The sequence below is a fragment of the Crocuta crocuta genome, unplaced genomic scaffold (assembly GCF_008692635.1).
Source record: "Crocuta crocuta isolate KB4526 unplaced genomic scaffold, BGI_CrCroc_1.0 scaffold233, whole genome shotgun sequence".
Taxonomy (NCBI): Eukaryota; Metazoa; Chordata; class Mammalia; order Carnivora; family Hyaenidae; genus Crocuta; species Crocuta crocuta.
The window spans coordinates 4,457,187-4,529,275 of NW_027529526.1; the positions used below are offsets into that span (position 1 = coordinate 4,457,187).

A 72,089-nucleotide genomic window follows, 5' to 3' on the forward strand; every position below is an offset into this window, starting at 1 on the left:
TAAGCCCCATTGGACTAGGTTCTGAAGATGGTTAAGGACTTCCTGCCTTCCTGGTCAGATTTGGCTTGCGGCTGGGGCAGGGCCAGGCAGGCAGGTGGGAGCAGCCTGAGCCCCAGCTGTGAGTCACTTCGGCCTTTTCCCCTCTCAGCCAGGGAACTGGACACCTGCGTTGTCGACTGCTGCTCGTAGGGAGACTGACATCTCCTTGTGCTTGTCCTCACACCCACACACAGGGATAAAAGGGACAGCCTCTGCCCTGGAAGAGACACAACTCACGGGTTGCACAGGACTCTTACACAGTCAGTTGCAGTCCAATGTGACAAAGGCCCTAGATGGATCCGGATGGATTTGCCCACACAGAGGGAAGAGTGCATAAATCTGCAATAGAGAAGGCACCCAACCAATGCTCACTGAATGAATTAACAATTTATTATTAGTATCATTACTATCACCTTTATTTAGATATTTGTATTTTGAGTTTTTTGGTGGAGGGAAGAATGGATTAAGAAGGGCATCATAAAATAGGTGAAATTTGATCCTTGCCTTGAATGATGAGTGGGTGAAGAAGATGAGTCCAAGCAGAGGTCTTGACATAGGGGGCTTGGGAAGAGGGGAGTCATTCAGTGTGGTTGGAGGGAGATAAGCCTAAAGAAGGAGGATGAAGGCAGATGGAGCGAAATCCTAAAGACATTATTAGTCAGCTTTGGCCATGTAACAAACAAGCACATAAAAAATGAGCATTGATTTTGTGCACATGTATCTTCAGGTCACTGGGATGGCCCTGCTTCAGGCTTGGGGGGAAATTCAGGTGTGCTCCACATAGCTCCCTGTGGGTCCATGCCAGAGGGTAGCAGCTCTTGAGAGCACATTCACAGGGAAGGTCAGAAGTTCTCAGAGGAGCAAGTAGAAACACAGGATGCTTCTCAAAACGGAAGGTCAGGAACTAAAAACTGTCACTTTTACCAAAGCAGGTCATGTGACCATGCCCAAAGTGAGTGAGGAAAATAGGTGGGGTGATGATAATGAGTTAATAGTTGTTTAACAATCCTCTAACCTGGTACATAATATCATGCAATTTTGTTTTGATTTGGGAGAAAATGGGAGGGGGGGCTGTTGCTAGTCCTTTATTCAGATAGGATAATTTTCATAGGAGTGTCCAGGTACATTTGCCATAATGCACAGGGATGCTTTGTTCATGCGTGGATGTAGTTAACACACTCTACTTTGTTTACATATCAGAGTTTCTGAAGGGCAGGGGCTGTGATTTACTTATCTCTCTAATCTCAGCACCTACTGCACAGCACCCAGCACAGAGTAAGGGCTCATAGTATTTGCTGAATAGACAAATAGCCTCTCACTGTCCTCAATGTGTGGTTAAAATTTAATAGGAAACGCACATTTCTCTGCCCCTATAGACAATTCACGGTAAGAATGGGGTGGTGAGTGAAGAGCAGGTATGACCCGCTCAGAGGTGGGAAGAAAATTGCTAAGCAGGGAAAGCAACAATGGCAGGAGGTGGGTGGCCCAAGCCCCAGCTGCTATAGTCAAAGAACCATTTGACAATGACAGCCAAGAAAGTCTTCTAAATAAAGGACTTCTTCCAGGTAACTTGAAAGATACAGATTTCTAATGATAATGGCTAATATATATTGAATGCCTCTTATGTGCCTGACACAATCTTAATACATTTTATATATTATTTCATTTGATTCAGTCCTCCCTTGGACCACAGTTATTAATAGGGGGCATCATTGAAGGTAACAATAGCATGTTCATATCGTGCTGGAAGTTGCATTTTCACATGCTGATTCCATGGCAAACGAGGACAAAAGCACCAGTTAGATGCAATTCACTAGTGTAAGCATGGCTGATAAGGTGAGCAAATGATGAAGGCAAAGTAAGGTTGAGCAACTACAGATGAAAGATTAAGAACGCACTGCAAATACTTTCAGCTCTCAGACAAAAACACAACCAGGTCAGTGGACAACAGATCACAAAGCTTCTCTCAGTCACTTTTGGTTCAGAATTCTATCCATGTTCCAGCAAGGAGACACGTGGGTCCCACGACCCCATGACTGCACTATATCTGATCTTCAGACCCTGGTGGGCAGTGATGTGGTTGTCTACGTCTGATGCCCCACAGCATAGTACTGTAATGGATACATAGTGCACGTCCAGAATCTGAACTCTGGACCTTCCTGGGACCCAGAGGCTTAAGAGAATCCATAAACCTCTGAACTAAGTTTCTACAGACACTGTAGACAACCTCTTCCTGGCCCCTGTGGTAGATCCCTCAGTGGTAGGAGCACCTACCAACACAAGGAGGCTTAGGGTAACTACTCTTCTGTTCTCTTTTTCAATATCAGAGCACAGCATTTCCTCCAGCCTTGTCCCTGCCCCTTACTTCCGGCCCCAGGAAGCAGCCAGATGGCAAGAGGCCCCTAAGGAAAGGGCTCTTGTTCTCTGAAGAGTGTTAGACTATGAAAATGTACCCCTGGGCTGTTGGGAGGATGATATGAGGAAGCACAATGGCTACGTGGCAGGAGCACTCAATCCATCACCAGAAGGGTAAGTATTTCTCCTAAGTCATCGGGAATACAAAAGATGATACAAAATTTATTTGTTTGTTTATTTTTAAAAATTGTTAATGTTTTTTTTTCTTTTTGAGAGAGAGAGAAAGACAGTGTGAACGGGGAGGGGGCAGAGAGAGAAGGAGGCACAGAATCAGAAGCAGGCTCCAGCCTCTGAGCTGTCAACACAGATCCTGAGGTGGTAGAAAGCAGGACAAAAGGGATGAAGCGGGCAGAGAACTTAGTTCTCCTCCCTTGCATAAAGCCCCTGTCACATAGGAGGGGCCGGCTGTCTTTGCAACTTCTGCTGAATGGCTTCCTAGGGTATATTTGCCCTGTGTGTTTTAAACCTTGACCACACTGATCCCTCCTTGGCAGATGAGGCTGGTTGTATTAAGCCAGTTGAGGACATCGTTGCATTTAAAATGTCTGCTGCTTGGAGTTGAATAGTAGGATAAAACGGGGGGGGGGGGGAAGAGGGGGGCAGAATCAGCAAACAACAAGAGAACAAGATGGAAGTTGCTCCATGACTGTTGTAATGTTGATGTTGTGGCTTCAAAAGCCCAGTACCCCAGTCCCAACATTGCCCCTGACTGCTTTATCCATTCATTCACTACACAGATTTTAATATCTCCTATGTGCAAGATATCCTGAAAAGTCCAGGAAAGGGATATAAGATCCATGGCTCTCTAGAAGAAGAGCCAAGGGGGTAAGTCATCCATGACTATGGGACATATTATGACAGAGGCAGCCACAGAGCACAGTGCAAGCACAAAAGAAAAAGGGGTGTGCGATTTGGGACAATCTTCAGAGAAGAGGTGCCACTGAGACCAGTGTAAAAACATATGTCCACATTCAATAGTCTGACAAAAGTATGAACTGTTCTCTGGGTAGAAGGAAGGGAATTTAGCAGGGCACAGAGGAATGAAAATGTCATAGGTGGGGAACTCTAAAAATTTCTATTTGGCTAGAGTGCAGGTCTTCACGTGGAGGTGTGACCGGGGGGATGAGACTTGAGAGGAAAATCGGCGAAGTCGCTCTACAACTTGGGGCAAATCATGTCATTTAGGACTTTGAGTAAGTTCCTTTATATAATTAGAGACTAGAGTCTCTAATTGATAGCGCTTGCTTTAGAATTGTAAAGGAGAACAGGAGGGGGAGTTCAAGGTCATCTAGTGTAGAGATTTTTGAGGCTGTCTTCACAGCACTTCCACTGGGATAGGGGTCACCCACCTCAGGAAGGGGATCTCAAGTTTGGCCCCACAGGGAAAGACCCTATGTCCAGTTTTGGTCAGAGCAGCTGTGCTTTTTTTTGAGTATTGGGCTTCCAGCTGTGAATTGAAGGGGAAAGGGGGAGATTCTGCGGCTAGCAGGTGAAGTTCGAAAATCACTGGGCTAGCGCAAGCCTCCTACTTTGTGGAGGAGGAAAATTGAGAGGCAGGAAGTACAAGAAAATTGACTTGTGGGATCCAGTGAGACTATCAGTGGGCTTCGAAGAAAACAGACTGGGTTGCACAACACGGAAGCCACATTCTCACACGGATTTTCTTAGGCGGGCTCCAGCCAACAAGATCTTCCACAACACTTAAAAGACAAAAGATCAAAGTGGAAAAACAAATGCTAATGCCCCCAGCCTGCTGCCCACCTGCTGGGCCCAAGAGGTTCAAAGCTTACAGACCAGGGAGGGAAAAGCCCAGCCCCTCCTCTCACCTGGGCTCCCTGCTGCTTTCCTGACCAGCACCCCTGCCTCTCTCCATGTGGCTTTCCAGACCCACTCATGTCTCCTGACACCCTTGGACCAGAGAGGGTCCCGGAGGACCCTGTCCCCTGAAGGTCCCCCTACCACAGAGAGGTGTGTGCCTGGGGTTAACAGCGGTGGACAGATAACGCTTCCATCTGTTCAAAACATGTTTACAAGGTGTAGACAGAGAAAAAGCCTGACAGTACACACACTTGAAACTGCTGAAGAATTTTGTTAAGTGCTCTGTGTGTTTTTGGGCAACCCACTCCAGTTTTCTGGGTCTCGGCTTTCCGCTTTTGGAAATGAGCAGCTGGTGGAGTTATTTCCAAGGTCCTTATCGGCTGACGCATGCAGCTCAGCCTTGTTCATTTCTCTTCTCTTAAGGCATTCTTTGCAGAGAGTTTTCCCACAAGGAAAGTGCTTCAGAGAGGAAAATATGTCAGGTATGTGTTCCCTGTGGTTATTTTAGGACAGTTTGGAGAAACAGGGATTGTGAAAGATGGAAAGGGGAAGAGGAAGAAGGAATCCCATGCCAAGTCTAGAGCAGGAAATCCCTTGCTCTGTTTCAAGAGTGGAAAGGACCCCTGTGTGGGTTCTGAGCCCCTCACAGTAGCCATGGAAGCCCAGAGATGGCTTGATCTGTTCAGGGTCTTAATTGCCCCAGCCCAGCCCTAGTAATGCCACTGGACCATGGTGAAATTCGAGTTGGGATGCATCCCAAGATTAAGTAGCAGTAAGTAAGTACAGAGTGAAAATTGGTGACAGGCCACCATCTATGTGCCTTGTGCCTTTGTCATTCCTGCTTTGACTGTTCTTCTAATGCTCATAAAAATTCAGGCCAGTCACTTTTATGCTGCTATTTTTTTAAATATTTTTATTTATTTTTGATAGAGAGAGCATGGGTGGGAGCAGGGCAGGGATAGAGAGAGGGGAACAGAAGATCTGAGGTGGGTTCTGAGCTGACAGCACAGAGCCCGACGCAGGACTTGAACTCACACACCGTGAGATAGTGACCTGAGCCAAAGTACGATGCTTAACTAACTGAGCCACCCAGGAGCCCCAACGCTGTTATTTTAAAAAGCCTCCTCTAGGAAGGGCTGATGTACGCTGGTCCACACAGATAATGCCAAATGGGTTGTTTACACCCGATATCTGATCTGATTATCAGTGCAATTCTGGGCAATACTGGATTATTACATATTTTTAATACCTCCCAAACTTCCTTGAGCAGAAGAGTAGCAGAGAGACAAAAACCCTCAGGAAGACTTCCCTTACTACACCAAAATTTACTAAGCACCTACTACATGTCAGATCTTGCAAAGTGACTCTAGTTCCTGAACATCAGGTCATCTACAGCATGGTACTGTCAGGAAGGAGCTAGGATTCCCCTATATTATCAAATCCTATAAAGGGCTCAGTTAGAAAAAAGGCTATAGAACTAAATCCTAAGTTTCCTTTATGCTGTACTAATTTCCTCTCCCCACTGCTTTCTGTGGAGAGCCCAAGTGGGTTGTATTCCACAGATTGTAGAATGGCAACATCAGGGAACCAAATCCTCATAATCTTTGTTTATCTGTCTTTAAATTTTTTTTTAATGTTTATTTTTGAGAGAGAGAGAGAGAGCACATAAGCAGAGAAGAGGCAGAGAGCAGGGATGGGGGGGTGGAGAGTGGGGAGACACAGAATCTGAAGCAGGCCCCAGGCTTTGAGCTGTCAGCACAGAGCCCAACACGGGGCTCAAACCCATGAACTGTGAGATCATGACCTGAGTCAAGGTCTGATGCTCAACCAAATGAGCCATCCAGGCACCCCTATCCCTTCTTTACTTATCTGTGGGGTAAGAGGTTACCTTCCCTTTGAAGTTTTGTTTTCAGATCTTTTTTTTAGAATTGCCTCCAATCTCTTTTGTTGCCTCCACCACCATTTGTACATCAGCCATCACAGTCCCCATAACCCTTTTCTATATTACTCTTTTTACAATGTCTGCTCCAACCAGACAGGATCTCCTCTAAGAAGGGACCAAGTCTTATTTGTCTCTGCCTTCCCAGTGCCTAAGAATGCCTGACACACAATGGGCTTTATAAATACTTGTTAAATAAAAAACAGAATGACTGAATTAAAAAAAAAAAAGAATGAATAAACAAGTCCATCCCCAGTCCTACTCCATGCTGCTCCATGAAGGTGTTACTAAGTTATGTTGCCTGCCTGGCTTCTGGTGGCATTTGTTTTCCACACCCCTACAGTAGATAGGTGTTCATTAGAATTAGGATTAGCTGGAGTGTCAGAAAACCCTCAAATATTGATGGCTTAATCAGTATAAAAGTTTATTCCTTTCTCATGTGACAGGAAGAAAAAGACAGGGTTTGCATAAGTGATCTATGGTGTGTTTCTATCTTACTGTGCACAACCTTCATTACCAAGGTCACTTTATGACCCAATATGGTTACTCCAGCTCCAGCCATCACATCTGAATTCCATCCTGTAAGGATGGAAGTAAGGAAGTATAATGAAAAGCATAATATTTCCCAGTAAAGACACTGCTAAAAGTCATACGTTCCATTTCTAGGTAAATCTTATTGGTCGGACATGAGTCACATGACTGTGCCTTTCTGCAAAGGAAGTTGGGAAATGTGGTCTTTATTCAGCAGCCTCCTATAATGTGGATGGTTGTGTTAAGAGAGAAGAACAGTGACTGAAAAACAACACAGGATTTCTCTTGTAGGAACCACATTAAGGTTTTGTGGGGTTTTTTTTTTCCTTCTTTTTTGCTTTTGTTTTTTGGTTAAGGAGTGACTGGGTCAAATAGTGACTTAGATTAAAATGGCACCTGGAAAGGAGAAGGGGTTAGAGAAAGACTGAAGGCAAAGAGACAGTAGGAGGTAGTTGTACAAGTCCAAGCGGAGATGAGGGGCACATGAACTTGGACAATAGCAAGGGGATGGAAAGAAGGAGATGGATTTTGAAGCCATTTGGTGGTAAAGTAGGCGATGCCTGGAGACGGTGGCTGTAGAGTGAGGGAAGAGGGGTTGAGAACTTGCTGCAGCTTCTGACCCGGGGCCCTGAAAATAGGGCTGTCATGTGCTGATGTGGAGAAATGCAGGAAAAGCTCCAGTGAGCGCTATTTGTGCGCTGATTTTGACTTGAGACTCTTAAAGAGCTGGGCAACTCCCCAAAAGGAAACTTTAGGGGTCCCCAGAGCAATCAGTAGGGGATGGGCAGTTAATCCAGTTGGAATGAGTACAAGGGAGCAGAAAGCCCAGTCGGGGCGGGGGTTCGCACCCCTTTCCTCTCCCTGGTACTGGAGTCACCGCCCTGTCGGTGGGCCCCCTCTATCTTAGGCGCTGCCAACCAATTCTCCAGAGTTCCCAGACAGAAGTGATTTCAAATTCCCTCTAATTAAAAGGAGCGTATCAGTGTGTGCCTGGAGTCCCGCTGCTGCTGGAGAGGGGAAGGGGCTTCCCAAAACCACCGCCAAGCCTCTAGGCTGACTCCAGAGGGAGGGAGGAGCTGGGGCGGCTGGGGAGGGGCAGCCACGTGCCAGCTGGCTGTGCCAAGTGTAGGAGCAGCACGCCTGGGGTTCTGCCATGTGTTTGTTTATTTGGTTTGGCTGCTGTAAAACATACACACACAGACTCACAGCCTCAGGGCCTGTGTACTGAGCCCACGTTCAGTTCTTAACTAAAATCAGGAAGAGTGTGGGAGAAAAGGAAGCTCAAATAGGAGAATACAAACAGGTAGCAGAGTTCATTCATTCATTCATTCAGCAAAAGGCACTGGGGCAATGATAAAACTCAGTTCCTGAGAAACTCAAAGACAGTGAAGGGGAACGGAAACAAGGAAAGAAGCTATTTCAGCCCAAAGTGAGAGGCACTTGATACAGATCACAGCCCATGTCTGATCCGGTCATTTCCTGGATTAAGATCTGACCCGGGCTCCCTTGTATCTAACCAGACTTTCATCGGCCCAGCAATCACCTCTCCCTCCGCCCTCCACCCCTGGTTCAAGCTCAGGGAAGTCCAAGCAGCTCCTCTTCTCTCAGATCTCCCCTCTGCAAGCTCATTCCCTCTGTTTGCAAGGCTCTTCTTCTTCCTGTTCTCTGCCACTTCTTACTTAGCTTTAAAGGTCCAGTTGAATCATCTGGGGTTGCCGTCACAGAACACGCTGGGTCCTCCCTGTGTTTCTTTATGGCTGACTCTTCTCAACTCCTACTGTCATAGTCACCTGCCTAGTTCCCCCGTGGCCTGTGAGCCACTCAAGCAGAGAAGAATCTTGTCCACATCTCTATTCTGGCAGTTAATCGATGCCTGGCACAGAAACACTCTTAATAAATGCCTGTCTGAATGAATGGACATAATTTAGTGCCACTGTAGATTGCCTCAAATGTGCCACAATTAAAATGCGCTTGGGTGCCAGAGTCAAACCCCAACTCCACCACCTCTGACTCACCATGTCCCCTCTCCCAGCCTTAGTTTGCTATTCTTAACCTGAAGCCAATACTGTTCATAAGTGTGACTTACATGAAAACACTTTCTTTCATGTGTGGTCACCTCTATTTCTCTAACGTGTGTGGAAAATGTATTTATTACATTTATTATAATCATCATCAGAGGGGAGCCTGGGTGGCTCAGGTCATGATCTTGAGGTTTGTGCATTCAAGCCCCATGTCGGGCTCTGTGCTGACAGCTCAGAGTCCGGAGCCTGCTTTGGATTCTGTGTCCCTCTCTCTCTGCCCCTCCCCCACTCATTCTCTCTCTCTCTCTCTCTCTCTCTCTGTCTCTCTCCTCTGTCTACCCCTCTCTTTCTCTCTCTGTCTAAAATAAATTGACATTAAAAAAGTTTTTTTAAAAATAATCATCATTAGAAGACAGAGATCTAATGAGTGAGGGCTTTTAAGATGGACACTCTGGGATGCACATGTCTCAAGAATTTTCTCCTGAGTTCAAATTCTTGAGATGTGCCCCTCAGGGGAGTGTCCCAGAGTGCCCACCTCTAGGGAATCACCTCTGTTCGTCCATGCATTTCCTACAGGAGACTGTCCTGACCGCTCCCACTCTGGGCATCTCCTCTGACCCCTGCTCTTGGCAGGCAGCAGGGCACAATAGTGAAGAATGTAGACCCTGGAACCAGACAGCATGGGTTCAAATCCCACTTCTCCTTGACTGGCTCCTTCTTTCTCTCCTGGTTGGAGCACTCTCCCATTTCTGGGCTTGGATGGCATGCCACACCACGGGCATGGAATCTGGTTTTCTGAAAGTACTGTTTTCCAACCAGGGTGGCAGAGAATCCTGCCCTGAGCGACACTTTAGAGGGCTCTACTCTGGTTCACCCAGGCCAGTCCCCTTAAAGAAGAATTTGAGGACCTGAGGGGATGTATCAGCCTAGAGTCCTCAGCCTCTTCTTGTAGACTATGCTGTGGGCATCTGGGACTCTATAATTCCAGCTTAAATGCCCCCTGAGTCTGCTTCAAGGCCTACAGTTGCCTATATTCTCTGAAGGGACCCCACTTTCAGTGTGCACACCTCTGGGTCTGAAGGGTGACCAAGAGGTGGCTGTTTGTAGAGGTTGTGAGTAGAGCAGAATTCCTGTTCTTAGTGTAGGCATGGGGAGAATGGGGGGAGGTCATAACCTAGGGGAACAGAGGTGAGTTCTACTATACCTAAGCAGGAGTGGCATAGACTCCTGAGAATTCTAAATTCTAATGTGTCTCTCAGCTCTTTACAAAGGTGTATGTGACAAGATAGAAACATTTTATTCACCAGTTTGTTTTCTTGATGTGCAATGTTCGGATACTTAAGTGTACGCTATGTGAGCTTCTCTGTTAGTCAACTTGTGCTGCCTTGGCAAAATACCAGGACTGGGTGGCTGAAGCAACAGAAATTTGTTTTCTCAGGGCGCCTGGGTGGCTCAGTCAGTTGAGCATCTGACTTGGGCTCAGGTCATGTTCCTGCGGTTTGTCAGTTCGAGTCCCATATCAGACTCACTGCTGTCAGTGCAGAGCCTGCTTCAGATCCTCTATCCTCCCCTCTCTGCCCTTCTCCTGCTTGAACTCTTTCAAAAATAAATAAGCATTTTTTAAAAAAAAGAAATTTATTTTCTCACAGTTCTGGAGACTTAAACCTAAGAGTAAGAAGTCAAGATGTCAGCAGGGCTGGTTTCTTCGGAGGCCTGTCTGCTTGGCTTGTAGATGCCCGCCTTTTCACATGTGTGTGCGCGTGTACCTGCTGTCTTTTTGTGTCCAGATTTTCCCTTCTTATAAGGATAACAGTCAGATTAGATTAGGGCCCACCCTGAAGTCCTAATTTTTTAACTTGATCATCTCTTTAAAAAACTATCTCTAAGTATAATCACATTCTGAGATACGAGATACTGGTAGTTAGGGCTTCAACATATGAATTTGGGAGGGACACCATTTAGCCCACAACAGCCATTCTCTAGTGCTACCTCTTTGTAGAGTGACCAACCCATCTGGGTTGGCTGGGACTTCCCTAGTTTTAACACTGATATTCCCACATCCCAGGAAATCCCTGAGGACCAGGCACACTGGGAAGACTGGGGACACTTGCTTGTCCAGAAGCCTTACCTGAGTTTTGCCAAAATGTAAGGTCTAGAAGGACCAGACAAACCCAATATGTATCCAAAAGTAACTCTGACATCCATTAACTTCCTCAATCCTCACTTCAGCCTTGTGAGGTAAGTGGGGCAGGAAGTAATATTACAGTTACACAAAGGGAAATAGGATCAGAAAGGTTCATTTTTGCCCTCAGCCCTGTTTATCTTTCTCCTGCTTCTTTCATTACTGGGTCCTTCTTAGGCCAAGAGCCAGGCAATCACAGTATATTTTTCATGTCACTTCCGCCCAAGGGCCTGGGTGAGAGGTAAGAACCAGGATGTATCAGTGAGTGAGTGCTGACATATCCCTACACTCATTTGAATTAAAGAAATTAAACAGTCACACCTGCACTAGGTGGGGAGGGGGGGTGATAGGTGGGCCACAGTCTGGGCCTTGTAGAGCAAATGCCTCTGACTGGAAAGCAGGGCGGGGGGGAGGGAAGCAGGGAGAGATGCAGGCTGTGTTTGATGATGCACTCTGAAAGACAAGGAGGAAGCCATTGATTAGTGAGCTTTGTTTGATGTGCTCAAGGATCAAAGGGACAAACACCATGTACAAAGATGAAAGTTGACCTGGAAACCCTGCATCCCAGCCACTGGGATGCCAGGCCGCTCTGGGCCCATGGGTCACAAAGGACTCTCACAGGAACCATGGGCAAGATGGCAAGCCCACCTGTTCCTCGACTTGAACCCTTGACCCTCTCCCCACCATTGTCTTTCAGAAGGACTTCCTCTTGCCCCTTGGGCCCTCTCTGGAGTAACGGGAGCCCAGGGTTGTAAGGGATGGGCATCCCACTGGAGGGATGGAGGATTAATTCTAAACAAGTAAGTAAGAGTGTATAATGAATGCTGTGATGAGGCTGAGCTTGGGAAAATGAGGGTCTACCACCAAGAAATCCTTAAACCTATCTGGGGGGTGGGGGGACAAGGCACAGAAGAAGATAGCCCAGCTGAGGTCTCAAAGAATAAAGTGGTAGTTGGGAGAGGTTTTGCTTTTCTTCGGGGAGGTGGGAAAGGAGAAACACATGTAAAAAAACTAAGGAGGTGATAGACCCCACAGTACACTGGGGACCAGCCAATATTAACTGAACAACTAGTCTGTGCCAGGACCTGTATCACCTCAGGGATCCTACAGGTATCTGAGGAGATAGGCCCTAGGATTATTCCATTTCATAAGGGTGTAAAATGAGGCTCACAAAGTTGGAGAGACATGCCTTAGAACAGTTGGTATCCAGCAGAGTCAAGATTTGAACCCAGGCCTGCCTCCTTGAAAACATGGCTTCTTTCCAAGAGAGGCACAGTCATATCCATGCTTAATAAGTGTCCTTCTGGTCCTTGTGTAGAAGGAAGAGCAGGAAATAGAGACAGACAGATCAGATAGGATACTACTGAGTAGTGTTAGGCAGCTGGTAAAATCTCCCAGGTCACAATATGAGATGTGCAAAAAACTGAAGTTTATTTTCTAACAAACTTGAACCCAAATCCAATCTTGGTAGAAATTTAATCTCAGTTCAGGTATTTCTCCCCGTTTTTCTTCTCTGCAAGGCTTTATTAAGTTCAGCGTGGGGAGGGAGTTCTATAGCCTGAAGCTGTGGGGTAAGAACAAGATGGGGATCGAGGGACAGTGGTAGTGGCTATCATCTGTTCATGCTGGCATCTGCTGGGGCACCCAGGCCCTTATCTGGCACAAACCTGATTCACACAGGTCATTGTGCAGGCTTTTCATCTTCTAGATAGCAGGTGCTTTTGGTCCACAGCATTCGGACTATTCTGGAGGTTCACTGGGTCTGGAACATAAGACATTAGGCCTTATGTCTAATCTGCTAAGCAGTTTTACCAGCCGTGCTGTTCCCATCAGGTGGGTCACTGAATTGTCGGTGCTGGCATCTTGTCAGGCTAAAGATGGGAAGTGAGGCACAGGCCCCGCTTGCTCTCAGATCCCAGCACCAAAGAGGAGAACAGTCACCTCCTCCCCACCCCCGGGCTCAGCTGGGCAGGTAGGACACAGGGACCCCTCTCAGAAGCCCACACAGGCATCCGCTTTGTTCATTCCCTCTCTGACTCTCTGCCTATTCTTCCAACTCAGCTAAACCTTACCCTTGCAGGAAATGTTCTAATCTCTTATTTAGGCTAGGGTTTGGCTACTACACCAATAATTAACTTACTTCTCTTTGCATTTCTACTATAACTCCCTTACTTCGAGGCAGTGGATGTTCAGGCTTGATGTTCTAGTTTTGTTGTGTTTTGTTTGTAATTTTTTAAATGTTTACTTATTTTTGAGAGAGTGTGTGCATGTGCACAGGCGCGGGGAAAGAGCAAAGAGAGAGAGGAAGAGAGGATCCCAAGCAGGCTCTGTGCTAACAACAGAGAGCCTGATGTGGGAGTTGAACTCACAAACCTAACCATGAGTTCATGACCTGAGGAGAAGTTGGACACCCAACTCACTGAGCCACCCAGGCGCCCCACTGATGTTCTAGTTTTGATAAGGGGAAGACTGAGGGCTGTGTAGAAATAAAAATGAGGGGCACCTGAGTGGCTTAGTCGGTTAAGCGTCCGACTTTNGTTAAAATTTCACATTATTATCTTGCTAATACGTGCAAGTTATTTGAGGTTCTGAATTATGCCAGTGGCATTGGGGAAAGCAGTGAAGGGGTTAGATTAGAGAGAATTTCAAGAGTCAGAATCCAGATATTTTGGTGTATGGATAGATGTGGAGGATGAAGGAGAGGGATTTCTTCTGTGTCTCATTCAGTTGTTACTTCATCCCTCATGAGTCTTCTCAGAATGTTTGGAATCAGTCACCGGAGCCCGCCAGGCTCTGCTGGGCTACAGATATATAGCCACATCAAGGGTACTGGGTTACTGAGGTCTTGCCCCATATTTGGTTTCCTTTGGTTATTGACTTAGCCTCCTGGCTTTTTCTGAGATGAATAGACACTAAAGCCTGTTGCAAATCAAGGTGGCTCAGCCTTGGGTTCCAAGCCCAGGACCCAGAAGACCCCAGAAGACCCAGAAGCCCCAATGGGGCTGGGGCACAGATTGGCTCCCACCTAAGCCATTGCATGTTCAATTCTGTAGTCACGAATGGGCCTGATGAAGGCCTGGAAGAAGAAATGATGGATCTAAGCATGACGAGAAAGCTGCTGTGGAAGAGAGCCAATGTTAAAGGGGTGAGGTGGTAGAGATACTGACTTTGCTCAGAGGAATCTAGGTCCCCACATCTGGATCTCCACTGGAGTCCCAGAAGAACAAGTGCTAGGAGTATGTGTAAAGGGGGCGAGTGGCTTGCCATGAAGGCCACGGGGGCAAATGTGAGGGCACATCACAGATTATAAATACATAAATAATATGTTACATGGTGATAAGTGCAATGAAGAAAAGCCAGCAAGAGAAGGATGGGACTGTGATATTTAAAATGAGAGTTAGAAAAGGCCTCTTGGCTAAGATAGCATTTAGGAGAGAACCAAACGAAGGGAAGGAAAAAGTCCCAGGAGTCCTTATTGAAGAGGGATCATCAAGTGCAAAGATCCTGTGACAGCCCCAGGCTTGATGTGCTCAAGGTGCAGCAAGAAAGGCAGTGGGGCTGGAGAGGAATGGACAAGGGAGGAGGAGCAAGAGGTGAACTCGTAGACGGAGCAGAGGTCCAGGCCATGGAAATCCTGAATGCATGGTAAGGACTTTGGATTTTTTAATTTTTATTATTTTTTGAAAAAGATGGGAAGCCACTAGAGATTTTTGAACAAAGAAACAATATGATTAGACTATGTTTCGACAGATTGCCTTCATTACTGTGTGGAGGTCAAGAGCAGAAGTGTGGTGGCCAGTCTGGAGACAGGCCCAAATTGCAAATGGGCCAGGAGAGAGGTGGCTCTTACCAGAGTGGTAGCCATGGAGGCGATGAGAGATAAAGAATTTAGGGCTACATTATTAATCAATTTGCTGATATTTGGGTATGTGAGGGAAAGAGGAATACACAAGAACATCAGAGCACTGAAGAAAGATGCTGCTATAGGTCAAGTTCACTGGGAGACAGATTCTGCGTCTCTGAGATTTAGGCACATGACATTTATTGAGGAGTGCTTTCAGGAGCTATACCTGTGAGTGAAGGAAGGAAGTTGGAGAGGGGAAGATGTTGCACTGTGATGCAGTTGCAACAGAGGCCTCAACTGATCCCATGGAAAGTTCTGGAACTGAGGTAATCCTTTATTGTCCCGTTTGGGGCAAAGGGGCTGGACATTTATATACTCATACCAACCAGTTAGGAGCAGGGAGTCCCTTCCAAGATGTAATTGCATGCAGGCTGTCCCCAGGGAGGGGGCATAGCCATGGGTGAGGTGGCTTCCTTCTGCTTAAGACAATTTATGGAGACAGATTCTGCTGTGAGCCGTCAGCAGCCAATATTCCAGGCAGCTGAGGAGGGAGTGCCTTGTTCCTGAGGAGAAACATGGTGAGGAACCACACTGTCCCTATAGGTGCCCACTCTGGTCTGGTGTGGGCTGGTGTTAAAGGACCCCATGCTACTTTTCTTAGTCTTGTGACTGTGACCATGAAAGGGAGGGTATTTGAACAAATACCAAACTTGGGTACCAAAACTGCTCTATTTACTCCTTAGTTAAATTCAAATGTGATATCAATTGCCCTTTAAGTGGAAGTGTTTTTAGCTTCCAAAATTACAATAAATCTGACTCACAGCTAGGCATATATATGTCTATAATCTATTAATTCAGAGCATATACCTATTTGTTGAGGCAAAATTGATATTTCAACTGGTTCAGATTTCTGGCAACCAAGTATTCCTCACTGAACAGAATTCTAATGTGCTGATATTTTTTAATAGCTGTTAGGGGCAGAGAGGGCTTTCCAAGAGCTGACATAAATCCTGTTTGCTACAATTTTGGACATTTCCTCTCGATTTTTCTACAGAAGAGTTGGAGAATGGCTGGCATCAGGATATGTGTAATAAGCTATTTCTGCACGTAAAGCCTATTTATAAGGATGATTCTCACCTTTCTGGGACTAAAATATTGGATTCAGGCCCTGGAACCTGGCAGAATATATTATAAAGAGTATGTTCTTCTGTATGAGTGAGTGTGTAGATATGTTTGCTTATGTGCTTGCATTTTTAGGTATGTGTAGGGCTGTGCATGTGTGTGTGTGTGTGTGTGTGTTTGCAGGCAAGTATGATGAGTGGAAGGGAGCATGTGTGTATGAGTATTTTTGCTTGTTTTAGAGTGTGTGAGAATCTGCATGTGTGGAGGTGTGTTTATAAGGCACGCACGTCCAGGTGGGTGATTCAGGTGTGTGTATATATTTAGGTGTGTGTATGTGTGTTTGCATGTGTGTATATATACGAGTCAGAGTGGACACGTGTGGGCATGTCAACAGTTCTCCCGGCTGCATGAGGTAATCCAATTCACGGTTCCACGGCAGGAATAAAAATGCCAAGGTCAGATTTCTTGCCTGCAGCAACTTTCCTCTAGTGATCCTGCTCCAAACATTTTCCTTAGGGGCCTCTCCAGTTCTTCCCTCTCTTCCCACCAGGGGTCGATGCCCAAAGGGGCCTCAGGCAGCTTCCCTGGCCTTTGGAGCTGCCTCTCTGATGTCTGCCCCAGGAGCCTTAGCTATGGCAGTCCTGTCATGTTGGACCCTCTGCTGTCACTGCCAAACTGACAATTGATGATCAGAACTCGAGCTGTCCAGAAAGCCAACTTCTGCAGGGCCCTTTGATCTGCCCAGCCTTGGAATGGAGCAGGGCCTGGCACAGGAGCCTTTGATGGGGCCTGGCCAAGGAGGGGGCTGCGGGCTGGTCCCACAGCCTTTGATGCACGCCCCCCCCTGGAAGGGTCAGGCTGCAGAAGCAGGCGGGTTGGGGTCAGAGCCGGCCAAGCTACTCCCTATACTCTGGTTTCTGTGGAAAGTCACCGTCTGGGCACTTGGCCTGGTGATGCTTGAACCTCAGGATGCAGAAGCCAATTCTTAGAAACATTGCTCTTTCAACCACCCATTTATGGATTCAGCTAGTATTTATGGAGCACTTACAGAGTCGGCAGGGCAAAGTCATTACATGTACGGTTCTTCAAGCCAGAAAGCTTCAATTAAACTTGGCTAATTATTACCTGTTCTGACTTGGGTGAGTTAAGTAAGTTACATGCTCCCCTCTGTACCTCCATTTTCTCCTTTCTTATGGGGTTGTTGTAAGTACCAAAATTGGTAGTGCAGGTAAGGCGCGTGACACCTGGTAAGCCGTCACATGTGTTAGCTATTATCATTGCAGGGAGGCTGCATGGTTGAGTGGTGAAGATGCATCAGCTTTGAAGCTATATGACCTGGGTTCAAATCCCATGGCCCCATTACATTCTAGTGAACTTACCTCATAGGATTATTATGGGGATTAAATTGGTATAAGGGCCCACCTGCACAGGGCCATGAAAGTCTTTTCTACCTGTGCAGTAAATCTTCAGTCTTCAGTATTTTTGCCCACCCCCCATGGAGAGATCATGTCCAGTCCTGTGGTTTTAATTGCACCCCCTGACTTCCAGGTCCCAAATTCCATCATCCACTCCTCTGCTTAAATTCTTTTGGTGGATTCCATTACCAGAGAGTAGTCTAAGCTACTTGACATGGCATTCCAGGCTCCCAACCACCTGTCCTCTGCTTATCTCCCAGTATCATAAATCACAACCTCTCCATATCCCACCTCCCATGTGCCCACCCTCCAGGCATACTGACCTAACTACAGGCCATGGAAATGTAGGTTCTTCTGCAACTTTATGTGCTGCCTTAAATACCCTTTTCTACTCTTATGGCCTGTGAAAATCGTCCATTTCTTCAAGATTTGAATCTCAGACCTTTCCTATAAAAAGCCTTTAATCATTCCCCACATAGTACAGTTGACCATTACTTCTTTCATGCCACCCTCTACACCCAGGGTATGTGTAAGTTCCTGTGACATGGTAGGATATGCACTAGTCCACTCCCCTTATAGACTATGCAGTCTTTGAGTGAGATTCTGAGCTATTCCCTCTGGGTAACCAGCTCTGAACACAGTACATGAATACAACCACAATGAACACCTGCCCAGTGGATTACTCCAATCTCTCTCTCCTACCTGTTAGGTCCACTGACCTCCTGGGCATCTTCTCCTTAGAGTTGCATGGTCCTCAAGCCATGATACTCTATGCCACACTCCCTCAAGTTGCTGTTCTTTTATTTTGGTGTTTATTTGTTATTTTGAGAGAGACAGAAGGAGTGAGCAGGGAAGGGGGAGAGAGAGGGAGAGAGAGAATCCCAAGCAGGCTCTGAGCTGTCAGCACAGAGCCCAGTGTAGGGCTCAAACTCATGAACCATGAGATCATGACCTGAGCCAAGATCAAGAGTCAGATGCTTAACCAACTGAGGCACTCAGATGCCCCCAAGTTGCTCTTCCTTAATTAAGTAAATGCCACCATCCATCTGCTTAATCATTGGGATATGGAATCTTGAACCCCTTGCTCATAGTCACTATATATACATCCCAAATCATCATGAGGACTTACTGATTTGACACTTTAAATATTTCTCCTGTTTGTTCCCTCCATTCTCATTGTATCTCCACTTCCATTCTGTGGATAATGCATAGGTAAATCTTACCACATTCCACCAGAACTTAAAATTGTTTTGAATAATTTCCAAGATCGCCTCCAAACTCCTTGGAATCACTCAGAGGGACCTGCATTGAAAAGGATCTGGCTCATAAGAATCATTTGGTAAAGAAGACTATCTTTATTATTCTTGCTGGTAAGAGTGATGCTTGATGGGATAGGCTTCCAGAGATGTGAGCCCAGAGATCTCTCAATCACCCCAGTGGATTTCTGAACAGCTTTGTGTTGCTTTCAAGGAGACTTAATAAAATGGCTCTATCAGTTCCTCTAACTCTCTGAAACTGAGTAACTTTACTTTGTTATCTTGCTTTGTATAAAGCTTCATTTCTTTATTTGAAACATAAAGATAATAACAGTAATGTACTTATTTAGTTATGAGAATTTAATGATATGATGTGCGTATATATTTGTGTTAGCTATTGTTATTATTGATGACTAAACACCATGGAGTAGCTGGATCTATGTTTGGGAAACACTTCTTAAATGAGTAATTACGATCTTAATGGGGCTACTTCAAGATAAAGTTCTTTGAAAGGATAGAACTTGGAGACTTAAATATAGTGACATTAATGATTGCAAATAGCTACAGGGTGAGTTACAGAATCCCAGCCCAGGATGGTGACTCCGACTCTACTTGCAGGCTTGGAAACACATGGATCAGCTCAAACCCACAGAAGACTAGGGAGACTTTTGTAGTAATGCCAAAAATGGCGCTATGATCCCCCCCCCCCATGATGGGCAGAGGACTCTGACGGAATTACGGCTTTCCTCAGAAGCTCTTGCTGACTGCCAGTCTTGCTTAGCCCTCACCCCACCCTGCCAGCACAGTGGTTAAGTGCTGGGCACAGGAGCCAGTTTGCCTCAGGCACATTAACAGCCTTGCCACTTACTAGCTATATTTGGGGCAAGCTACACAGCCTGTTTCTACCTGTCTTCTTGCCTGTAAAGTAGAGATAGTAGCAGTACCAATCTCATTAGATTGTTGTGAGGATTACACTGGATAATGCAAATAAAGATCAGGGTTTGGCATATCATAAGTGTTCAATAAATGTTAATTAGCTCTTTTGATTAGTTGCCTGCAGGCTACCCCACCTGCTTTCTCCTGGAACCAATAAAAATCCAGCTAGTTTGTATATCAAGATACCTCTCCCCTTCTTGCTAAGTGACAAGAGCGTGTCCTGAACGGTCTATCAATGCCAGCACATGCAGTAGGTCACTTCTCACAGAAGAACAAAGCCCAGATTCCCCTTTCTGACACCCGAGTTTCCCCAATACAATCTCCAGTGGCTTTCATCCACATGCCTAACACCCCATCACATCTGGGCTCTTCCAGGTGATCCACCCAGCCCTGGATTTCCTTCTTCCTGGGCCTTTGCTCACCCGGTTCCACCAACCTTGGCAGATCTTCTTCACTCCACTCTGCCCTTCTCAAATGCCACCTCTTCTGTGAAGCCCCTTCTGATTTATCCAATGAGATGGAACCGCTCTCTCCTTTGTCTCTTCCCCTTTTACTTTTAAATGTTTATCTCAACCCTACTTGCTACTCTAGCCACACATACTTACTGAACTTCAAGCTGCCCCAGGGATAAGGTTTTATCTTATTCATTGCTATATCACTGGCAGAGATCCTAGGTTTTAGCACATGGCATTTCCCCTTTATCATATAGCCATTAAGAAGAATTTATGAGTTCCCAGATTTCCATGCTTTGAGAAAGATCAAGTTGTAGGAGATGGAAACAACCACCTAGCTGATGATGGGACTTAGAAGTTTGGTTTCTTCCCAAGCAGAGCAAAGATGAGGACTTAGCTTCAAGAGTTGTCAGGAGATGGTTCTGGTAAACAAGGATTGGGGAAGAAAGCCAATACAATATATTACTGAGGTTGCCTCTTTGGGCATTAAGGGTCCTATTCCACAGGAAGCTGCTTTTTTAAAAAAAATTTATAATGTTTATTTATTTTTGAAAGAGAGATAGTCAGTGTGTATGTGGGGAGGGGGGTTGCAAAGACACAGGGAGACACAGAATCCAAAGCAGGCTCCAGGCTCCAAGCTGTCAGCACAGAGACCAACGTAGGGCTTGAATTCATGAGCCGTGAGATCGTGACCTGAACCGAAGTTGGACACTTAACCGACTGAGCCACCCAGACGGCCCTCCACTAGAAGCTTCTAAATAGCATCCAGAACACCTTCATCTGAAGGACATATGGCTGGGGAACTTATCTTCTGACTCGCATATGCCCGCAGTTAAGGTCTACTCCCTTGAGGTCATTAGGTCTTCTGCAGTTTCAGGCTCTGCATATATATAAAGGCCAAGAGGCTTCTCATGTAGCTGGCAAGGGCCCTGGGGCAGAAAGTGAAAAGATGCACAGCACATGGTTGAAGAAGGACCTGGCTGGTTTGAGGAGAGTCTGAGTTTGTGCTAAGTGTCCACTGAAGCTGTGACTGAAGTCTAAGGTGGGCTCAGAGGGTGTGATGTGGGGCACTGTCACGGGTGGAGATTCCTAGAAACAGAGTCTGGGCAGAAATGGGAAGTATTCTGGACAACAATAACTCTAGGGGAGTCAGGAAGGTAGGATTGGGGAGAAGTCGAAGTACATACTAGTCACTAAAGCACCAGGGGCTTCTGCCAGTGCCAGAGGGTCTCTGAAGTTAAGGTGGTCCTTCAGAAATGTTTTGAATCAAGTCAGGGCACCTTGACCTTGGTAATGTCACATCAGTCAGTTATTGTGCTGAATGTGTGCTGCTCCAGAGAGAAGGCATAAACTGGGTTTCCTTCCAGTAGGTGACAATTCCAAGAGAGGGTCCCTGCAGAAGCCAATAGCAGGCAATGCTTTCAGCGTCTTCTGGGCATCTTCTCCTTAGAGTTGCATGGTCCTCAAGCCATGATACTCTAGGCCACACTCCCTCAAGTTTCTGTTCTTTTCTTTTGGTGTTTATTTATTTATTATTTTGAGAGACAGAAAGAGTGAGCAGGGGAGGGGCAGAGAAATAGAGAGACACAATCCCAAGCAGGCTTTGTGTCATCAGCACAGATCCTGATGCGGGTCTTGAACTCAGGAATTGTGAGATCATACCCTGAACTGAGATCAAGAGTCACACTTAACCAATTGAGTCACCCAGGTGCCCCCAAGAACTCCTTTCTTTACTGGCTGATCCACAAGCATGAGGAGCCCAAAGTGACCAGGTACAGGCATATCTTCAGGTTTAGTGGCACCATTATTGTGGTCCCTGTTGGAAATGCTCTTTCCCTTGGAACCAGATCCTCTGACCTAGAAGAACCCAAGGAGTGGAAATAGGAAGCACAAATACTACAGGTTGGTCACTGGAAGTAAAGATTCAATTCTACTTTTGCCTCCTGGACCCTTACTTTGTGGCCCTTGGGGACTACAGCAACCTCAATAATGGCCTGCAAAGATATCAGGCCCCAGTTTCCAGAAGCTGTAAATGCTACCTGATACGGAAAAAGTATATTTACAGATGTAATTAAGTTAAGGATCTTGGCCAGGTGGGCCAGAAGTGCCATCACACATGCTCTTATAAGAGAAAGGCAGAGGGGAAGAAATATAGACAGATGAAGATGGAGACAGAGACTGGAAGATGTGGACACAAGCCAAGGATTGCTGGAGGCCATGAGAATCTGGGAGAGACAAGAAATAATGCACCCTAGAGTCTCTGCAGGAAGCATGACTCTACCAACATGTTGATTTGGGCCCATCGATATGTATTTCAGACTTCTGCCCTCTAGATCTGCAAGAGAATGAATATCTGCTATTTTAAGTCCTCAACTTTATGGCAATTTGTTACAGCAGCCACAGGAAATAAATACAGGGACATAGTACTATACAGTGTTCTGGTTTATTCTTTTTTTTTTTTTTTAAAGTTTATTGATTTATTTTGAGGAGGAGACAGAGAGAGAGAGAGAGCGTGCGCGCACATGCACAAGCAGGGGAGGGGTGGAAAGAGAAGGAGAGCGTGAATCCCAAGCAGGTTCCACCCTCAGCATGGAGCCAGAGACCAGGTTCAATCTCACCACTGTGAGATCATGGCCTGAGCCAAAATCAAGAGTTAGAGGCTTAACCAACTGAGCCACCCAGGCGCCCCTGGTTTATTCTTATACCACATACTGGAAATAAATGGCCTGAGGTTTCTCAGGGTTTCTCCCCAGACTGGTGCCTTGCTCGGTTTTTGATGTAATTTTTGTATTCCAATAGACATGCATTCTCTGAGTCATTAACAGTATTTGTCAGGAAATAGATCTTTAGAGAAACTTTAACAATTGCACTTCTGAGCTCAGCAGATTGGAAGTTATGAGAGTTGGCGTGAGTTTGCATGAGAACCCCTTCCCCCAGGTGCAGAAGGCCGTCACCAGGCTACCAGAAGACAAAGAGCAAATGAGACATTAAGCCAGAATCTATCTCTTACTTCTTTCACTTTCTCTGCAGAATGCTCAAATCAAGTGGATTTCTGATTTTTAGCTATAAAAACATGCCTGACGGTAGCAGCTTTAGTTATAGAAGTTTATACTTTGCATATATTCTATTTTCTACCCAGGTGTCATGATGAATTAGAAAGTATAAATATCTGAACCTCAGCAGGACCTTTTGTTTTCCCCTTTTCTTTCCTTCTTTTTCCCCCCCACTCAACATGGAAGGATCATTATCGCTTAAATCTTCCTCTGCAAAGCAAAATGAGTCCATTTATTCTCCTAGCCGACAAGAGCCTGGGCCTGCCTTCCTCTCTGTAGCTCTGACTGCATGTTCTCCTTGGCAAGGAGAGAAAGAAAGGCTATTGAGTACTTTCTTCCCCGTCTGTTTGATAAAAAAGCATGTTTGTTTTTGCTCATAGATTTAAAGCCCAAAATGGGCCAGTACTGTAAATAAAACATGCGCTCTCATTTGAAAAATTTATTACAAGGAATTTTGTTTATGATTTCATATTCTCCAGTAATAATTAATTGGAGGTCTTCTGTGGTCCCCACAGACCAACAATCATTCAGACTGTATGAAAGGATGATCCAACACAGCCTCTCTCCTGTCTCATCCATAGCCAGAAGAGCCATGTCTGGGTGTGCTATCACGTTAGCCTGCTTTGGAGAAGTTAAGTTTATTATATGACTGCCTGTTCCAGTGTTTGGGGCCTATTTACAAGTTGGAATGTGACACTAAAGTCAAGCACCTTTTCAAGGATGTCTCAGATAAGGAAACTCTTCCCTTAAACTCTCCCGATAGTTTAGAACCACACCCCATTTCTCAAGTGCTCAGAATGGAAGGTTACCCAACTGTTTGGTTTAACAAAGGAAACATGCATATATACCCATATCCACACAATCATATAAGTGATAATACCTGAAAATTGGTGAGTGTATTCTATGTACTGGACAGTATGCTAAGAGTTTTTTACAAGAATGATCTCAGTTAATAAAACAACTGTTTCAGTCAGGACAGGCTGGGTTATGACATGGTAACAAACAACCCCAAGATTTCCGTGGCTTTACAATGACAAAGGTTATTTCTCTCTCTTGCTACATGTCCGTGTATGTTCGTGGGAACCCTGTTCCATGTTACCCTCACTCTGGATTTCAGCAGACAAGCAGCCTAGATCTAGAACATTGGCAGAGGACAGGAAAGTTCCAGAGGATCTTGCATTAGCAATTAAGTGACACATATCACTTCTGCTCACAACTTGTTGGCTAGGACTAATCTCATGCCCTTCCCAGTAGGGAGTGACGAGACACAATCTGACTCTGTGGCCCACAAGTCAAGATGTGGCAACTGGAAATATTTACTGAAAACGGTAACCACATAACACCTTTATAAGGCAGGCACTCAAAGAATTTTTCCATTTTACAGATTTGCCGATTACAGATTAGGAAACTGAAGAATAGGGAAGATATGTAACTTGTTCTAGCTCATGCATCTAATAACTGCGGGAGCCAAGATTCAGACTCAGGCAATTTGACAGCATACTTCCACCACCCTCAATATGTGCACTTACACATGAGCATGTACACGCTTAAACACATACACACACACACACACACACACACACACACACACACACACCCATCCCTAGGTGCTAGTAGTTAAGTGAGCCAAGGGCTGTTAGGTCACTGTATCCTGAAAATGCATCCAGGAGTAGAAATACAGTGGTGAGTGTGGGCCAAAGTCCTTAGAAAGAATCGAAGGTCAAAGCAGGGAAACTATGCTTAGTCACTACATCCAAAAGACAGGACCAAGGCCAAGAAGGAAAAATAAAGAAACTAAAAGCCAAGGGTCAAGAACAGGACACACTGAAGGGGAATATGGTTGGCAGCAGACAGGGGATGGTCTAGTGCTGGATACTAACCACACAGAGGCCTTTGTATTTCTGTAGCGTGGGTGGGCTTGGCTGGGTTCAAGGTCTAGGGAGGAAGCAAGCATGACGAATGCTGCCTCAAGGCTGACCCTCTCATCCAATCCCCACTCTCACTGGGGGAGTGTGTCCTCTCCAAACTGGGTGGGAAAGAACTCAAAGATGGTGGATAGAATCTTCTTTAGAAGCCAGACTTGGCCATGTTACTGCTGTAGGAGGTTGTCTTAGGGATTAGCCCTTTACCTGGGACTGGCCTGATCCCTTGTTATAGGGATTTACTGCAGAGACTCTGCTCTTTCACGATGTCCTTTCTCTCTGACTCTACATCCTTGCCTCCTTGACTCTCATTCTTGTTGCCAGTCAAGAGTTTTTTGAGATGTGTTTGGCAAGGTCCCTCCCGAAAAGGATGATTGAAAGAGTTTAATAAAAGGACTATTTACAAAGGGCCAGACAGGGATAAGGCAACTAACAAGGATGGTGAGGTGCCCTGAGTCTAGTGACTGTGGGAGGTGTTACCTAGTAGAGGGAGCAATTATCAGACCTGGGGAGAGCTATGGCTGTGAGAGGGACCTCCCAATAGGGGTCAGATCTTAAGTAGAGAAACATGGCAAGAAGGGAGCTGGGAAAATAAGTGCCCCAATTTCTCCCTTCTACATTCTGATCTACTGATGAACCTGCACTCAACAAAACCAAAGGGCAAGAGAATCTACGTAATGAGTCTGTCAACCTCAACTTCTCAGGGTACAAAGGGTAAGAGAGGTAGAGACAGCAAAAATATCCAGCAATTATGCTGTTCTGGTTTCTGGTCTTGATGCTTTTGATGAGTCTCTTCCCATCAGCTCCACAACCACTGTCACCCTCCATGGTCACTCTAAGTGACAGCAGCTGTGTGTGGTCCTTTGGCTGCTACTCTTGAGTCTGCTGTTTGTTCATCCATTGAGTCAGCTATTTGAAAAAAAAATTTTGAGCAAGCTGTTATGAGCCAGGCCCTGTTTAAGATTCTCAGAATCCAGTAGTGGGCAGAACTGAGTGCTTGCCTTCTTGAAACTTACATTCTAACAAGGCAAACTGATGATAAAGAAAGTTACACAGGCTGGTGTTAGAGAACACCAGCCGGGAAAATGAGGCGGGGCAAGAGAGCAAAGAGTGATGTGAACCAATGTTTTAGATAAGGTTATCAGGCAAGTGCCCTCACAAGAAACTGTCATCACACACCATACACATTGAAATGCAATGGTGTGTGGTTCATACACCATCTTTATCATTTAGGAACTTTCAGTGCCTTTAGGAACAATGCATTACATTAAAACATTGAAAGGACAAAGATAACTAACAATTCAAAAGGGCGATTTCACAAAGTAAAAGAATGAGGCACTCTTTGAGAGCTTAGAGCTCATAGGAAGAAGTCCCTGTCCCAGAGAAATCAAGGGAGGCTTCGGGAAGGAGGCGACACCTTTAAGTTCCTTGACGGATAGAGACATTGACTAGGCAGAAAGAAGGGAGGGCATTGTGGGTGGGGGAAGGGAAGCCAGTGTGAGCAAAGTTGCAGAGGTGACAATGAGGTATTGATAATAGGGGAGCATGTATGAGAGCTAATGAGTTTTGCAGGCTGCAGGCAAGGATTCTACATATGCTTTGAATTACCCTCCAGCCAAATGACATCAAAATGTGTTAGGGCAGTAGCTGGCTTAGTGGCCGAGTCAGGGCTAAGTTGAAATTTTCTCTCTGCTCATAACGAGCTGTGTAACTCTATGCAAGTTTCTGAGCTTCCTTGAACATCAGTTTGCTCATCACTAAAGTGGAGAGGAAGTCCTAATTGGGATGTTCATTGCTATGCTTGGACGTGAAACATTTGGCACAGTGTTTAGCAAATAGTAGACACTAAAGGACTATTCTTCTTCTTGGCCTAAGAAAGGAACAATTAAATGTTCTACTTGTCTGGACCAAAAAAAAAGCAATTAAGGTTGAGATAGGAAGCCAACTTTTATGGTAGTGAAAAGCACAGGCTCTGGAGTCAGATCGACTGGATTCAAAACTGGGCTTCTCCATTTACCAGTGAGTGAAGTGGGGTAAAATGGTAAGTAACCTCTTTGGACCTCATATTTTCATCTGTAAACTACGATGCTTACAGGGACTATGATGCCTTGTCGTGAGAAGTCCCTAGAATGCCGAAGAGCTTAGTGTGGTCCCTGGCACAGGGCAGGTACAGCTATGGTGTGTTTATTGTGATAACAGTCATTATTGACTCAGAGAAATCCCTGCAGTGCTGGGATTCCCATCTGCACTGAAAGAGAGATTCCACCGGAGGCTGAGAGACGGTGGCTGTGGTGGGGATGACTTGTGTACAGCTCTCATGGGTGAGATGCGGAGCGACCCATTTCGATGCAGGGGAGAAGAGGGTGTGTGTGCAAGAGTGGAGAAAGCCTGTGTCGCAGCCAGTGCACGAGCAGCCCCACTCCTGCCTTAGCTCTTTACCAAGCCCGTGAATTACATTACAGAGTTGGGTGCACTCTGGAAAACCACTGATTCACACGTTTGTACCACCCTATTTAGAAACTGACAGCTAAAGTCCAAAGATGGGTAGAGACAGATGACCCCTGATTCCACCCACTGCTTTCTCTTTGCAGGCATTGAAAATGCATGACAAAGTCAGGGTCAAATCTAGACCCACTAAAACTCTAGGCTATTAGTTTTTCCATCAGCGTCTTCCCTTTGCTCCTTCAAAAACACCATGCACTTTCAGAAGCATCCTTCCTGAATGCAGCCACCTCAAATGCTCTACTGCCTTCTCTCCCTCTCCATTCCAGTGGAGAGAACTAGACGCCCCAGGAGGAGTGGGGAGGAGATGGAGCAAGAAGCAAGGAGTGGCTGGAGTGCCCCTCTCAGACTGCAGTCTGCAGTCCAAGGTGCAGGGTCCAGAAAGACACTTGTATACTGTGACTTTGCCGACTCATTCATTCATTCTAGAGTACTAGGAGACCTTTTCTGGTATATTCTAATGGATTTTTAACATAGATGATAACGTCACCTGTGAATAAAGACAGCTTTATCTTTTTCCTTTCCAAACTCTATGCCTCCTATTTAATTTTATTGCCTTATTTCACTGGCTAGGACTTGCAATGTTTTGGACAAGGGTTGTGAGAGTAGGCATCCTTCCTTTGTTCCTGATCTTAGGGGGAAAATATTCAGTCTTTCACCATTAAGCATGATGGTAGTTGCAAGGTTGTTTTGGGTTTTGTTTTTTTAATTCCTTTTATTAGGTAGAGAGAATTTCCTTCTATTTTCGGTTTGCTGAGTGTTTGTTTCTTTTTTTTTTCCTGAGTTATTTTTTTAATCATGATTGAGAAATTTTGTCAAATTGATAAAACCATACAGTCTTTCTTCTTTAGAATATTAATAAGGTGCTTATGTTGATTGATTTTGGAATATCGAACTGGTCCTACTCTATCAGGATAAGCCCCATTGATCATGGCTTTACTGTTTAGTTGGGATTTGATTTGCTAATTATATGTTGAAGATCTATGTGTCTATGTTCATGAGGGCTGTTGGTTTCAAATTTCTCTTCTTGTAATGTCTTTGTCTGGTTTTGGTGTCAGGGTAATGTGGGCCTCATAAATGAATTGGAAGTCTTCTATTCTACTGTCTGGAAGACAGTAGAATTGTGCTATTTCTTGTGCTATTTGTAGAATTGGTGCTATTGTAGAATTGTGCTATTGTAGAATTGGTGCTATTTCTTCTTTAAATATTTGCTGGATTTGCCAATAAAATCATGTGTAACTGAAGATTTTTTCTCAACTCAAGCTTTCTAATAGTTACAATAAAAACTATTTAAATGATGTATTTCATTTTGGGTGAATTTATGGTTTTCAAGGAATTGGTCCATTTCACCTAATGTGTCAAATTTATATGCGTAGGGATGTTTTACTAGCCTTCCTATGTCTGTGGGGTTTGTCATGATATCCTCCCATTCACTGCTGGTATTGGAATATGTAGGTTTTTTTTAAAAAATCTTACTGTCTTTGTTAGCATTGCTAGAGGTGTATTAACTTTATTGATACTTCCAAAGAACAAGGTTTTTATTTCATTAAAATTCTCTATTTTTTTCTGGTTTCAATTTTTTTTATTTGTGCTCTTTATTTTTGTTCTTCTACTTGTTTTGGGCTTATTTTGCTCTTTTTTCTAGCTACTGAATGTGGAAGTTTAGCTTATTGATTTGGAATATTTCTTCTTTGCTTCTATAAGCATCCAGAGCTATAAATATTCCTCTAGGCAATGCCTTAGCTGCGTCTCACAAATTTTCACNACATTGGAATATGTAGGTTTTTTTTAAAAATCTTACTGTCTTTGTTAGCATTGCTAGAGGTGTATTAACTTTATTGATACTTCCAAAGAACAAGGTTTTTATTTCATTAAAATTCTCTATTTTTTTCTGGTTTCAATTTTTTTTATTTGTGCTCTTTATTTTTGTTCTTCTACTTGTTTTGGGCTTATTTTGCTCTTTTTTCTAGCTACTGAATGTGGAAGTTTAGCTTATTGATTTGGAATATTTCTTCTTTGCTTCTATAAGCATCCAGAGCTATAAATATTCCTCTAGGCAATGCCTTAGCTGCGTCTCACAAATTTTCACATGTTGTATTTTTATTTTTCAGTCAGTTCAAAGTATTTTCTCATCTTCCTGGAGAATTCCAATTTGATCCATAGGTGATTGAGAAATATGTGGTTTAATTTCCAAGTATCCTGTTAACTTTCCAGTGCTGATTCCAAGTTTAATCCCATTTTAATAAAAAAGCACACTTTATGTGATTCAAAGCTTTCAAACTTGTGAAGGTTTGCTTTATGGCCCAGGATGTGATCTTTGTGAACTTTAAAACTGTGACTTCTCCTGTTGGCTGGAGTATTCGCTAAATGCCAGTTAGATCCAGGCAGCCAGTGGTGTTATTCAGTTCTTATATACCGCTGCTGGTTTTCTTTCTACATGGCCTGTCAATTACTGAAAGAGAAGTTTTGAAATTTCTAACTATCATCGTGGGTTTGCCTATATTTTCAGTTTGGTCCATTTTTACTTCATATGTCTTGAGACTCTGTTGGTAGGTGTATCCACACTCAAAATCATTAAATCCTCCTGGTAAATTGACTCTTTTATCATAATACCCTTCTATATTGCTTATCATTTTCTTTGTACTGAAACCAACTTTATCTGATATTTTACAGCTACTACAGCTTTTCTTTTAGATGAGTATTTGCATGGTATGTCTTTTCCCATCATTTCACTTCTCACCTTTTCATACTACTACATATAAAGCGAGTTCTTTGTAGACAGTTTTAGAGCCTTTTATATTTAAAAATATCCATTCTGAGAATCTTTTTTACTCACTTTTAACTTACTTTTAACTGCTGTGTTTAGACCATTTGTTTGTTTGTTTTTTTTTTAATTTTTAACGTTTTGTTTATTGAGAGACAGAGAGAGACAGAGCATGAGCATGGGAGGGGCAGACACAGAATCTGAAGCAGGCTCCAGGCTCCAAGCTATCAGCACAGAGCCTGACGCAGGGCTTGAACTCACAAACAGCGAGATCATGACCTGAGCCAAAGTTGAACGCTCAACAGACTGAGCCATCCAGGCGCCCCTAGAACATTTGCATTTAAATGTAATTATTGTTACACTTGGACTTAGGCCTACCATATTATTATTTGTTCCCTATGATTTATTGCCTTTGTTTCTTCTTTTCTTTTTTTGGATTGTTTGAAAATTTTTTTTGATTATTCCAAATTAATTTAATTGTCATGGTTTTCACTATGTATTATTTGTATATTTATATTTAGTGGTTATGAAGATATTAAAATATACATACTCATATGCTCATAGTCTATTTGGAATTAACGTTTTCTACTTCAAGTGTAATGTAGGAACCTTATCAACACATAGGTTCCTTTCTCTGTGCATTTTATGTCATAGTTTTCTTATGTGTTATATCTACACATATTGAACACCCCATCAAACAGTGTTATGATCTTTGCTTTCAAACATCATATATTTAAGTAATTGAAGAGAAGATCAATAGTTTCTCGTATTTAACTAGATATTTACTATTACCATTGCTCTTCCCTGATTTGTGATATTCCAAATGTCCCTGTAGTATCATTTCCCTTTTGCCTAAAGAATTTTCTATATCAATTATTTTAAGGCAAGTCTACTGGCAATAAATTTCTTTATTTCACCTTGTTCTTAAAGGATACTTGCATTTCTTTTTTTCTTTTTTAATGTTTTTTAAATTTATTTTTGAGAGAGAGAGACAGACAGACAGAGCACGAGCAGGGTAGGGGCAGAGAGAGAGGGAGACACAGAATCCGAGGCAGGCTCCAGGCTCCAAGCTGTCAGCACAGAGCCTGATCCAGGGCTTGAACTCACCAACCATGAGATCATGACCGTAGCTGAAGCTGGATACCCAACCAACTGAGGACAGATATTTGTATTTCTAAGTTGACAGTTCCTTTCTTTCAACAATTTAGAAATGTTGTTCTTCTTCCTTCTCCAGTGACCCAAATGTTGACACCTTTGTTATTATATTAGATCATATGGTAGTTCTACTTTTAATTTTTTGAAGACCTTCCATTCTGTTTTCCATAGCAATTGCACCAACTTACATTCCCGCTGACAGTGCACAAGCGTTCCTTTTTCTCGGCATCTTTGCCAACACTTGGTATCTGTTGTCTTTCTTATTTTAGCCATTCTGACAGGTGTAAGATTCTATCTCATTGTGGTTTCAATTTGCATTTCCTTGATGCTGAGTGATGGTGAGCGTCCCATTTATTCTTGAGAACCTGTTTAACCTAGTGGAGGAGGACTAGAATATCAACAGGTAGAATTTAAGTCCTAGGTTAGTCTGAACTGAATTCTGGATTGTTGTTGCCTTTTTCTGTGGATATTGATAGAATAACGAGGGGTCCCAGTCTTTCTGCTTCCCCCTTCTCCTCTCAGCCTGAATCATAACCAGAGCCTAGAGGCTTCTAATGTTTTTCAGGGACCAGGTTTGTCATCAGATCCAGGGGGCAAACACTGCTTCGCAGAGTTGCAGTGGGAACTATACTGTGCAAATTGCATACCAGATGGCCCCCTACCTGTTTTGGCAACCACAAGATGGGCCCTTTATATACAACCTGGGAGAGTCCTCAGGAACATCTTTCCATTGAGGGGCGCCTGGGTGGCTCAGTCGGTAAAGCGTCTGACTTTGGCTCAGGTCATGATCTCACGGTTCATGGGTTCGAGCCCCGCATCGGGCTCTGTGCTGACTGCCAGCTCAGAGCCTGGAGCCTGTTTCAGAGTCTGTGTCTCCCTCTCTCTCTGACCCTCCCCCGCTCATGCTGTCTCTCTCTCTCTCTCTCAGAAATAAAAAAAAAAAAAGGAACATCTTTCCATTGAAATACAGAGATGATGAATTCAGCCCCTGTGGTAAAGTCTCAATGGAAGCCATTCAGGTAACAAAACCCAAAAATGTATTAATGACTCAGGTTTTCTAAGGTGAAGAACAGCTGGAGGGATAGAAGAGGGAGAAGAAAGAGATGCATGTCTGGTCCCTATCTTGACTGATAAGTTGGCAGTGACATAGAGAAGTAACTCAATGCAGGCTGAACATTGTTCCTCTAGTTCCTGAGTCCTGGTAAGCAAACTATAGACCTAAAGAGTGTTAGAAATAGAAGGGTCAGAAACAGCCTTATTCTGTACTAATCACAGATGGCACTCCTCCTTGCCGAGCCCGTTCATAGCCTCCAGATACTCAACACAGCTACCAGAGATGGGACTCCGAAGAAACTTGTCATCCTTGATCCAAACCAACATTCCAGCAAGAGCGAGGCAAACCTGGGGCTAGAATCTAAATCTTCTGATCCCCCGTCCATTGCTATTTCACTTGTATCACATCATCTCTCTGCTCCAAAACTCAGAAATAATAATGGTAACCCTACATGTTAGTAGGACTTTATATCTTCTAAAGAAATTGAGAAATTCCCAACTGTTGTTCTCAAAGACCTGTGGGGACGACAAGAACCCCTAATCCTGATGGTAAACACACACACACACACACACCCCAACACAAAAAACACACAAAAAACAAAAAAACTGTGCTAGTTTTTTGTCTCAGGAGGGCTTTCCAGAGCATTGAAGAGGATACACACCACACCCTGCTAAGAGATGAATCTTACATGCTGTAGTAACCCTAATATGACTTTCACAGCCCAGACATTAGCCTGACTTAATTTTTAATGTCAGTGAATGCTTTGAAATATAAGGCATGCAAGTGCCCACAAGCGTGGGCAGCCCTGTGAGTTTATTGTGCTCATGACTCCTGACAGTGTGCTATGCACAAGGACCATGTGAACATGCACGTTTTATATGCCGACCTGTGAGCACACTTCCAGGAGTGGCTGAGGGCAAATGGGTTGGTGTGGATGCATGTACGTGTGTGAACGTATGTGGACGTGACCTATCCTGTTTGTCCCCAAAGCTGCAGGTATAGGAAGCAGTGTTGTGGCAGATGCCACCTCTTTTTCTTGGCTGACTCCCCAGCCCTCATTAACACCCACAATTGCTCCCCAGCCTTCCCATCAGTAAGCTGTCCCAGCAGCTGGATGCCTGCCAGTTAAAAACAGGGACTCCTGACATTATCCAGGAGGTGCACAGATCTGCCCCATCAGCCCTGGCTTCTCCCTAGGACCGAGAATACTCCTGAGAGCCAGCGAGAGGGAATTCACCAAGTTCAGTTCTTCCCTTGTCTGCAGTGTCTCTCCTGCCAGGCCCATTATTAGTGCCCCTGGCAGCCCTCGGGCTCCTGCGCCTGCTACCTCAGCCCTCCACTGAGCCTGTGCTAAGGCCAGGCTGGGCCATGAACCTCAGTCCGGAGCGTGCCAGACAGGGCCCCCCTGGCAGACAGAGATGTGACCCCACGTAGAGGCATTCTTTGCTTCGGGGAGCAGCAGAGAAGGAATTTCATCATCCAAGAGGAACTTTCCTCCTACTATAATTTCCAGTGCTGAACACATAATCAGTTCTCAATATATGTTGAATAAATTACTAACTGACTTAATGACTGAATGTGGATAACACATACTGAGATAAAAGATCGGGCACTGTTTGGGGATAGAGCTGTGTACTCTTTGGTTCACATGTTCTACTTGAGGCTGGTTTTGGAGTTAAAATTATGAATGGGCTGTTCCATTGAGGTTAGCATTTACTGAGCACCTACTATGTGTCAAGCCCTGGGCCAGACCCTCAGGAAGAGCTCCTTCCTCAAAGAAGGTCACAGTGTTTTGGAGTGACAGCTGTATTTGTTCTCTACACTTGCCATTAGTAAAGTACCTCAGATTGGGTGGCTTCCACAACAGAACATGTCAGCAGTTTCCTTTCCGAAAACCATAAGGGAACGATCTCTGCTGGACCTTGTTCCCTGGTTGGTAGATGACCATCTTCTTGCTGTGTCTTCCCATCATCTTCTCTCTGTATGTGTCTGGGTCTAAATTTCCTATTCTTACAGAGTCACCAATCATACTGGATAAGAACTCATCCTAAGGGCCTCATTTTAATTTAATTACTTCTTTCAAGATCATATCTCCAAATCCAGTCACATTTTTTAAATACTGGAGATTAAGACTTCACGATATAAATTTTGGAGGGCACACAATTTAGTCCACAACATACATGGATGCAGATCATTTAAGTGTCACATTGCCCATGAAGGTTGCTTTGGCTTTCTTCAAGAGAACTTGATACTCCCATCATAACTGCTGTCCTGATATTTTTCATGGTCATTATGTGTTTAAACTACTATCTTCCTTCTAGTCTGAGGACTCATCAGCTGGGCTTCAAGAGTTCATACTCTGTGTCTAGTATCTGGCATAGCACGTGGTGCCTCGGAGTGCAATAAATGCTTGTTGTACAGAAGGATGCATGGAACTGATAGAAATGGAACAGAAGGAGATCGCTAGCAAACACTTGTGGCGGACCCCGTGGTCCTGGTAATAAGTCTAAGGGAGCAGGGAGGAGTTGGACAGGAGTCTCAGAGGGGAAGCCCTGCACCAGGCTCTGTCACGGGCGGTTAATCTTGCTTTGCTAAGAGGGCAGTAGGAAGAAAGTATTCCCAAACCAGGAATCTCTCCACCACTGGAGATTGCATTGTTCCTGGCTTTTCAAGCTGCAACAGGAAGAACAATCTGATAGGCCCATGACTCCTGAGGTCACGCTGGCAGAACAAAGAGACCCCGCACAGTGTCTTGTCCTGTTCCAGTCCTGGGCCATATCCCACCTACTCGCCCCTGCCCTGGTTGCCGCGTTCCTTTCCTGGAATCAGTATGACAGCAGCCAGGCGTTTTCAAATAAAAACCCCAGAATGGAGGTTGAAAATAGTGAGCGATGCTCCTCCTCCGAAGACCAAAGCCCTGAATGTACCAGGGTCTTTATGGGGGGAAGGGGGTAGCCCCTGTTCCCATACTGCTGGTCCAGAGCGCTTCCCTGGTACAGTCGGACTGCTCCCTGCTCCCACCACCCAGTCCCCTGTGTTTCTGGGGTTGCTGTCTTCACCAGTTTCCCCCTCCAAGAAGGCCCCAGCGTCTAGGGCGGGAAAAGTCATCCACGCCCCCTGCCCTCCCCTTCTGAAGCTGTACCTTTATCCCTTCCTCCTTCTCCGGGCGGTGGGCGTGCTTCACTCTGTGATACCTGGCCCGGAATGGAATTGGAGCTGCCTCTTTCTTGATGAGGAGTCTCATTTGATTGCTTAGGCCCTGCAAAGGGCCCGCTCCTGCTCTTCCTGTTTTGGCTTCCCCTTGACCGGGGACTTTCTGGGACTTTCAGTCCCCCTTGACTGGGGACTTCTCCGGAGCCTGAGCTCCGGAGAAGGAGAAGACTGGCCTTAGTCGAGTGTGACTTCAGGTGGCCCTTACGTGTAACGGCAGCAGGCGTATCCTGACGCCTCTCTCAGCCCTGCCCGGGCACCTCACTCTAGTAAACAGAACCGTGGCCCAGACAAAAGCCATTAGACATCACGACGGCATCCATACCCATACCGTGCCATGCTCCCGGCATAAAGCGCCCGGCTAAATACCTTTGCAAAGCTCTTATTGTGTTGCATCCTGCCCGCCCTCCCGGCCTTCCCCGCACTATCACATCTTTCTGGGGCCCTTTGTTGTCAAACCAAATATAGCGCTACATTGTCTGGCCTTCCACCCATTCTGGCTGGATAAAGGGGCTCGGTCCCCAGACTGGGGGCGCGCGGCTCCGGCAGCCTCCTCAATGCTATCTCACNTATTCTTCTCCGGAGGTTCCCACGAGCATGTCACTAACCGTTTCCTGGGCCTTATCACCGGGAGGGAAAAAAGGAGCGCCTTTGAAGGGTGGAAACAAAACATCAGGCCCCATTGTTGTGTGACTTCCCCGGGCACAATCTAGGCTCTCCATCGCTCCACACGCAGCGACTACAAACGCGGCCTAACACAGATACTCCAATCGGCAATTTGACCAGGACAGTTATTGTTCTGTATCTGCGATCTCTGCTCCGCGTGTTTGTGGCTTTTAAATGATCCTTTTCATTCCTCTCTCTTGGCTCAGAGCAAGTCAAAAGCCGCTGCCGGTGGTCGGCACTGCAAGAAGCAAGGGTCCATCTGTGCCCTCACGGGTGCCTTGCCGTGAGGACGGGTGGCCGCCCTTTTTGGCCTTGGCCTCCTCGTTTCTCTCTGCCTTCGCTCTCATTCCTCTTCTCTGCCTCTGCCTCCTTCCTTTCGCTGCCATTTTCTTCCCCCCTTCCTCTTTCTTGCACTCCACCCCGGCCTCTGCCTCTCCAATTCACTTGTCAGCTCAGCTCTGTACCTAAGTCATGAGCTGGAATGAATGAGGAGGAGCTGGGACTTGATTAGCACTGCTCGGGTCGAGCCAGCCGGATTCTGGAGTACTAAATCTTAGGAAAGTCCCCAAGAGAAGGAGTCCATCCCCTTACGTTTACATGGGAAGAGGAACCGGAGGCTCTGAGGCTGGAATGAGCTGCCTGGTACCACACGGTGAGTTGGTGACCGCCAAGACGGTAAGCCAGGTCTACCCAGCTTCCGGACCCTGGGTGGGAAATGCTGTGTCCTTCCTAGCTACGACTCAAGATTCCCTCTGAGAAGCCCAGTGACATATCCCTGTGTTAGGCGTCCGACTGAGATGTACGCGGGCCTAAAACTCATGTTAGTCATCTTCCTTGTTAGAGAAAACCAGGAAACATTTCCTAGCATAGCACAGAGCGGCAAAGCACAGACCATGGGTACAGAAAACCCTAGCCAGAATATTGGCTTTGCTATTAGCTGTGTGACCATGGGCAAGTCACTGACCCCCTCTGTGTCTGAGTCCTCATTTTAAATGGGTACAAAAGCAGAACCTACCTACTAGGCTTTTTGTGAAGATTTGTATAGGGTCTCAGATACCTAAGAAGCACTGTGTAAATATTAGCCATTAAGGATTCCTGGGAAGAAGCCTGCACTAACCTCCACTTTTAGATCAGTCACTCGCTCATTTTGATATCTTGTGAATGTGGACATCTAAGAGCTTGTCTTACAGCAGGATGCTAGCACGAGTACACTTTGGTTGGTTCCCTGAAGCTAGGGCCCTTGCTCACCACTGCAGCGGCAGCACCCGCCTTCCAGTCCGTAAACTCCCTTCCCCACCCTACAGCATGTACTACTGTGGGTGGCTTGCCCTGTGGAGCCTCTGGCGAAAACAAAGGGATTGAGAACGTACACAAATAAATATCCAACTACAAACTATAAAGTGAGGGAGAAGTACACGGTGTGATTAAAAGGTGTATTGGTGGACCAAATCTAGATTGGGAGTTTAGGGAAAGCATCTCAGAGAGACAGAGAGACATTCTGGTTGAGTTTTCAAAGAGTGATGGAAGGTGGCCAGGCCAGGAGCAAGTGAATACTCCTGGCGGAAGCATGATGCGACCCCTCTGAGGACCCGACCAGAGACTGAAAGTCTGGCATGCCTGGCACAGACAGCTGGACAGAAGGGCATGAAGGCAGCAGAGGGTACACGGTCACTCAAGATCATGTGTGAATTCGAAATTTTTCCCCCTAAGGCATTACAAAACCTCCCGTAGATTCCTGGAGTTCAACTGGCTGCTAGACAGAGAATGGATAGGGCAGGGCAGTTAAGTGCAGAGCAGTGAGGCTATTTATCTATTCCAGGCGAGAGAAGAGAGGAGCTTGGACCAGCATGGTGGATGTGGAAATGCAGACAGGAACTCATGGGGTATCTGGAATAGAATCTATAGAACTCGGTGATGGTTGGACTATAGGGTGAGAAGGGAGAGCAATGACTAAAGGAAGCTTCTGATCTGACCATCCAGGCTTCTTACTGAGAAGGGGAGCCTGTAGGACGCTCTGGACATCAAGAGCTCCAGTTGTGCCTGAGATGACTTGTATCTGGAGTTTGGAGTAGCAGTCTGAGCTGGCATTGCACATCTGGGCATTCGCAGCACTTTATTGTGGTGAATGCATGGATGAATGAAGAAAGTGTTACTAAGACTGGAACTCAGATTTGTCTAGCCAAAAAGTTAATATTTTATATACTATTCAGTCACCCTCCAATAAACTTTAATTCAGTAAAATGGTGGCTCTTCCAGCATCCAGAGACTAAGTCGGGAGCAAAAGGTGGTACCTCCCAGATCAAGACAATAGGCTGGATTCTCAGAAGTCTTGAGAACAGGCAGAACCCAAGAGCCTCTAGACTCAGGGATTCTCACATAACATCTGGAGGTACATAGGAAGAAGAAGAATCTTGGGGAGTGCAGGACCCCATCACATCCCAAAACTGCACTAGGCTGAAACTCTCCAGAGTAGACTTTCATAAGCACATACATGTTACTCAGTATATTAGTCAGGCTGGGCTAAACTAGACGGCAAGAACAAACAACCCCTACATCTCAATGACATAATGCCACCACGTGCCACAGGGGTCAGGTAGCATTGAAGACAGTTTTCCAAGAGCACTTCCTGGATCAGGACTATCTGCCTCCTCCCAACAGTAATATCCTGATGGTCTTTGCTTTCCACACCGTGGAAGGGCAAGAAAGTGTGGAGAATTTATAGCGGCCTCTGACAACTTTGAACTGGAAGCCAACAGATGACTGCCACTCCCAGCCTCAGGACCCGGCATGTGGCCCCAGCCCAGCTGCAGAGGAGACCCCGTGATGGAGAGGAGCCTGTGGAGGCTTCGTGAGGCGTGATTGTCCCTGCCTCGTGAGCAGGTACACATGCTCTTCCCTTCTTCTGACGGGAGAACTGATGCAGAGACAGGATTGGAAGATCTAAGTGGGAGATGATTGGAGAGAGTCAAGGCTGGGGATGATGGCCTTCAACCAACCCTTGACTGAAAGCAAGGATCAGAAATCTGTGACTGGGACCATGTCTGTTTCCCGTCACGTGGATTCCATTTTCTCCCATCCTCTACATGTGCTATTCATTGGAAAATGCTGCTACTTCTGTGACCTGGAGGAGAGGTTAAAGGGATTTACTCTGTCACAGCATGAGGTCTGTGCCCTCTCGTGCCTGCTACCACCTAGGATCCATGTGGAGGGGGGAGCTGGGAGGGTGGAACAAGACTGCCCTGACTGAGCAGAATCTTGGGCCACATGCAGGGAACTCCCCACAGGCCCCACCTGCAGGAGTGAAACCTTCTCAAGCCAGGATCATGGTCTCTGCCAGTGAGTTTCTGTATCCTTTCAGCATAGTGATCTTATCCAGGCAGATTAAAAACGAGAATGGGCCCATAAAACATGCATTATGGTCTCTCAAAGCCTCATAAAGGCAGATAAATGCCTTGCTCCAGAGGTCCTTACACTGAGTTTACACCTCTCTCCCTCCCCATAATGGAATCATCAACAACAGATTATTGAAGTTAAAAAAAAAAAAAAAAAATCAGTTACCTTGTAAAGTTCAACTCACTTTGAATTATTTGGCCTCATGGATTGCCTGGAGTAAAGTGGATCCTGCCAGAAGATACCGGTCTTTCCTTGGCCCCAAATAGCTCCTCCACATTTTCCATGAAGCTTGGAACAAAGGCACAGAAAGAAACCCTAGGGACTGCTCTCATCTTCTGGGTGGTTCCATCTCCTTTTCCCACTTTCCCACTGGTGCCTGAGTCTCCAGTCCCAAAACAAAGTGTTTCAATTCAGGCAGATACCAGGCTTCTTATGAGTCTGTTCCCGGGATTTCAGATACTCTCCTGCGAATCAGCCATGACAGGAAGAAGAGAGGGCTGCTAGTTATTGGGCAGATTTTCTGTTCCAGTATCTCCGACCACCCCTGGCTCAGGGTAGGTTACCCACACATTGCAGCTCAGCCTTGCCTTTCTGTTCTCAGGCAGGAAGGATTGAAGGTGCTAGAGTTGAGCAATGATCCCGGCTCTTGGCGTGCGCTCTGACCAAGCTGCCACCTCGTGCCCAGACTTGGCAAGTGGCTGTGTTCCCAAATCCCCTATACCCAAGTCCTTGACTCGCTACTGTGTCCTCTGAGAGTTGAGATTATCACAGTGAAGGGAATCCTGCCTGGGATGAATCCAAGCCAGCCATGGGGACTTCTTTCCTATCCAGCCTCCCCCCAGAAGCTCAGTTTCTTCCTACTGTTTGAATAAATCCTTCCCTTGACTCCTTTCTCTGTGCTGATCCTGGGTCCCAACCTGACCTGCCGCTCAGTCTCCAGAGCTCCGAGGCCCCATTGTGGCAGGAATAGTGAGAGGATGAAGCCATGATCTGGAAGGGGTTTGGATCCAGGTTTATGCCTTTCCTTTAGACTGGTGTGATAGCTCAGCCAACATAGATGTCAGCCCAAATGTTCCCAGCAGGCTAGACTAAAGAAGGCATGTTCTTTTGAATGAAGTATTTGGGCCTTCTTTACTACACCTCTGATGGCCTGACCCTAGAGATGGGCTGGCATCCCTTCTCACTAGAGTCTCTGTTCTCTCCCAGACCTATAGCTTAGACCACGCTTGTGCAGAGTATCCTTCATACCCAGCCATACAACTGCAACGACAATCTCCAGGTTCGTCCTCTGTCCTATAACACTTCATGCTGACCATTGATTTAATCCGAATTTATTTGTATTGTAATTGCTTCCTTGCATATCTCCCTCCTGACTAAATGATGGGAATGTGGCAGGCTAGGGCCAGCCAGCTTTGACTTACTGTCGTATCTCCAGAGCCTTACACAATGCCTGGCACATAGTACATGCTCAATAAATATTTGTAGCATGAATATACGTATTTAATTATGTCTTCTTAGTCCGATTCTAACCAGGCAAGAACTTTTGCGATGTGTTGAGACTGTTCGCCCGTAAACCGCGTAGGGAAGCTCACTGATTCCGTGACCTCCTGGGATGGGCTCTAAAACACAAGTGAGACAGAATAAATGTCTGGCTGTTCTGTTTTGACTGGTGACAAGAGTTGCAAGCTGATTAATACATTTAAAGTGGTGATCAATTTGTCTTATTCACATCCTCTTATCTTGATTGTAATGAGTAGATCTTTTAACATAATGAAAACTGCATATTTCACTCAAATTCACAGTTTTGCATTCCAGAGGAGATGAAATGCTGTTTTTATTTCACGTTAAAATGAGGTGTAAGCTCTTGTCTTGGGAGGCCAGGGAAGGTGACAGGCAGCCTCTCTCCTTGAATGCCAGAGGTGTGGCATCTCCTAAGATCTTGAGTTTGACTATAAAGATTGTTTCCCAGACTGTGGAATGGGACTGCACCTCTTCGGCCACCTTGTCCCTCTTTTCCCCATTGCTGAGTGACCTATAACCCAGCTCTGACTGGAGGTGATGTAGTTTTGGCTGGAATACTCTCTAGTAATGGAAGACTCACCACTTTCCATTTTATTTTTCAAAGGCTCCACGTGTGAGAATAATTCTTATATTGGTCCCAGATAGACCTCCCTATCATCTTTCTATTTCTGTGTTTTTTCCTTTTTCTCTTGATCCCTCTCTCTCTTCCTCCTTTTCTTCCTTTTCTAGCTTCTTACCAGTTTTCCCTAAACTGATATCTAATATCATAATAACCTCTTAAAATTGCACAAAGGCTTAGAACTTTCATTGTGCTCTTCACACAGCCTTGCAGAGTTGGATGAGTGAGTAGTTTCTTTTTGATTCTTTGCCAGTGCTCTTTCTCTTGGAATGGCCTGTCCTCAAAGACAAGGGTGGCCTCTCTTACCTACATCCCTTTCTTGCCTTTTTCACTGCCATATCTCCAGCACCCAAAAAGTACCCAGTACACATTGGGCTCTAGTCAACGGTTGTTGACTGAACGAATGCATGCGTGAATGACTGAATGGTGCCTGGAAGGTGTGACCTTCCACATGATCCTCTGCCCCTGTCCATGCTTGGTTGTATGACAGGCACCACTAAGAGCTAGGACCACACAGGTCCAAAGTGGAAATGGGGACAAAGAGGAATATTTACATGCTCTTCTGTGGCTGCACTCTCGTTGGGAATGCTCAGGAGCTATGAGAAGGCTGGGCTTTTGCTGTGGAGACCAATGAAGGGATGAGAACATTAGGTGCACAGAGAAGAGCAGAGGTGAGAAGCAGAGAGCGAGTTGAGAGCTTACCCAGCTTGGCTCCCAGGGGCGTCTGCGGCTCAGCCATATCCTTGTGCACGGCTTCAGGAGATGACCCATGTCCTCATCCAAATCCCTCTTTATTGCTGAAGCCAACTCAAAATAATTTCCTTTACTTGCAACCAAGCATGTCCATCTAAATAAAGGTATACATAAAGATGTCTGTTTCTTAGTCTTGAAAGGGAGGCTGCAGAGGGTAGGAAATTCTCCCAAGGCCATGCGAACAGGAACGACGGAGTCAGGGCTGAGCGCTCACCCAGTGTCCCCTGACTGAGCTTTGTTCGGTGCAGTCGCTGAAGCTCGTCCCAGTCCCCTGCTGGAGCTCTTCCCCAGCACTGCTCTCGCTTTTAACAAAAGAAAGAGTCACTCCTGGAGCAGCCAGATGTAGCTGAGCAGTGGGAACCCAAACCAAGAGGAATTCACTCTCCATAAATTATGCTTTAATAGATGTCAATTATTAATTCCTAAATAAATATTTGTTAATATTCAAAAGAGTTTGCCTACTAAGAAAAACTCAGGCTACACAGAATAATTAGTGCTTCTCACTGTGCAGTGGCTGTGGCCCATAATGATTTTTTCCCCCTTTCTGCATCTTTATTTTTCCTGAAGTGTGAATGCCTGGCTGTGTCGGGTCTCCTGGGGAGGGTTTGGCCGGCCATGTGTGCGTGGGAGGAATCAAGGGCTGATGCTTCTAGGGAAGCTTGCGTACAGGCCAGTGGACCTTTCTCTGTAGAACAGGATTTGGTGAAATGCTGAAGTTGTCCCAAGTCTAGGGACAGGAATTGGAGATCCAGCCCACACTGGGAAAATTTAACAGTCAGTTTGCCAATAGCCTCATAACATATCGCAGTATTGAGCACCACGCTACGGCTGGGTTAGCAGGCCAAGGATGGGGGTGGATAAGGAACAGAACAGGTGAGTCTCCAGAGTTCAAGGTGTGTGCAGACTAGTAGGTCAGAGCTTCCTGATAAATTCTTAGCACAGGGGAGAGGGATAGCAGGCCACAAGAACAGGGTCGGCAAAATGCCAGGGCAGCTTGGAGAAGCCAGAAATGTATCAAATTGAGAGCAATTTGATTGCAAAGGAATAGATTCACAAAGGAAGTAGAAGGGTGAGACAGACCACCCAAAATGGATAGGCTTTTCATGGGCAAAGACTGGCTTAGCATTTGAGTTTCAAAGGGCATCCAAGCATTTTCTCCCCTGTTTAAGATGCATTTCCTGTATTTGGAGCAACCAGTAGGTGCCAAGTCCTGGTCTAGGTACCAGAGATATAAAGAAACATCAGACTACATCTGTGACACATATAATGCCAACTCATAATATCACATATAATACAAAAATAGTTGCCATACAGTGAATTATGGATCCAAGAGAATGACCGCCTACACCAGGGGGGAGGGGTGGCGAGAGACGGCTTCAAGAGGTGGGAACTCTTGATCTAGATCCCGAAAGACACATTCACTCAATTATTCATTTACAGAAAATATTTACTAAATGCCTACACATGTCAGGCACTCAAAACAAACTAAGCCTTTTTATATCCTAAGAGTCAACAAATTAAAGAGGAAGGGCATTCCTACCAAATGCTCAAGGAAGGGGATTGTCAGGAGGTGAGACTGGAGAAGTCAAAGCCACATTTGGAAGGACCTTGCAAGCTAGGCTAAACACTGAGAACTTTCTCTGGAGGCAATGCAAAACCATGGAAGGTTGTTAAAGCAGAATTTGAGGGAGGTGACCCCGAAGGCTCTGTGGAAGCCAGACCAGAGGAAGATGAAGCTGGAGGCAAAGAGGTCCATTAGGAGGTAGTTGCAATAGCCCAAGATACCCCTGACGAGGGCTTGAAGCCAGGCACAGGTGGTAGGGATGGAGAAGGGATGCATTTGAATTGGAAGAGTGGTTCTTTATCTTGTGTATATGTCTGTGCACGTGCCTAAGCTCTTTGAGAATCTGATCAAGGCTTCATGCCCCAGAAAAAGTCTCATACTCACCTACCTGTATTATTTTGCAAACAACGTCAGGGGGCATGAATTCCAGATTAAGAAGCGCTGAGTTATGGAAACAACGGGGGTGCCCGGGGGCCAGGAGGTGAACACATAAAATAGGAGGTTGCAACAAATGATTTGGGTGTGGATCTGATGCTGGTCCAGTTCGCCTGTCAGGTCCTGCCTTCTTGAGCCCTTCCTCCTGACTGCCTAGTACCCCCATGCCTTTGGTGGGCCTGGGCCCACAGGACCCCGCAGCTACCCTATAGATGTTCATGTCCCTCATTCCTATCTGCCATTCAGACACCCACCTGAGCCACGGGCCAAGGGGGCAAGTTCCTTCCTGCCATTTCCATTCTGAGGAAGAGTTCGAGTATTTCACCAGTGGCACCAACACCTCGGGGTCCAGACCCAAGAGCCCCTCCTCATAGATGCCAGAGGGCTGGACTGGAAAGGCGGGAAGACGTCAACAAACCTCATTCCTTCACTGCACAGATGGGAAAGTCAAGAATCAGAGAGGGGGAGGAGTTTGTCCCAGGCCATGAGGAGCAGGTGGCCAAGCTGGAACTAGAATGCTTGCCTACTGATATCTCTCATCCCCTGCCCCTCATAGGAGACACTGGTCCCCTTCTTTGTGCTTCGGGAGAGCAGCACTTGTCTTTCTAATGACACCAGTCATGCCCAGTCCCTGCACCAAAATCACCAGACGCAAGCTCTGTGAGTGTGTCTGCACCCAACGCAGGGATCCAGGAGGGCAGGATGTAGACTTGAGAGAGGAGGGGCTTTGGTTGCCGCTGAACACTTACCAGTTCGTTCTGCTGGCTCACCATCCCACACCAGGAAACAGCAGCCCTTACGGTTAACCCTCTGGGCCCTGCGATTCCTCAGCAGTAGGATAATGGTAATGATACCCAATTCCCAGGGGTGGCCTGTGTATTGAAGGGAAAGACTGTAAATGGACTCCCACAGCGTACACTAAGGAAGTGCTCCTTCCTGCCTTTCTTCTTGGCACTTCTTCCCACACTCAGATTGAACAGTGCTGTGGGAAGAGCCGGGGATGGGGAAGGCTGAATGTCTGGTCAGAGGAGAAGGCAGAAGCTGGGTGTTGCCTTTGTTGTGGCCTAGGGCTACATAATTTTCCATAGATTGTATTTCCCCATAAACTGGCATACATACCTTTCAAGGGACACCCAGAACCAAAGTCAAAAAAGGGCAGTAAGCAGGAAAAGATGGAGCTGGGATGCCCTTGGCATAAACCACATCTCTGCTGGCTTGGATGGGAGACGTCCAGGGGCTGGGCCCTGGCCCCTTCTGAGGGATCTCTCAGGCTCATGGGTGGCCATGCTGGTGGGAAGGAACAAGAACTGAGTGAGAGAAGGTGGGGGCCAGGGAAGCAGGATCTGGACTCAAATCAAAGGGAGTTAGTTGTACCATCCAGTTGTCCCGGGTGATCCTGATTCCTTTGATTCTGGAGCACGGACAGGAAGAATGAGGGCTTGGAGAAACAGTCTTGGGGGCAGATTCTGGCTTATCCCTTAATAGCTGTGTGCATTTGGGAGAGTTATTTAGAGTCCTTAAGCATCCGTTTCCCCGGTGTCTCCATCCATTGGATAGGGATAATAATAGGAGCCACCTCAGTGCCGAGTCGTAGATTGAGTGAGATAAAGCATGGGAAGCAGCTGGCACAGAGCCTGTATTACCTAATGGTCAAAAAATCTACCAAGACACAAACAAGAGCAGGAGGGCAGTACTGGCCCTCCTGGGACCAGCTGCTGTTGTCTCTGCCCCAACAGCTGCCTGAGTCCTTCTGCAGCCCTCTTTTTTTTTTCTTTTTCTTTCTTTTCTTTTTTTTTTTTTTGTTAAACTTTTTAACAAAGGAAGACACACATACAGAAAAATATGCCACTCATAAGTTGTAGCTTGATGAGTTTTCTCAAAGTGTACACTCACCCATGAAACTGGTCCCCAGATCAAGAAAGAGCCCCTCATGTGCTTTTTGAGTCAACACCTAGTCCCCTTTGACTAGGGTCACTCCTTTCTGACTTCTCACACTGTGGACAAATAGGGTTTGTGCTTGAATTTTCTATAAATGGAATCATACAACACATACCGTTTTGTGTTTGGCTTCTTTCAATCAGCAATGTGTTGGGTATGGTTGTAACGTATTTTCATTGCATGCCTTCTTCTATTATATGAACAAACCATAGCTTATTTGTCCATTCTCTGGTTGGTGGGATTTTGCACAGTGTCTAGTATCGGATTATTAGGAGCAGTGCTGCTACACCATCCTTTTATTTTTTTTTTTATTTCTAGGAGAGAGAGAGACAGCGTGAGCAAGGGAGGGTCAGAGAGAGAGGGAGTCATAGACTGAAACAGGCTCCAGGCTCCGAGCTGGCAGTCAGCACAGAGCGCGACGCGGGGCTCGAACCCATGAACTGCGAGATCATGACCAAAGCGAAAGTTGGACGCTTAACCGACTAAGCCACCCAGGCGCCCCTGCTGCTACACCATCCTTATACATGACCGTTGATGAGCAAGTGTATGCATTTCTATTATACATTAGGCTGAATCAAATTAAGTTGCTATTTTTGTGGCTCAAAAACAATAAAAAGTTGGCAACTTCATGTGGTTCAGTCTACTACTTTTGAGTAGAAATGTTGGGACATAAGACATTAACGTTCAACTTCAGTAGATACTGCCAATCAGTTTTCTAAAGCGGTTGCTCCAGCTCACATTCCCACCACTAGTAAGTTTCCAGTTTCCACAGCCTTTTAAACAAGGGCTACCCAGATCCTTCTGCTGAGTCTCAGCTACTGACATCTTCCGTTCCTGTGGGCCCTCTCCTATCGCGCATTTACAGTATGCTATGTGTTTACTTTCCCCTTGGGAAGGTCGTTCTGACAGTTCTAACCCTAACTGAGCCATGTTTCAGTATGTGAAGAATGTGGCTCTGTATGCTGGGGGCAGAAGGAATCAAACCAAGAGGACAAGGCACAAAGCCCATCCCTCTTCCAATGATAAACTTGGAGAGCCTGACTTTGATTGATACTAAGGGCATTTTCTTACACCAATAATTTTTAATCTGTTCCCAGACAGGAAATGGGAAATAAGAGGACAGGAGATAAAGCTCTTCCTTCTTGTCCAGATCCGAAGAAGCTAGAAATTTTCAGAATGTTTGTGTTGATGGTTGGAGATCCATTCACCAAATGGAGGCAGAATAGGAGGCTCTCTTTCTCCTTGAGCTTGATGTCCTTGGGCCTGGCAGGCAGGGCTAATGTATCTATGAGCCACAGTAGGCTGAGTGCCCAGGGCCCACAATACACCTAGGGACTCGTGAAAACATTGTAAATTCTTTTAAAATCAGGAAAAAATATGAACTTTGGGGTAGAAGAAAATGTTTTCTCTATAATATTTAATATATTCTTTATATCAATGATGTCATCAAATAGAACTTTGTCTTGTTTTTTTTTTTTTAATTTTTAATTTTTTTTAATGGAGGAAGGAGCCCTTGAAGGCAAACGTGCTCAGGGCTTATGGAAGTTATAATGAGGCCCAGCAGCCCCAATCACAGAACCAACTAGACTGTGCAAGATGGATATCCGGACTCATGGAGCTCTATTTTTAGTTCCCCTTGGGAACGACTGAAAGTTCTAGCCCTGTCCCAGTCATGCCCCAGGTTTAAGAAAAAGAGAAGCATGTCCACATTTGAGCCAAACACTAAAAGGCGCACACTGGGAATTTTTTTCATTTCACTTTATGGCCAAGAGGAGGGTAGAGTCTAGTGGTCCTTTAGATCTGCCTTCTGGGTGGAGGTGAAATGTGAACCTTTAGACACCATGGACACCACTTCCTAGAGGCGCATGGGATGGGGGATCTGGCGAGGACAGAGTCGTGTCCTCTGGCTCCCAAAAGGACCCCAACATGGGCATTCAGCCTGTCTTGATGGCGGCTTCAGTTCCTGTTTGTTCCTTCTTTTTTCTTCCTCCCCACAGCATACACATACCCAGAGACTAATTTAAGGGCTGGAGTCTGAGACATCTAGATCTTATTCCTTCCAAACATGTCTTTGTTGAGCTGGCCTTCAAGGAAACATCGAGTGATGAATAGCTGTTTGCTGGCTGGAGGAATTTGGAAAGGACAAGCTATTTAAAGCTCCGGGAAGAACAACCAGGTTGGGAATATATCTTGTATTATATGCAGAGGTTAAAAAAGTCATTTTGCAAAATACTAATTATTTAAAATAGGTCCAGCATGGACCTGATCTATTTTCTTTCTTTTTTAAGTTTATTTATTGGAGGGGCGGGGAGGGGAAGAGAAAGAGGGAAAGAATCCCAAGCACACTCTGCACTGTCAGCGAGGAGCCCAATGAGGGGCTGGATGCCACAAACCTTGAGAATGTGACCTGAGCAGAAATCAAGAGTCAGGTGCCCACCAACCGAGCCACCGAGGTGCCCCGTGATCTATTTTATTTCTACATTTTTATTCGAGTCAAAGAAGAAAGGAGATGGACAGAGAAACCCATTCAGGAGGGTGAAAAGAAGAGAGCAGAAGTGGGGGATACGGTCAGGAAGCCAGGATTCTCTGTGCAGCAATGCCACAAATTTGCTGTGTGATCCAGGAAAAACCACCCAACCTCTCAGAACTTTGATTCCTGCATCTGCAAAAAGATGTGACTAGATAATCCTCAAGGTCTTCTCCGGCTTTAAAATATTAGCACCTAGTAGGTGTTCCCTCAGTAATTATGAAGGAGGGAGAGAGTGAGTGGTTGTGACCCAACGTCACACATTCTGGTGAAAGCCGGCAATGGAAGGGACAAGTGCACTAACAATAGGAACGATACTGAGAAGCTGAGCCCATCTGTAGATAGCATTTGTATTGCCATAAAAATAGCACAACAAGATTATATTGAAATACCCCACTATTTAACTTAATAATTTAAATGTTTGCCTAATGAGGTGGACTTGATTGGATTAGGGCATTCACAATTAATTTTGATAGATCATTTTACACATCGGAGTGCATTCTTCTGAACCAGGAGGTGGAACGGAAGTGCAAAATGTTTACGTTCAAACGAGCATGTGATTTTGCAGGAAACATTAATCCCAGATCATGCACACTAAGTCAATTTCAGAAATGGCTTCTAGATGTATTATTAGAAATTGCTCTTCAAATATAAAAAGCTTGTAATAGAGTTCTGTCCATTTTTCCTTTGGCTGATGGAAGTTGTTTTATAAATATGCCTATGATATGATGTTTTCTTCATCCAAGCCTTTTGGTACTAATTGCAACTTTTTAAACAGTGTAAGTAGTGGCTGTCATGAACACTTTGAAGCCTATTACAAATACTTTCTGAACAATTTCACATTTCAGGGTGCATTCTTTCTGCAAATATTTTTGTTTTTCCCCATTTTTTTTTTGAAAAGCACTCAAACTGGAAATGGTGGCCCCCCCCCCACCTTTTTGGTTAAGGGAATGATTTTATCATGTCATAGAAAAATGTCACCACTCCCTGTTGCTACTATTCCAAAAATCAAAGAGCCAGGAGAGGTCATATATGTCCTTGAAGGCAGGCATGAGCAATGGCAAATGGCTCCTGGAAAGACAGATTGGAATCGGGCCATCATTTCTGTCCCAGAGTTCCAGGAAAACACGTTCCTCAGCACCATAGCTGTCAGGTCATCTCTTTTCTATCAGAAAGTTATCTGATAGAAGGTATCCATGGGCAAGATGCTTCTTGGAGGATTCTCTGTGTCTCCGGATCTTCCCCTGAAAAATAGAGATAAATAGCCCATTCCTGAAACCAGTGCAGATTGGAGGTCCAAGGTGTGACAACTTTTGGTGAGATAGCGCGCAGCAGTAGAAGCACGGCGTCGGGACCAGCTGTCCAAGCATCGAATCCTGGTTATGCTCCTATTAGCTGTCCCTTTCTGGGACTTCAGTGCATTGTTTGGTAAATGGAGACAATGACCCCTCATTGAGCATTTAATTATCAGAATTAAATGCCACATCCCTGAAGCGTGAGAGCAGCTCAGTGAGTGCAGTTTCCCTCTCCTACTCTCCTTCTCTGGGAGAAAAGCAGTTACAAATTCAAGGCACCATCCCAGTTTTTGTTTCCTTACGCGCTCCCGGGAGGACCATAGCATGTAGCACTCAGGGGCTCTGGGCTTCCTGGTCTGGGTGCACAGATGAGGTTCACGCTGTAGTCTCCTCCACCTCTGTTGGCAGAAGCACTTGAATCTGCTTTTCTCCTCGGAGGTCCGTATTCTGTGATGGTATTTTATCAGACGCATCTTTGTTTCAATGATCTTCATAGTAAAATCCAAAGCTTTTGCACGACATTCAGGGACCTTAAAAAACCTACCCTCTCTCATTATACCATTCCCTTTATTCACCCACAAACTACTTTTCTCTGCTCACTACATTCTGAACACACCAACTTTCTCCAACCCCAGGCCCTTTGCTTATTCTGCCTGCTCCTTTATGCCAGGATGCTCTTTCCTTTATTCTTCAACTGAAGAAGGTCTCCTATTTCAGGGCCACGTAAAGTATCACCTCCTCCCTTATGTCTTCTAGGATAGCATGGCTGAATCAGGTCCACTTCAGATTTGTTACTTGTCCCTGGTGTAGAGATTATTCTGTACACACTAAGGTATGACACGATCCCTCAGGAAATGGCCATGCCTCCTCATCTCCGTGGCCCTAGAACCCTCAGAAACCAAGCTGAATATAAAACTCTTAAAATCCTCCCAACAACCTGTTGAGGTAGGTACTACTATTGATTCATTTTGTCACACAAAGACATCAAGTCTCAGAGATGCTCTGTAACTAGTCTAGAGTCACACAGCTAGCGGGTCATAGAACAGAGATTTGAACCTACAGACTTGCACTCCAATGTTTGTGCTCTTTCTGCTACTGTGTTCTGTAAGCCTCTCCACAACCTCCTTTAATCCTGCAACAACCCAGTGAAGTGGGCAGGGAAGGCGTCATCATGGCTTCTTTACAGATGAGGAAACCGAGGCTTGAACAAGGACAGTCACTTCCCCAGCCAACGTGACTAGACATTGGTGGAGCTGATGAGAGCGTTCCCAGCTTCAGATTCTGGATGGGAGCCTCTGCACGGTCACAGGCTTCCTGCCCCTGCTTGGCGACGGGTGCCTCACCTGCTAGAGGGGACGACCCAAACAAAGGAGGTGGGGCCCCGGGCTGTTGCAACACCTGAGGAATTCACGTACCTCTCAGGCCCCATCTGAGCCCCTCACCACAGAGGTGAGGAGTGACAAGGGACATCTCTGCTCCCAAGGGATTCCAGTCACGCGAACTCCTCCAATTAAGGCTAGAACGATGTCATATCCTGAAATAGCATTTTAATGAGTGGTGGCTCTGGGATAAATTGTCATCTCGTGATCTCTCGTTAGAGAGCTTAATTAGACCCATCATAAAACATATTGATCGATGGCACTGAGCAGGTCCACAGGACATTCACCACCTGCTGGAACATTCCTGCCCACTGCTTAGTGGAGCCAGGGTGGGACCTGTCCCAGGCCCTGACAGCAGCCAGGGCATAGTTCTTTTTGAGCACATGGGCACCATTCGCCAGGTTCTTTCATCCCTCCCTTCTTTCCTTGCACAAATACTTATTTAGCACCAACTGTATACCAGGCACTGTGCTACCCTCTTATGCTTTAGCCCATTTTGTCTTCACAAAAAACTATTCTTTCTTTATTCTGCAAATAGTAAAAACAAGGCTTGGAACCCCGAGCTGCCGCTAGGTGCAGCCCCAGCTTACTGAGTTCTCTTTCCAGCAATTTCTGGTGAAGTGCCTCACATAAGAAGAACAAAGGGAAAATTGAAGGAAAAAATGGACTTTATTAAACTCCTAATGCATGTCTGGCACTCTACTAGGCACATAATTTTATAAGCATGTCCCTTTTAACCTTTATATCAACCTCACAAGGTGAGGATTTTAGTCATTTTATAGTTGAGGAAACTGAGTCTCTGATATGTTAGTTGCTCAAAGTCACTCAGCAAGTGACTCTCAGTGCTGGGACTGGAACATAGCTTTGCGGAATTGCCGATCCAGACAGATGTTGGTTCAAATCCAAGCCCTATCATACACTAGCTGTAACATTTGGGGCACATTACCCAAACCGTGTGAATATCATACTGATGTAATAACTGGACCCCTCTCAGAGTTATTGTGAGGATTAAATGAAATAATGCCTGTAAAGCATTTAGATAGTCTCTGACCCAAGGAATTTTTTCAGTTAAAAATTATTTTTCAATGAATAGCTCAACAATTTTCTCTTGGAACGAAGCTACGTGTTTTTTCATCCATAAAATGGGTATAGAACCCCTGCCCTGAAACAATTCATAGGGAATACTTTATACAAGATAAAGTAGTCCAACTGCCCTTATTTTTTATAATGCTTATTTAATTTATTTTGAGAGAGAGCAAAAGGGGGAAGGACAGAGAGAGAGGGAGACGGAGAATTCCAAGCAGACTCCTCACCGTCAGCACAGAGCCCTGTGTGGGGCTTGAGCCCATGAACCGTGAGATCACGACCTGAGCTGAAGTCAGCCGCCGAGCCACCCAGGTGCCCGCAACTGCCCTTGTTGATCACTTTTCTTTATACTTGTGTGTCAGCAAAAAGCTTGAAGTGACCACCTACTTGATGGGCTTCCAGAGAGAGTAGGAAAAGCTCTCGGGCAAATTTTATCTAAACTATTATTATTATTAAATAAGGCATTAGCACAAAATGGTGGGAGGAGTGGGAGGTGGTGGATCAGAGGAAAAGATTTGGGGGGAGGTTTAATAAGGTCAAAGTATTGAAACTTCAAAGGAATGTGGTAGCTACTGTGGCATGAGTGCCTGGATGCAATGGTCTGGGCTCAGCAGGGTGGGTGTGCCTTTATGGTATGTCTGTTGTTGCGTGTCTGCAGTGAGCGTGTACGTGTGTGTGCGCACATGCTTGTCGGGCCTCGTGTACAGGGGGCCATAGATCTTTTCATTAGAAATGAGTCTGTGTGTGTATGTGTGTGCATGTTTAGGTGTGGACATCTCTGTGTGTGTTTGGAGGCCAGTTTCCATGAGACGGTGACTTCCTTCACCTGTGTGCACTTGGAGATTTTTTTTTTCCTTTTTTTATTACAGTAAATGTAGCTTGAAAGCTGAGGATAGCACAGCTTTTCCCCAAACACAGATCACATCACAATTTCTCTTTCAGAGAAAAATGCTACAAAATAACCTGCAGATGGTGAGTCTCCCTCTTTTTTTCTCTCTTTCTGCCTTGCTCTTTCTCTGCGTCTTTCTGTCTCTGTCTCTGTATCTCTGCCTCTATCTCTGAGGCCCTATTTATAGCTTAAAATGCTCTCATATTTTCACACTTAGCATATGAAATGTCCCCATGTTACAGAAAACAGCACGCATTCGAGTTTGTAATTAGATCAGTGTCTCATCCCAAGGTCCACCCAGGAAAACCCCCGGAAACTGCTCCTCGCCCCTGTCCCTACCCACAAGCATCACCCAGCCTCAGGATCCTGCCCTAACCCTTTTCTGGGGTCTGTTTTCCCAACTCCTGATGACAACCGTCCCATCTGCCTCCCCCCTGCTCCCTTCCTGACCCTCTCTGCTGCCTCCTCGTTCCAGGGGCAGCTGGAAGCATCAGAGACCTCCTCTCCCCAGAGCCCGAACAATTGCCCCGTTCCTCGCCCTCGGAGTCTCTGGGCGCAGTTACAAAACTCAGTTCTCCAAACTGCCCCAATGCAAACACTGCCCAGAGGGAAGGAAAGCTCCGTCTCTTTTCCCTAAAATAAGGAGAAGCAATTTTTTTTAAGGAGGAAGAAACAGAGATTCATCTCTAACCAATCTGGACATGTGTTAGGGAATATTGTTGAGAACAATTAGGGATGTATGAGTGAGGGGTTTATTTCTCACTTGCTTGTCAGGTCAGAAGACAATCTGTTTATTTTCCCGCTACAATTTTATTCAATAAATTGAAAGGATGTGCGCTGGGAAAGAGGGTATGAACAGGATGTGTGCTATCAATTTGTCAAATAAATAATCGAGCTTGGAAACAACAGATTTTATTAATTAGACAGGATGGTGTGTTATTACCATTAAAGTGTTATATTGCATTGATTTTTATATTTTACTCGGCTACTAATTACTGTAAAAGATTTCGGGAATGAAGCAAAATAAAATCATGCAGCATTATACATAATGTAAAGATAGCGTGAATTAATTTGGCCGCTGCTCGCTGCCTGCCTGCCTGCCTGCCTGCCTGCCTGCCGCGGGAGTGGAAAAGGCCAGGAAGGGGCCTCCCTTGCAGAAGACCCGCACCCTCTGCCCAGCCTGGGGCACCTGGGGTTGCAGACCAGGCTCAGCCATGCCCTAGCTTTGCACCCTTCGACGGATCGCCTCTCTCTCGGAAGCTCGAGTTTTCTCTTTTGTATATGTAAACACCTCTACCTGCCTCACGGAGTGGTTGTAAGGATCTAACGAATTCCCGGGAGGAAAAGCCCTCTGGAGGGCCAGTCTGACTTAGGGGGGGCGGCAGACAGAAGGGGGTTGCTCTGGCCAGACCCCCTGCTTCGGGGTCGGCCCTGGCCGCTGGGCTTGGCCCAGGATGGGCCATTCGCCTGCCGGGACACTGCCCCAGAGCCGAGGCACACCAGCCCGGGGCCACGGCACCGCCGCCGAGCAGAGCCCCTCGCCGGAAAGCCCACAGAGGCAGTCCGCCGCCGGGACAGCGGGCGCTCCTCGCGCCGGAGGCCCCGCGGGTGCTGCTCAGCGGGTGGAAGCGTGGGCTATGGGCACACGCAGCAGGGTTCGAATCCTGCCCTGCCACGGGCGCGCGCGGTGGCCACAGCCAAACCTCTTAACCTCTCCGAACGGCGGTTTCTCTTACTAAAGTTAAAAAAACAAAACAACAAAGCTCTTCGCTCAGGACGTAAATTCCCATGCCAGGCACTCGTTCTGGCTGAGGAAGCAATGGGCAGGGCCCTCCCCAGGGGGCCCAGGTCCCCCCAAGGGCGCCCCACGACCGCGCAGCCATACGGGGACCAGCAGCCCCAGGCAGCCCTCTCGGGTCCTGCTCCGGCGCTGCCTCCCAGGTCCTCGCAGACCTCTGCTCGGCCGAAGCCGACGGCCCGAGGCGGCCCCCACGCCCCACCCCGGGGCGCGTTTCTTTGGGCGCCGCGGCCCAAGCCCAGCCACGTTTTTCTCCAGGTTGGGTCGCCGCGCCCTGCCCAGCGACGACCGAGATTTCTCACGACCCACTGCCACCTACTGTCCGCAGCGAGGAACTGCAGGGCCGCGCCGGGCCGGGCCGGCCTCGGAAGCTGCCACCGGGAGGGCGGCCCCCAGACCCGCTCAGGTCCCAGTGCCTGAAACGTGGTTCCCGTTTGCTCTGAGTACTGCGTGGCAGTTGTGTGGGAGCAACACAGCGAGGCCAACCGAAGCCCTGGTCCTCTGGCGTGCGCTCTGATGCGGGCGACTGAGGCCCTGCCCTTACGGAGACTGAGTACCAGTGCAAGCCCCTTGCTCCCCATCCCCGACTTGACTACAGCTCCCTTTCAAGCCTGACTATCCTGCTTCTGGGCTTAAAGGGCCGTCTCCTGCCGCTCAAACTGGACGCACGTGGGTCTTCCAAAGAACAGCTGCTGTCTCTTTTTAGCTTCCCAAGGGTTACAACTTCACTGCCCTGGAGATCTGACCTCCTTCTGAGTCAGGCCTGCTCTCAGCCTTCTCCATGCATTCTGGATCCCTTCTGTCACCCTCTCTTGGAGCGCGAATCCTGAGCTCTAGGGTGGCCTTACTGGTTGTGTCATCTTGGACAAGTCACTGTAATGTTGTGAACATTGCTTTTATTTGTAAAGTGGGACTAATAACAATGTGCCGGAAGGCCGTCAAAGAGGGCTGCAGTCAAGACTGACTGAAAGTAGCCTGAGCCCTGGAGATATGTGTACAGATTTTTCTTGGGCACTCAAAAGATTGCTCATTGTCCAGGGCTGATGTTTGTGTCCACCCACCCCTCCGCAGGTTCTCATGTTGAAGTTCTAACCCCCAAGGTGACAGTTTTCAGCGGTGAGACCTTTGGCCGGTCAGGGTCAGGGGGTGGAACCCTCATGAATGGGATTAGCGTCCTCATAAAAGACAGTCCTTGCGCCTTTTACCACTCAAGGTTACAGTGCAGAGACTGCAATCAGTGAGGAAGCGGGTCCCCACATGAATCTGCCAGCACTTCGAGCTTGGACTTTCCAGCCTCCAGAAATGCGGAAACTAAAGACTTGTTGTTTATAAGTCACCTCGCTTTTGGAATTTTGTTATAATAGCAGCCTGAATGAGCTAAGGTACTCATTGAATCAACATAATATAAACCTGTATAGGCACAGGCCTGTGATCTTTTGAAAAGCAGTTGGTGGGTGGCAGGAGATGGGATGATCTGGGAGACATGGAAGGTTCTAGAGGGGAGAGGATGGGGGGAAAAGGTATTGAGTCCTCCAGTGTGTCCCCCTGTACCCAGTACTGTTTTTCCTCTCTTATAGAAAATGTGTCACAGTTTAAAATAATGCACTGAGATGCTGTATGCATTTGTTCTGCGTCAGACTCTCAGTAAGCTGCATGAGGATCCGGGCTATGTCCGTTCTATAAACCACTGTGCCCCAGTGTCCAGCATTGTGACTGGCACATGGGAGACACTCAATGTTTGTTGAACGAGTAAATGACTACAAGCATCCATTTAACCGGAGACAATTAACTATCCCCTGGGCTCTTCTACAGTAATCCATCCATCGTCTCACCCTTACCCACAAAGAGCTCATCTCCAGAGCCTTTCTTCCCTTTCAGGTTTTTTGCTCTCCTTATCCTAAGCTCAGGCACCCCCCAGAGTTCCCTTCTTCTTTTTTTTAACAAACAGCTAGACAAAAAAAGCAGAGGAAGGTTGATGGCTATTTGAAGCCAAAAGGTTTTGCCTTTTGATATGATAAACTACTTTTACCTCAGTTTAATGGGTAGAATTTACTATTGTCCCTATTTTCCAGATAAGGAAAATTGGGATGAACTGACTCATCCTAGGTGATAGCAAGTGAGTGGCAGAGATACAGCTAAATTCCAGCTCTCAGGGCTCTAAACCACATGATCTTTCCCCCTGGCCAGCTGCCAGGTCGGGCAGCCCCAAGTGCAATGCAGGCTCTCCTTGGTGCCCTGGGGCAAACCACGTGAGGATTAGTCTCCAGAAGACAACTAAGGAGGAAGATGATAAAAGACTCATGGGAACACTTTTGACCCTCCCGTCAGCATTCACCTCCAGTGGCCATCAGGCACTTGGGGGACGTATCAACACATATCTCCATAGGTCCTCACCGCCTTCCAACTCTCTGACCTTGGGCAATTCGTCTAAGGTCTCTGAGCCACAAATGCCTCCTCTGTAAAATGGAAATAATAATAGTGACTACATCACAAGGTTTTTGCGTGGTTTAAATAACTTAGTACATGTAAAATGCTTAGAAGAGTGCCTCATTAAATACTTACTGACCCAGCAAGGAGCTGAGTAAAGTAAAAAAGAAGGAGAAGGCTAATACAGGGAGAAGAGTATGAAGAAGTGAAGGCAAAGTGAGAAAGATAACTTTTTTTAATGTTTGTTTTTATCTTAATGTAGGAGCCATATTACAGGAGCTGAAAACCTAACATGGAGCCCAGCTCTCCCACTCCCATGCTGTGTTACCTCAAGCAAGTCAGGCAACCTTGCTGGGCCTCCATTTTAGCATCTGTAAGACAGCAGTGTTGAACCTGATATTCCTTGAGGTTTTCTCTTGTGTTTTCTCTGACACTGAGGGTGCAAAGTCCACCCGTATGAAACGTGATGTTGACTCTGCCTAATATCTGAGAACAGCGAGGTGGGGGTGGGGAGAAGCCAAATGTGCATTTCCCTGTGGAACCTGGTTTCCCCATGACACCGGAAAGAAGCTCATCTCCCACTGGTGTTCAGTTCTGTCTCCAGCTCTGCCTCTTCATAGCTGTGGGACTTTGAGCAAGATGTTCAGCATCTCTCAGGCCCCCTTTCCTCATCAGTAGGGTGGGACTAAATGAAACGGTATAGGTAAAATGCTTGGCACAGTGATGAACACAGTAAATGCTCACTAAAATGTTACTGGTGTGCATTATTAAAGTGTGTGTGGCATCACAGCCCTTAACAAAACCTGCTCTGAGGTCAAATGGCAACGAGTTTCCCGTTAGCTGGTATTTTGGCCATTTTCCCCATGAGTCATTCACTGAAAATCCACTATGTGTTAGAGTTTGAACCAGGTATAGGGTAGAAAAATGCATGAACCATGAGCTCTGATGCCAAGTTTCAAAGGACTGCATGCGCTTTTTCAGGTACTGTAGACTCCTGTTACTGTGTTATATTCTCTTCTTTAAGCTTCCTAACAACCCTACAGGAGGTTTTTTTGTTTTTGTTTTATGTTCTTTCACTTGTTTGTTTATTTTAGAGAAAGAAAGACAGAGCGCACAAGCAGGGGAGGGGCAGACAGAAAGAAGGCGACACAGAATCCGAAGCAGGTTCCAAGGCTCGGAGCTGTCAGTGCAGAGGCCAACACGGGACTTGAACTCATGAACCATGAGGTCATGACCTGAGCCGAATTCAGAAGCCACCCCAGGCAGCCCAGCGCTGCAGGAGGTTTAGCTGGGGCCACGGGAAGGAGTGAACTGGAAGAAGCTGCAGGTGGAGGCTGGAAGGAATGGGGAGTGATGGGGAATTCACAGGGCTCAGCCTGGACCACACCAGCTCCTTCCGCTCTTCACATCTCTATCAGCCAAGAGTCATGGAGTTTCCAGTATGCGAGCAATATGGAGACTCTCGACAGCCCTCCAGGTGGAAACAAATATGAGGGTCGCCAGCAATTTCTTTCAGCCCTCTCTTCTGGCCTCCTGTCCCTTCGTTTCTAGTTCTTTTTCAGGGCATAAGACTGGGGCACAAATGATCTGTACCTGAGCATGCATGAATATCTGTGACCCCTTCTCTCCCCCAGGGAAAGAAAGTTTTGCTTTTGCAACTTAATCTCTCATATCTTTTGGAACCAAATGCCAAGCCTCCACATTCCTACCAGATAGAATCCAGAGGCCTTAACCCAGCACTTAAATGCCTTCACGGCCCACCAGCCTCTCTCATTTCCACTCCAACAGCTTACCTGCAATTGCTCTTGCCGAATTCCAGCCCAAAGGCCCTGGACTACTTGCACACATCCCCATAGGCCCCATCTCAGTGAGTCTACTAACACTGCTCCCTCTGCTGGAATATACTTCACACACCCAAACCCTGCCTCTAGTTTAAGGCCGCATTCAGAGATCACCTCCTCCAAGAAGCCCTCCTTAATCTCATGGCTGGAAATAAGTTTTCTCTCAGAGAAAATGTGAGAACCACACTTTACAAACTTTATTTTGGATGCAATTTTTTCATGTGAAGAAGAAATTGATTCATGTGAATCAGCCCAGGGATTTTGTTATTTATTTATTTTTTAAAATTTAAATCCAAATGAGTTAAAATATCGTGTAGTAATAGTTTCAGGAACAGAATCTAGTGATTCATCACTTACAGTTAACACCCAGTGCTCATCCCAACAAGTGTCCTTCTTAATGCCCCTCACCTGTCTAACCCATCCCCCTCCCCAATACCCTTACAGCAGCCCTCAGTTTGTCCTCTGTAATTAAGAGTCTTTTATGGTTTGTCTCTCTCTCTCTGTTTTTATCTTATTTTTGCCTTCCTTCCCCTGTGTTCATCTGTTTTGTTTCTTAAATTCCACATATGAGTGAAATCATATGGTATTTGTCTTTCTCTGACTGACTTATTTCGCTTAGCATAATACCCTCTGGTTCCATCCATGTTACAAATGGCAAGATTTCATTCTTTTTGATTACTGAGTAATATTCCATTGTGTATATACACACACACACACACACACACACACACACACACACCACATCTTCTTTATCCATTCATCCGTCAATAGACATTTGTCAGCCTAGAGATTCTGTAAAAATGTGAACTCAGATATAATAGGTCTGAGGTGGATCCTGAGATTCTAAATTCCTAAGACATTTACCCATGAGGCTGATGCTTCTGGTCTGATAATCGCATTGAGTAGCAAGTGATCTCCAACCCTGGCCGTGTATCAGAATCACTTGGCAAGTTATTAAAACTCCGGGTCCTACAGCCAGACATGGTCCAGGTTTTATGGGGCCAGAGCTCGGTCCATATGGAGGGCCCTTTTTAAAGAAATATAAGATTATAGGGGCACCTGGGTGGCTCAGTCGGTTGAGCGTCCGACTTCGGCTCAGGTCATGATCTCATGGTTCGTGGGTTTGAACCCCGCGTCGGGCTCTGTGCTGACAGCTAGCTCAGAGCCTGGAGCCTGTTTCAGATCCTGTATCTCCCTCTCTCTCTGACCCTCCCCTGCTCACGCTGTCTCTCTCTCTCTCAGAAATAAATTTTTTTTTTAATTTTAAAAAAAAGAAATATAAGATTACAGAGGCATCTGGCTAGCTCAGTTGGTTGTGCCTCCAACTCTTGATTTTAATCCAGGTCATGCTCTCATGGTTTTAGAGACTGAGCCCCATGTCGGGCTCTGTGCTGAAAGCTTGGAACCTTCTTGGGCTTCTCTCTCTCGCTCTGTCTTTGCTCTTCCCCTACTTGTGATCTCTCTCCCCAGATAAATAAATAAACTTTAAAAAATTATAAATAAGAAATACTCCTTTCTGGGTGTTGGAATGGTGTGCAAGTGAAGGTTCCTAAAGTATAAGCTTCATTAAGTTCTAGGTAAATCCATTTTTGCCTGGGTTCACACACTGACAGTCCTAGGAGGGTGGAAATATATGCGTGCTTTCTTTCGTTTTGTTTTCAGAATTTTTCCAGGTGAGCCTTAGTAGCCCATCCCTGGACTCACCCCCACCTTTGGGAACCTCTCTGCTTACCTCTCTCTCCCTCTTCCACCACTAAGTGCTGCCATGTCAGGCACTGGGCCAGACCCTTCCATGAAGGGCAGGCTCCTAAGCCAAGAAGCTCGCTGTCTAATGGAAAACTGGTCACAAAGGGAACATTGCATCGACTGTCTATCCAAATGCTGTGGGGACAGGAGGAGGGACTAAAACTCTGCCCGGACAGGAGGACAAGGCCGGGAAGTCTCCCAGAGGGGCTGCCATTCAACTGGGTCTTGCTGAATGACTGAGGGAGCAGCCTGGTCAAAGGTGGGGATGCCTGAAAGAACATTGTGTCTTCAAGAGCCAGCCAAGTGAGCCTACACGTGGCGAAAGAGTGGGGGCCAGGGTTGGGGTTGTGAGAGACGGGTTTGGAGGGTGGCCAGGGCCTCAAGAGTTTGGGCTCATTTGGAATGGTGCAGTAGGCACAGAGGGTGTTTGAGATGGGGCTAGCATAATCCAGTCTGTGTTTTGCACATGCATGCAAAACATGCATGTGTTTCTTCCAACTGCTAACTATAATTAGTTCTTTCTGTGGCTTATCTGGATCTACGGAAAGATCCAGAGATCTTCCTTTCCTTCTTTCTTTCCTTTTAATCTTCAATTCTTTACTATTTCTTTTAAAGTAATCGCTATAGGTCAGGTAGAGTATGCTAAGCATTTTAATCTAATTCAGTCGTACTAGTGACTCTGGAAAGCGTATAAAAGGATGTCAGTTCTCCAAACAAACTGAGGATCAGAACCTTTGAGGGACTTGCCCAAGGTCACAGCAATACAAAATAAGAAAAGCCTGGAGACCCAAGGATTAGCACAGTGCCAGGCACAGCGCAGAAATTTAAAATATTCCATGAATCAATAGCTGAATGTTGAGATGAAGACCTTCACTTTTATTTTTTTAATTTTTTTAATGTTCATTTATTTTTGAGGGATAGAGAGACAATGCGTGAGCAGGGGAAGGGCAGAGAGAGAAGGAGACACAGAATCTGAAGCAGGCTCCAGACACAGAATCTGAGCTGTGAACACAGAACCCAACGTGGGGCTCGAACTCATGAGCCACGAGATCATGACCTGATCTCTGAGCAGAAGATCATGACCCGATCTCTGAGCCGAAGTCAGCTGCTTAACCGACTGAGCCACCCAGGTGCCCCAAGACCTTCACTTTTTAAGCCAATCTTGGAAAGCATGTTTCGGGGAGTTGGAGGGAGATGGGAACTTCCTGTTTCCTGGAAGTCCCAGGTTCCTTCCCTCTGGGTGTCCAAGGATGCATTCCTCTACTGTCCTTTCTGGCAGCCAGGGTCCTTCCTCATGTTCTCTGCTTCAGTTAAGGAAAAGGTAGAGAGGTGGGGTACCCCCATGGAACTTTGCAAAAACAGTTGATTTGATGATTTTATTTTATTCGTATGTTTGGGGGTGGGTGGGTTGTAATTAAGTTTCAAACCTATTTCCTTTCATTCAGTCCAACTCTTACCACAATTAAGACAAATGAACTACATTTTAAAAACACTTAGGGAGTGTCTAATATTGCCACTGGGAGGCAAATGATTGAGTGAGAACCCCAAGGATGCTATAGGCTTCTGGAAACATGGGATTTGAATCTGATATAGATCCTTGACTTTAGTTCTTCTCCTGGAAATCCATTAGAACCCACAATGAAATGTGGCTCCCCCTTCATGGTTCAAACCTCTCACCATTTCCTCCGGTGAATTCAACCTCATCTGCCTGTTATCACCGTCAAAAAATGATGATCGTCATGACATTTCACACAGTGTGTGACAGTGCTTACTGTGTTTGGGGGGATCCTCACAACCATACAAAGAGAAAAACACAATGAGATCATTATGACTCCTCCCTGACAGAGGCTCAGAGAGTCTCAAACACTTGCCTGGGGGCACCCGAGTAGCTCACTCGGTTGAGCACCCGACTCTTGATTTCAGCTCTGGTCAGGATCTCATGGTTCGTGAGATGGAACCCTGCTTTGGGCTCTGTGCTGACAGTGCAGAGCCTGCTTGGGATTCTCTCTCCCTCTCTCTCCCTACTTCTCTCTCTCTCTGTTTCTATCTCTCAAAATAAATAAGTAAATAAACCTAAAAAAATGAGTGGGACGCACAGCTAGGAAATTGGAGCACTGGGTCCATAATCCAATTTTTAATGCGTGACAAGGTACACTTCCAATATGACATTATTGATGAGTCGCCTGGTAGGTAATCAATATTCTTGTAACAGTATGTTTACTGGAGTGAGTCTTCCATCTGCTTACATGGTTTAGTCTTCTCTTCCCAAATATGCCACAAACAATTTATAGGGAGAATACTTCTCTTATCCTTTTACTTCCCATGCATTAATGACTATTACATGGCCAACACTCTAAAAGCTACTCTATGGAAGGTCCTAGGGATGCAGTTATGAACAAAAGAGATACCTTCCTGCTCTCTGAGAGTGTACAGTCTAATGGAATAATAATCTTTTATGACTTTTTGAATTGTTACTAGGTCCTAAGGTACGCATTCTCCATTTTTCGGGTGAGCATACTGAGATGCAGAGAAGAACAAGGAACCATTTGGGTTGGGAAAGCTAGATTCCCATGGATTCCCCAAAGAAGTTAGCCCACAACCAAGCCAACACAGTGTGAGAAAGCAGAGAGGAACATGGCTTTAGAAGACAGACAGAGTCCATCTCAGCTCAACCAATTGTTTGAGTGATCTCAGGAAGGTTATTTACATGTGGATCTCAGTTTCTGCACCTTTGAAATAGGATCACCACAACCAGCTCCCAGTTTTGCTCTATGAATCAGTTGACAAAATGAATGTAAGGCCCTCAAATAAACACCTGACTCAGAGCAAGCGCTCACTACATGGTAGGTGTTACCACTATTATTATGGCTCAGTGGCAGACACAGCCCGGCTGTGCATCTTTTACACGCACGATAGTTGGGTTGTATCTTCTGCCCGAGACAGTTCCTGAGAGCAAAATGCTCGGAGTTCTCCACACCCAGCTGTGCACATGGCCGGGAACCGAGACCACTCACAACAGGGCCTATTTCCGGGACCAATGGATGCCAATGGCCCCTCACTGGAAGCATTGACGAGCGCAGCTCAGGACACAGAAGCCGCCAACAGGCTTCCGAACCCTGCCAAGCCCTCCTGCCCACTCGAGCACCAAGGGGAGGGGGTGACTGTGGCATAAACACACGTTTGCTTTCATTTGGCTTAGCTGACTGTGTGTTTTGTTAAACACATTTAGGTTTGGAAAAGATTATTTTTGGTACACTGCTGCATAATTAGATGAATTTTCATGAGTTTATTCTTGAAATAAACTTTGAAATTGTCCATGTTTTACTGTTTTTTAATCATCTGCAGATACTGTTTTTTGAGACTTAGCATGAAAAAAAAACCTTGTTACATATCAGTTTAATTTAGATTCAAATAAAATAATTTTTTGAATTTGCAGCAACAACAAGTCTGCGAAAGTGGTTGTAACTGGCGCTGAGTTGTTTGAGGATCAAGATAATTACAGTATAAAGGATAAGAGAGAATATAATATCCTGGCATCCAGTGCCTATTCAACTAATCCCCAGCCCTTGACAGATGTTCAAACACAGTATTTTTAAAAGCTGACTTTTAAAAAAACAGGGCGAGTCACTTATTAGATATAAACAACGCGATAAGAAATGCAAAGTCTGACATCCATTATGAACTGTCCATGCTGAGAAGCGAAAGAGACAAGGTAAAGAGTCCAAGGCACTGCGCGCGTTGCTGTCATGGGCGCCCGAGGCAGGGCTGCGGCTGCAGCCACGCTGAGCCCCCGCTTCGCCAGGATCACAGGGTCCACCTGCATCAGCCCCCAGGAGGCAGAGTCCCAAAGGCAGCTTCCATGATGCTGTCACCTACACAGCAGTAGCAGCACCTCTTTGGCGGCTGTTTGAAGGCAAGGATGCGGGCAGCCAGCACCGGGACAGTTTGGCTGGCCTTGAACAATAGCGACAGGAGCTCAAAAAGATGGCCAGGCAGATGGAGGGGTAATGAGCAGTGTGTTTGTTGGCTCACGGATTGCTCTCGTCTTTGGCCCTTGCCACTCCTGTACTCACACGTCTCACAGATATTCTGAGCCTGAATAGCTGTTGGGTATCAAGGCCATCTGCTGACCTCTAGAGTTCAGAGATGAATAAGACCTCATCCCTGCCCTGTCTTCAAAATCTCACAGTACAGCAAAGGAGGGAAGTCACATCCATCAGTAACAACAACAATTATGACTGTTATTGTTATTGAGCTTCATCTATATGCTAAGCTTCATTTTAAGTGTTCTCACTGATCCCCACAGCAACGTTATGGAACAAGCCCTGCTATTATGCCCATTTCACAGATGAGGACACTAGAGCACAGAATGAGTAAGACATGATGAAATCATTCTGACTGGGTGGGGGAGGGGGCAGAGAAGAAGATCCCAGAAGTCTTCATGGATGGAGAGAGTGGGAGCTGAGCTGGGGCTGTAAGGACTGATGGAATTTGCAAATGTGGAGATGCTGGAGAAGAATGTTCAGGGCAGAGAGAACCATGCAGGGGGAACAGAAAAAATGAAATGAATACACCAAGCTGTACCAAGGATGGCACAGAAATTACTTGGGTTTTTTTGTTTTGTTTTGTTTTGTTTTGTTTTTTGCTTTTCTATTTAAGTGGAATTCTATACAAAGAGCCCTTAGCACACCGGAAAGCACAAACCCGACTCTGAATGCTGGTGCTTTCTTCCTTTAAGACTTTTATCTGGGATCCTTGAAACTGATTCTGTAACAGCAATGGCTCCAACGAGGCAAAGTGTTCTGGAAAGAAAGGCTTCCTTGAGGGGAGCCTCTGTGTCTGAGCCTGGAGCTGTGGGTCTGGGCTACAGAGTCAGGCTTCAACATCAGGAGGCGCTAGTGGATCTGCAGGCAGGGCTGGGCTAGTGGGAGCGCGAGCGCGTTCAGAGGTGAACCCCCTGTGCTACCTGTCTCTTTGTTTCCATCTGATGCTCTATTACATTAAGTCATTGGCTACCTCTAATCTCTTTTCAACACTGCCAAGAATTGCCTTATCAGCATATTACTTTAAAACAACTGCAGAAAAGGATCTTCTTTCAGGGAATACTCAGCCCTTCCCCCTTTCCCCCCACCAGCCCTCACCCCTGCTCAGAAAGCACATTTTTGCATGCAGGTCTGCATCCAGAGCAAGGGAGAGGGCTTCCAGGAGACCCGCAAAAGGCCTGATATGAGTCTCCTGCTGTGTAGTGGCCAGACTCTGGCATGCTCTTGCCCTATGATGGACCCAAGCTGTACCTGGCTAGCTGTCACATCCTTAGAGTGAAGGAGAAGGTGGTGGGCTGCTGGGGGTGACCAGCACTCCAGGAGTTTGCCAGGACAAGATTTTCCTGAGTGCTTTCCGGAGACCAGATGTTGGCCCCTTGTGAGTCGTATGGCCTTAGGTCTTGCTCAAGAGGGCTATCAGGGCTGTGGGAGCACAGAGCAGGGAGATAACTAACTCCTCCATCTCACGTTTACCCTGGGCACCACCTCAAGAGAGCAGACTTCCCCAGTGTGGTCTTGGAGGCACACTCTCTTGCAATCTCCAGAAAGGCACCATGCATCCAAAGAACTGCCCTTTCAAGGAGCTTCTCGATCCTGGCTTGCACTGTGGGAGGGGGAGGGCACACTGGGGGCCTCGCTCCTGCCCCACCAGCTCCGCTGGAGGTGTCCACTGCCCAGGGTGTCCTTCACTCTCCTCGGGGCTCCTGCAACAACCACAGGATGCAAGGGCCCAAGGCTCTCATCATCTTCCTCTAACCCTTTGTAAATGTCTCCTTCTGAACACGCAGCTCAGATTCTCAGAGCTTAGCCTCAGTTTCAAAAGCTTCCTATCATTTCCCCTAAAATAACACTAGCCAGCCTTCAGGGAGAGTTTTCTAGACACCAGGTACTGCTTGGGTTTCCATGTAGTATCTAATGTCATTCACACCCAAATCTCAAGGTGTGGAACTTGAGGTTCACATGTACTCTGAGGACGATGAGTGCCTGTCTTCCCTAAGTCATCAAAGAAATTTCATGAAGCATGAACTCCAGATGAATGACAGACTGAATGAATGAATGAATGAATGACAGAAGGGAAGGAGGAGAGAAAGCAGATCACCAAGAACATAGGGAAGAAGTACTCGGGCATTTCCTGGTTGGGAATGGCTTTGAGCAAACTTTCTTCCCTCTCTGAGTTTTTGTTCTTCTCTTTGCAAATAGAAGTTACTGGCACTCCCAAAGAGTAGAAAGGTAGGATGTAAAAGCATCTCGATTTGCTTACAGCAAGTGTTCATGTGACGTTCTTATTGCTGAGTGAATCTAATCTAACATTTTACCCGTGTAAGGACTAATCCCACCTCTCTGTGTGGCCTGCTTTGGGGTGAGCATCAGAATCACTAGAAGCAACATGAAAATTCTGATGTTCCCTCTTATACCTATCATAAAAACCACAGCTTCGTATTATTAAAACAAAATGAAACAAACATCTGTCCAGTCTGTGCTTGATCACCTTCAAGAACAGAATTCACTATTTCCTGATGCATTTTAATCTATGGTCACTCAATCCTAATAGTTGACCAGTTGCTTCTGGTTGAAGTTTCCTGTCTACTTCATTGGATGAATAAACAGAGCTTTCCTGGGCTAGGGTTTAGCTATTCTCTAATTGGAATGGAAAAATATGGATTCACAGAACGTCCGAGTTTAAAGAAAATTTAGGAACCTCCTATTCTGGGGGCCTAATGCACAGATTAAGGAAATCTATGTGCAAAAGTCAACTTTTCTATTGGTTGGGAAGAGAATTTTATCGCTCAAACTGTCCAGATTGCTGGACTGAATGATTTCTCCTTGGGATTTGTTACGAGGAAAGTCATTTTGGCCTTATGTGTACAAAGTGCCTATTTCAGAACAACTTCTCCCAGAACAGGCTCTGTGGTACTTATGGTAGATTGTTGCAGTAATGGCTCCTGAGAGGTTCACACCACCCTGCATCCATGCCTTTGGGGAGCTCCCCCACACTTACTCTGGGTGTGGTTGTGTGATTTGCTTTGGCCGTTGTGGTAAAAGTGGAGATTTGAAAAGGGCTACGCACTGGGACCTAGCTCCCTCTTGATTCCCTTGCAACCCCATGACTGTCCCCACGTAATCAAGCCTGGGCTAGCCTGCTGAATGATGAGACATGTAGCTCTATTGCCTCCATCATTCCAACCAACAGCCAGCTAACTCCCAGAAACAGAGTTCACCTTGCTGGCTGGTAGTCAACCGTAGGCAGGGGAGTGAGCCCATTTGCAATCAACAGAAGAACTGTCCAACTGAGCCTAAACCCAACTGACAAGTCTCAGAATAATCAGCTAAGCAAATGGTTGTTGTTTTAAGCCACTAAGGTTTGGGATGGTTTATTAGGTTGAGGTCCTCCAAATTAAAGTGCATGGGCTATTCCTCTAACTAACCTGTCCATCAGTTCAGAGCGGTCTTAAGAGCAAGAAGGGCACTAGATACAAGGTTTAAAACTCACAAGAGAAATTGTTATTTCACTTACACTTTTTAATTAGCAAAAGTTCGCAGGTACACATAGATACACATGTGTATTCTGAGCTCCTGAGATCTTGCTTAAGGTCACAGGGACAGCAGGTCGTCAAAAAACATTTAAACCCATATTGACCTGGCTCCAAATTTTAAGCTGTAATATTTTAATAGAATCCTACCAAGGGCCTGCCTTGGTATACCTCTGTGCTGGCTCCTGATTTTCTTAGGAAGCCTGACTTGCTACCACCACATGAGAGTGAGAACAACCATTACGGGGCCATCACGGAAGGAAAGAAAGGAGAAAATCATGGCAGACCGTGCACTGACAATTCTAATCACTAACATTGACCATGAGTTATTAACCCTTAACTGTGTGCTAGATATTCTAATATGTTACATGTCTTATCTGACTGAATCCTCACTGCAGCCAACTCTGGGTTTTATTACTATCTCCACTTTGCAAACATCTAACTAACTTGGCCAAGTAGGTGAAGAGCAAGGATTCAAATCCAGGACAAGACAGGCTGTGCAGCTTCCTGATATTTGCTCAAGCGGGCTTCCAAAAGGTAGCCAGGTAGCCGGAAAGTCTGCAAAACTACTTGCAGCTACTGGGACTAATGCTGTCTGCTCTGTGCCTGGGTTGTTAAGGGCATCAGTCTTGGGGTGAGAATTTATTGCTTTTTCTCTGCTCATTATTTTAAAATTGCTTCTGTATCATCTATTGATTGCTTTCCAAAAGCTGGAAGAGGGAACATGGTGGCCATCCCTAGGTGCTAGAACGCCATAAAAGAATAAAAGCATACATAGCTCAATGTATTTTCTCCTCTGTGGTCGTTACTGTGCTGAGTCACCTCTGCATGATATACCTAAGTATTCCTTACCTCCACCCTGGAGTGTCTGTGTGATTATCTCCATATTACAGATACCAGTTAATAGCAAGTCCCAATCAATAGAACCCTGGGTAAACCATATTTTACTGTAATTGGGTACTTTCCTGGCACCACAAAATGATTTGTTCCCTTTAGCTCGCCAAACATTTCTCCTCCAATTTTATTTGCTTAGCAAACTCTTTTCCACAAAGGTAAAATCCTGTTAGGACAAACCCCAGGAACATCCAAATTGTTTCATTGAAAGAAATTCGGGTATAATGAATACGTGATTCCAATTCTCATCCCCAAGCTATGGGATCTGGGAATGCAAATGGGTTAAATGTCCCGGACAGAGTCCCAACTTCAGCTGGGTGAGTGGGCCCTCTGACACTCGTGATTTGCTGTGCAGATTCTCTAACCCCTTGCACACAGCGTCTTCTTCATTTTCTTGTTGCCCTTCAAGTTCTGTTGGTTTTGTTCAGATGTTTTTAATGAGTTTGTCCTGCGGCAGCCAGGGAATGGCTAACAAGTCTTCTGGGCCCTTAAAAACCCATTAGAATGTTATTTCTTACAAAGTGAAAAACTAACCGCATGCCAGATGCAAATAGGGCTCAAGCCATCAGAAATAAAGTTTGATTCTGAAGGAAAATTCCACTGAGACATGAAAAGTTCTTCAGCTTGGAAAAATAGTCTTTGATGTCAAGTCCAACTCAGCTGTCTGATATAATTATGAAGAGTATAAGTCGGCTTGGGTTCAAATCCACACTCTGTTACTTACTAGCTCAGTGATCTAGGGCCAATCAGTTAACCTCTCTGAGTTTCTGTTACATCACCTGAAAAATAAGAATGTTACCTACCTTATAGAACTGTTGGAGGATTGAACAATGTATTATAGGTGTATAAGTTAGGATTCTGTTTAGCTGTGATAACAAAAAATAAAGGTCTTCAATTAGTAGAGGTGTATTTCTTTTCATTTGAAAGAAATTCAAAACTTGATAATCCAGGATTGGTGTGATAACTCCATAGTTGTCGGGGGCCCAGGCTTCCTCTAGCTTTCTGCCCTTCCGCCTTTGGCACTGTCTCCCATTCTCAAGGTCACCTCATGAACCTTATGGTTCAAAATGACCACCAGACACCAACTCTCAACCTATATTCTTAGAGGGGAAGCAGAAGGAAAGGTAGGGGGAACAGAGGACATAAAATCATGTGTCTCAAGTGTGTTGGTATCTGTTTAGGAAATTCCTGGTAGTTACAACCAACAATTTCTTGGCTCTTTTGGGCTTCCTTAAGCTGCAAAGGAAACTGGGAAATGATCTGCAGATGGCCATACTGGTATTTAGAATAAAAACTTGGGGTTTCATGAGCAAAGAAGGGGAGAATACAAATGGATAGCTAAGCAGCAGTACTTAAAAATCTGTAAATTTGGTGGAGGCAGCCTGCATGGTGAAGTGAATGTAGCCTTTGGAGTCTGGTGGACTTGAGTTAACCCCAGCTCCATCCCTTACTGGGAATGACACCTTGAGCATTAGCATTCTTGACCCTCTGGTATTTCTGGGCGAATAAAGTGAGAATGAGCATTTAAAGGGCCTGATACATAGTAGACGTTCAGTAAATGTGAAGTCCCCTCCCTACTCTCTGCCCCACTAAGTTCCAGCTCTTCAGTGCAAAACCAGCATCAGAGGAATCATCGCCTCCCAGCAGGGCCTTAGAAGTGGTCAGAAACCTCCCAGAAAACAAAGCTGCTTTGCCCCCAGGCTGCCTGCTCTCTGCCCACAAAGTGCTGAAGTGAGTGAAGCCAACCCTGTAATCAAACAATACCAGATACTTTAATTATAGTTTTTTGCCATGATCTGAATCACTGTTTTCATGTGCATTGCCGTGAATTAATCTCATAACAGTGGTGTTAATTCCTTGATGGATAAAGGAGTATTTCAGCTACCAAGGTATTCCACAGAGAAGGGAATGGAGTTCACATTTAATTAGCTCCTACTCTCTGCCAGGCACTGTGCTGCCTGCATTATCAACCTTGTCTTGTTTTTCTCTCACAATAACTCTGTTGGTGGTTATTACCTCCTCATTTTATAAGTGAGGGCACAGAGACTCAGAGATGTTAAGTAACGTGTCCAACGTTACAGTTTATACAAGTCCCAGAACTGGAAGGGGAATCCA

The 72,089-nt window shown here is 45.8% G+C and overlaps 1 long non-coding RNA gene across 1 annotated transcript; it reads left to right on the plus strand.

Annotated features, from left to right (window-relative positions):
- The first annotated feature begins 2,248 nt into the window (after window positions 1–2,248).
- Window positions 2,249–47,148, plus strand: LOC144229097 (uncharacterized). Its single transcript, XR_013334351.1, has 3 exons — window positions 2,249–2,568; window positions 3,192–3,279; window positions 46,838–47,148. It is a non-coding gene; the product is annotated as an uncharacterized LOC144229097 (long non-coding RNA).
- The last annotated feature ends 24,941 nt before the right edge of the window (window positions 47,149–72,089 follow it).